The 64,689-nt window shown below is 39.7% G+C and overlaps 2 protein-coding genes across 2 annotated transcripts; both read right to left on the reverse strand.

The window, feature by feature from the left end:
• Positions 1–213: 213 nt before the first annotated feature.
• gpsm2l (G protein signaling modulator 2, like) lies at positions 214–21,649 on the reverse strand. Its single transcript, XM_053481800.1, has 14 exons — positions 21,464–21,649; positions 10,576–10,797; positions 8,253–8,388; positions 7,723–7,862; positions 5,600–5,723; positions 5,374–5,489; positions 4,764–4,919; positions 3,950–4,058; positions 3,635–3,764; positions 3,094–3,170; positions 2,824–3,009; positions 2,572–2,728; positions 2,194–2,420; positions 214–782 (listed from the first exon to the last, which is right to left on the reverse strand). The coding sequence occupies exons 2-14, from the start codon at positions 10,794–10,796 to the stop codon at positions 609–611; spliced, it is 1,953 nt and encodes a 650-aa protein (XP_053337775.1). The 5' UTR covers position 10,797; positions 21,464–21,649; the 3' UTR covers positions 214–608.
• A 2,753-nt stretch (positions 21,650–24,402) lies between these two features.
• ghrhrl (growth hormone releasing hormone receptor, like) lies at positions 24,403–49,584 on the reverse strand. The gene is made up of 13 exons (XM_053482599.1): positions 49,579–49,584; positions 46,833–46,947; positions 46,625–46,732; positions 42,392–42,489; positions 39,595–39,692; positions 38,938–39,070; positions 38,437–38,590; positions 34,381–34,441; positions 34,089–34,158; positions 33,839–33,930; positions 30,563–30,692; positions 26,470–26,511; positions 24,403–26,373 (listed from the first exon to the last, which is right to left on the reverse strand). Exons 1-13 carry the CDS (start codon positions 49,582–49,584, stop codon positions 26,272–26,274), a joined length of 1,209 nt encoding a protein of 402 aa, XP_053338574.1. The 3' UTR covers positions 24,403–26,271.
• Positions 49,585–64,689: the final 15,105 nt, after the last annotated feature.

Here is a 64,689-nt window from a genome sequence, read left to right on the forward strand (position 1 = left end):
AAAGAAAAAACAAAGACTACACAATGTTTTAGAACACAGTCTTGATTAAAATTCAGTTTTTATTACCGGTGTGACGTAAAAACAGACAAGAAGCTATCAGACACTCATCAGTTCATCTATCAGTTAGTTTATAAAGACAAATATCTTTTCAAGTACCTTATTGTTTCTAGAACAATGTACAAAAACCTCAGATTAGTAACAATTGTTAATAATATTAAAAAAAAAATCATTTCCAGGAAGAGCGCAGAATCTAAAGACGAGCTCAAAGTCAGTGTATGATACAGAAACCCTGAGGATGGGACGTCGGCTCGTTCTAATCCTGATTTAAACTAAAAAAAAAAAAAACACTATTTCCCACTGACGCAGTACAGCGAAACTAAACCTAAAACCGTGATGCCGTACTGACCCGCAGCCGTACTGAGATGTCCTGTAACAGTCCTTCATGTTTATATAGTGAGAAACACACCTGACCCAGACATTCCGAGATGATTTATGGCTTCCAGTTGTTTTGTTTTTTACCACAAGAGGGCGCTTTTTCTCTGTGACTTCACAAATCTCCGAAGTCTGTATCACTGTGTTTGTTTTGTTTTTTGCGTTAGTACGCGGCCTCAGTCAGGGTTTAGCGTCGTAGGTCCGGGGTCGGAAGGCAGATTGACGCGCTGCTCGTCCATGCGTTTGGCCTGCGAGCGCAGGATGAGGCTGAAGAAGTCTTCATCGGGGACGGTGGGGCCTCGCGTCGGGGGAGGGGGAGGAGCGCACCTTTGGTCGTCCAGACGGGAACCCTGGGGTGACAGAGATAACACTAAAGTGAACACGGATACAATCTGGGACTTTATTTTCTGGAATTTAGACTGACAAGACCATCGATACCATAAATATTCACGCCCCCCTTAAAAACAGTTGTCCTAGTAGTACTCAAACGCTTCTCAGTTTTAATGGAGATATTTTTAAATACGTGAACGTACAATAAATGTTCTGATATGAATAAACATTTTAACCCTTCATGGGATGAAGAAAGACTTTATCAGTGTGTTTTATTTTGGTTTTAAACCAGGGATACACCGATACACTTTGTTCCATGTCTGAAACATAAAAATAAATAGAGATGGGGGAGAGATCGATTTAGTTATGAATCGTGATTCTTTCGTGTGGTGTTTCATGCATCCCTCAGGTGATCATCAGCCTCAGATATAAACGATTCTTTACTGAGTGCAGAAGTTTCCGAGTGGCGCAACAAAAACACGTGTGTTAAAATCCTCCAAATCGACCTTTTTCTTCAAACTCCGTCCCACTCGCAAGACAACACAAAAGCAAGTTAGTGAGTCATGAGCATTTGAAGACATTACAGGCGGTAAAACGTCATTGTTTCCTTATAATCCTACAGGTGGCGCACTCTGTACTGTACTATTTACACATTTCCATCCTGAGTGAGTTATTAGCTTAGAAGTTTGTTTAGAAATAATACCTATGATGGATGACTGAAGAAATGTGCTAATCAATAAAAATGTAGCTTTGTGTTTATTTTAATTATAATTTATATGGAACACGCTACATTTAATTAATCAATCAACTTCTTTTAAAATTTTAACAAAATCAGGTGAAAAATGTAATATAAAATCAGGCTAGATATGAAATCTTAATACTTATAGAGGTATCGTGATGATATCGGTTAGGGACGTGACTGCTGATTCCCGTCCCCATAAACAAAAGTAAGGGCGAAATGTTCCGATACAGGAATCGGCTCGTATTGGTGCGTCTAGGGATGCACCGAAATTTCGGCCGCCGAAAATTTTCGGCCGAAATAGCATTATCGGTTTCGGCCGAAACGTAAGAAAGCGCCGAAAATAAAAGCCTAAATTGTCGCCACGCCTCTCCCATCCTCCAGTCTCGTTCGCGCTGTCATTACGCATCAAACACGGAGTATGTCGGCGGTTTGGAAGCAAGTTTTGTTATTGTTAAACAGCCTTATTACTGTTATTTATTATCAATAAAAGTTTGATTGCTTAATTAATTTGTAGTTTTTTTTAATACAAACAAAAAGAAAATATTTTAAACATGTTTTTTAATGAAGCCATTTTCGGTATCGGTTTTCGGCCAAGTGCATCCAAAAATTTCGGTTTCGTTTTCGGCCCAGAATTTTCATTTCGGTGCATCCCTAGGTGCGTCCCTAGTCTGAACGGCTCTCCGTCTGACCTGGCACTTGATGAGAATGTCGAAGAAGTCGTCGTCCGGCTCCTTGCTGTCAGCGCTGGCTATGAGCTGGCTCAGCACGTCCCGGCTGTCGTTTTGGTCCAGCAGTAATCCCGGCAGCGTCCCCATGCTCGCCCGCTGCTCGTCCAGCCGCCGGCCTTGGGAGCTCGCCAGCAAGTCCAGGAAGTGGCCGGGTTGACCCGAAGCCGCCTCTTCGGACGGAGAAATAGCTGCGTTGTGAAAGAGTGAAGGAAAGAAAGATGATTCTCTGCACATGGCGAGCATTATATACTTTGAGTCCAGGATCAAATTATAAAAAACGTAAAAAGTTTTTAATTTATATAATGTTTCATCAAGGTAAAAGGGGAGGCGCTAACTCACGTTTCCTCACAGCTATAGGCGGGGTGTCACAAAGGGAGGGGGAGGAGCCACGGCTTAAGCCGCTCTGTAAGGAGCACCTCTGGTCGTCCATGCGGTTCCCCTGAAAGCGAGTGAGCAGGTCGAAGAAGCCCTCGTCCCCCAGAGTGTCCGGAGCGTACTGCAGGAGACGACACGGAGAATAAAATGAACTCGAAAGGAACTCATGTAATTAAACGTATTATTTAAGTACGGGTGGGACGAGCGACCGAGCACCTTGGGATCCAGCTCGGGCGTCCGCGGAGAGCCGTTCCCGCTCTGAGACGCTTTGGGCGCGCCCGCTCCGTTGGCTTTCTGTTTCTTTCCCTTGAAGCGACTGATGAAGAAGAGTTTGGACGAGGTCTTGGCGATGGGCGAGGATTTGGACTGCTTCGGGGAGACGTCCTCGTCGCTCGCTGGGCCCTGCGTGACGGAGACGCGAGAGTTAGACGCGGGCACCTGCAGAACCTGAGAGTCGTGTGATTTGTTTGTATGTGCGTGTCTTACAGGGCTCTTATCTTGACTAAGTTTCATGAGCTCCATGTTCTCCATGCTTCGTCTCCGTCCTGATCTGGGCTTTGCTCCTGCAGAGGCACAAAAAAAAACCACTTTCTCAAGAAGAGGAACTCTTAAGGTCAAGAACTCGGATGATTTTGTGAACACTCAGGCTACCGTCTGCTCTGAGCTTCCTGTTTCTACTCGTGTCTGTGTTGGTTCCTCTGGCTTCTCCAGTTTCCTAGAGGAGGAGGACATGCGCACGGTGAGCCGGAATGTTCCGACGCACCTAAACGTTTTAGGAAATCCCCGAGCCATGAAGCTCGTTCTGGTCCAGTGAGATGCCCGGAGATAAATTGTTTATATAAATGCAGGTGACTGATCGGCTACGATTCGTCCAGAGGATTACGAAAGCATGGAGTCTAAATCGATATGGCGCCCCCTGGTGGTCAGGCTTGTATTAGAAAGAAAAAAAATCCATAAGCAGAGACGAAGGGTGAAATGTGGAACACAGCATGAGACAGATGAGTGTGTGTGTGTGTGAGATAGTAACCTGTTGGACTGCTGCCGTCCAAGGAGTTGTCTGTGTAGCTAGCATTGTTGTGGTTGTGTTTCAGACCCAACACCAGCTGCAGGTCTGAAACATTCATTCTGGCGGTCAGCTCTCCGCTACGGTCTCCGATCTAACACACACACACACACACACACAGTGTAAATGTAAATAGACAGAGGAGTGTGTGGCTCTCAGGGGAACTCTAACATAGGAGTCGAGCATTTCCTGTTGAGCCGAATTCCTCTGATCTTCCATTATGGACAATTACAAAACTCATGGACACACACACACAAAAACACACACACACACACACACCTCTTTGGAAATCTCCAGATGTTTCTCGGCATAGTGTAAGGCCTGCTCGTGGTTTCCTAGAGCCGTGTGGGCGTTCCCTAAACTCCAGCAAGCTCTCCCTTCTCCTATCCTACACACACACACACACACACACACACACACACACACAGGATTAAAGAAACAAAAACAAAGGAAAGTGAATGAACACAGCCGGGCATGAGTTTTGTGTGAGTCATGTACATGTCTGTGTGTGAGAAGGTGTGTGTGTGTGTGTCGGGGTTGTTGCTTTTCTCTCGCGAGTTTTTTTGAAGGGATGTGCCTAATTAGTGGTCATGTGGTCGAGTGCTTGTTTCTTTCAGTGCGATTTCTTGTGTTTATATGTAACGCTGTCGGTGAGAAAAAATATTGGCACCCTTGATATAAAAAAAAAAAAAAAAAAAAAAAAACATTTTCCTGCAAATATATATCTAAAAAAAATAAAAATAAATCCAACTGAATCTATAGAATGGCTATTGAAAAAAAAATCTATAAATAAACAAAGTCACATGTGTCACAATTATTGGCACCCTCTGCATAAAGTACCTTTATAAACGTAACAGCAGCGAAGTAAAGACACAGGCACATATTCCTAAGTGTAATATGATGTCACGATCAGTTTTCTGTAAAACCATGTTAAATGACATCAGATGTAAAACCATATCCTCATCCTGGCAAAACACTTTGCAAGATCAAACAAATCCTAATACTCGCTACGCTAGAACACGCATCGCTCACGCTGAAGCAGTGAACTCATGGACCCCTGTGTGTGAGAGACAGAGCGCGCGTGTGTGTGTACCTGTCTTTGAGGTCCTGAGCGATGATGAGGTGTTTGAGATGGTAGTCGATGGCTCTCTCGTAGTCCTGCAGCAGTGTGTAGGTGTTGCCCAAACTGTAACAGGCCTGAGCCTCGACCGCCCGGTCCCTGAGCTGCCGAGCCAGCTGTAGTGTGCGTCTGTGTAAAACAAACGTGTGACGATGACACACACACACAATGTGAGAGGTGGTCGAGTCCCCCAAACAACAATAATGATTTAAAACCTAATTACCAAGAAGCATAAAAAACAAGCAAGAAATCTCTCTCGTAATATCGTGTGTAATCAACTAAACACTGATAAAGTTTACTGTACACTACTAGATTTCATAAATAGATCAACATTAGAATAATGTCCCTGTTTACTTTAGAGCTTTAGAGGCGATTTTAAAGACATTCTTGCTCTACAGCATCCACCTGCGTGTGTCGTAAGACTTTTGCACCTTACTGTATATTCACTCAATGGCTAACAGACGGTGCCTGTTCTGACTACTTTTTAAAGATAAATAAATAAATAAAATACTGTATATAGGTTAATTTTTTTCTGCTTTATCTATACAAGTATGCGGTATTTATTTAAGAGCGTTAAACTTGCTTGTAGTTTTCAGCTGCCACTTCGAATTGGCCCAGGAAGATGTAGGCGTTCCCCAGGTTACAGTACGCCCTCCTCTCGGCCGCTCGGTCCCCAAACTCCTTAGCGATAAGGAGACGCTGCAGACACACGCAGGGACAAAAATAAATAAATAAATAAATAAACCACAGATTTATTACACAATTACACATTGACACGAAGCGGCTAGATTTGCAGACGGACGCCGCACCTGTTCGTGAGCCAGCACGGCGTTCTCGAAGTTCCCCAGCAGGTACTGCGTGTTCCCCAGGTTACCGTACGTCCGTCCTTGTGCTGCTCGGTCGCCCAGCTCCTTCACGATGGACAGATTGGCTCTGTTGACACACGGTAAGTTAGCGGACGACAGCTAGCTAGAATGGATTGCAATAACGAAATCAAGATTTTACATACAAAAAATAAAAATAAATAAATAAACAGTCGAATTCTTGACACCGATTGGCCGGAAGGTGCCGATTCGGGTCTGAAGACGAACCTCAGGAGTTACCGTAGTAACGAATTCCACTTTGCATAAATGAAAAACACATCGAATGACTGATGATTTTGTGTGCAGCATTTATTCTCTCCATATAGCCTCTCCTCTCTCTATATATGCAACATTCATAAAAAGTATAAGCTGGCCCGAAAACAAGCTCCGCCCCTCCTAGAACAGAGCTCTTAAAAAAAAAATTTAAAAGGAAGAAGAAAGAAAAAGTTTAGAGATGGCGGTAATGTTGGCATGAACATTGCAGTTTAGCTTGCAGCCAGCAGAGGGAACACAAACAGCCCCATCTAGCATATAGCAGTGTTATGGATGAAATTTATTGATCTAAACACAATAGAACAATAGCTGCTTGATGATGAAACAATGTAGCATAAGTTCAAGTGCGAGTATAAAGATTATTCTAGAAACGGTCCGATTTTATGGCTTTCTTCTTTTTAAAAAAAATAAATAAATAAAAAAATCAGTCTATTGATAGTGTATCACAGCGCTTATTTTGTTTCATTATAGTGTAACGTTAGCGGTTTAATGACGCGCGACCGTTTCACATTGTGACGCATGGAGGAAACATGCTGCGGGTTTTATACTGCGCGCTCAAAAGTTAACGAGCAGTAAAAAGCACTTCAGTACGGAGATCTGAAAGCAGCACAGCACTGCCAAATACACACAGTTCAAAGAGGACAGTTTCCACTTTTAATGTGTGTGTGTGTGTGTGCGCCAAACATCATGTCTGGATTAAAAGCTCAAGGCTGTAATACTGATGAAACCCCTCTTTAATTTAGTTGACGGCTTCCTTCCATGAAACGCCGTTTCAGGATTCCCGCCGTTTCAGGAGACTCGCCCGAGTTCCTCCTACCGCCGGAGAGAGAGAGTTACAGTATTCACCCGAAACCGCTCGAGTGTTTTATTCCTCTCACACCACAGCACACGGGGCCGCAGAGTTTCATTTACTAAAGAACAAAACCTTACTTTAATCAATTTAACGTTACATTTAATGTCGTGGACGATTCAGGAGGAGCTTCTGTTATTACTGTCAGTGTAGCAGATATAAACACACACACACACTAACTACAAAACACACATCATACACACACACAACCTTTAACTGTAGTATGCACACAGACACAGTACATATATACATCACACACACCATAACATGCGCATGTGCATACATGCAAACACAGAGACGGACACACAGCGAGACACAGAGACGGACACACAGCGAGACACAGAGACGGACACACAGCGAGACACAGAGACGGACACACAGCGAGACACAGAGACGGACACACAGCGAGACACAGAGACGGACACACAGCGAGACACAGAGACAGACACACAGCGAGACACAGAGACAGACACACAGCGAGACACAGAGACAGACACACAGCGAGACACAGACACAGACACACAGCGAGACACAGACACAGACACACAGCGAGACACAGACACAGACACACAGCGAGACACAGACACAGACACACAGCGAGACACAGACACAGACACACAGCGAGACACAGACACAAACACACAGCGAGACACAGACACAGAGCGAGACACAGACACAAAGACAGACAGAGACGGACACAGAGACACAAAGGGACACAAGGACAGATAGAGAGACAGACACAAAGACAATAAGACAGACAGACACAGAGACACTCTCTCTCTCTTTCACACTCTGCTTTGTGAAACTTATATATAGTAAAGCTCTATATAAATAAAATTTACTTACTCTCACACACTCCCATACCAACATACACAGTGACACACGCACACACTGACGCACTTGCACACACCTGCATTCCCTTTCTCTCTCTCACACACACACGTACTCATAGTACTCTGTAGCTTTCTTTAGAGCGGTGCGCGCCTCCTCTGGAAACTCTCCTGGGTCTGTCCCACTCCAGCATATGTTCTTCCCCTTGGCGTGGTACACGTTCCCATAATTATACAGTGCTCGTGCCTGCCCCACCTATAAAACCACACACACACACAGTTAGTTACTTCAGTCTGGAGGAAAGTAACCGCTGCTGAAGACGTTTCTCTAACGGATCGTCACACAATGGTGCAGCAAAAAACTAAACACACCCCGTTTCTCCTTTGGGCCCAAACGTAGCCGCGACACGACACTACAGAGCTTAGCATAAATATTCACCCCTCTGAACTTACAACCTGCCTTTCGTTTGGTGGACCTCATGTAACACGAGGGAAAATTCAGCAAAACTGTCCACCATAATATGCAATCATAATGTTTACATAAAAAAATATAATAAAAGTATTCACGCCCCTATTCAAGAGTACATTAGTTTTTGTTGCTTTTGATTCGCTGAGACTCCGTGCTCTCTGAAGGTGCCGTCCTCACCTTGTCGTGAAGCATTCTGGAGATGTCCAGGTGTCTCTGGCAACAAGCCGCCGCCTCGTCGTACCGACCCAGAACCTTCAGCGTGTTCCCGAGGTTCCCGCTAGCTTTAGCCTCGCCCAGCTGATCTCCGATCGTCCTGAGAGGGGAAATACAAACAATAAGCTTTATTTAATGTTGTTTATTTCAATAAACTGACACTGACACAAACATGTTTGTAACGGCTGCCAGATGTAGGCGCGACTTGTGGCGTTCGGTTCAGGCTCTCATATGCTGAAAATGCTTCATGTGCCGAGGCAAAATTCTGGAAAAATTTCAGTTCTTAGGGCGAAAAATCATATACCGAGGTACCACGTGGTACATCATGATTTTGTACATCCAAATTTTGTACAGTAAACGAGCATAATTCGTTCTAGAAGTGTGTTCGTATTTCAAAACACTCGTAAATCAAATCAAATTACCCCATAAGAAATAATGAAAACACGGATTATTCGTTCCACAGCCCCAAAAAAATGCTCAGCATCAAAACAAGAAGCCCATGCATGCTACGTAACCCAAGACTTGCTAGTTTTTTAAGTCAAAATTTATATATATATATATATATATATATATATATATATATATAACTTTTGCTTGTCTTGCGGAACACTCGCAAATTGTGTTACTCACAATCCAAGGTTCCACTGTAGTTATTTTTACAGAATTCGTTACAATTCTAGACAAACACAGGAAATTATTTACTCCTACCACGACACTGTTAGTATATTATATAGAGGAACTGCAACATTTTACTACCTCAAATGCAAACCAATTTATAAATTAAAATTTTACTTTTTAAAATTCTTTTTATTTTACTTAAGTAAAAATAAGTTAAAAATGTTAAAATAAGTCAACATGTCAATATACTGTACTGTATGTATTGCCTGTATGTATTGCCACACAAAAGAATTGTGAATCATAACCGAATCAAACCCCGTCCCTAATCTCATCATCCAAAATCATCTTTTTACCCATTTATTGACATTACTTTTGCAGAGCAGTCCGCTCTTTTTTTTCCCCTTTTCAACTTGATAAAAAAAAAAAAAGCAGCTTATTTGGGAGGGAAAAAAAAAAAACCTGACACTGGAGACATCTAAAAAAAACATTTAAACAGCTCCTGTGTTCAAAAACCTCACAGTTGCGAAACCTGACTATTTGTATTTGTTCATGACAAACACACACATGATTATATAGTATCCTTCCAGGCCTAATTCCTGACGTGGGATCTGGGTCAGGTTTCGATCGTTTCCCACAGACAGAGATCTGGGTACGGCTGCACTGCAACTGAAGCCCTGAGGAACAGGTTAGGCCGGTGGCGCTCACCACCAGTCCTGAGGATCATGAGCTTCGCGTGTTTGAGTGTTTTCCCTCATTCAACACGCCCGACTCGGCTCGCGAGGAACTTGATGTTAATCAGCACAACGTAAGCACTAGGAGTTTTGAGTGAGATACAATCAGGCGGGGGCACAGTTTGTGTTAAATAATACAAAAAATGCTTAATGAATTTAGAAATCGAAAGAAAGGTGTCAAGTCTTAAGTGCTCTTTAGAACGCGACTTTTTCTTTTCTTTTTAACACAAAGTGCATGCAAGTCAATTCATGTTACATTTCCGAATACATGAGGGGCGTTCAAGTCAAACCAGGACTTCTCTTGGATTAAAAATAAAAAGTGACCTTTTTTTGATTGACATTTTCAGAAGACATCAAGCACAGCAGAGTGATGAGACTCTTAGTCGGACAGTCCTGACCTCGATCCAAACCAGTTCCACATAATTGGGACATTATTGGAGTTCCTGGAAGGCTAGGGTTTTAGACATTCCGATCATGGCTCCTACTGTACATACTAAAAAAAACTTTCTACCTTGATAGTATTCAAGAACTAGTGAAACACTAGGATAAGTGAATTAGTGTAATAGGGGAATATATAGAGTGCTGAATGAAGGAAAAAATACTGTAAAAAAGAAAAAATCCAGGTTTCACTTGGACACCCTTCAAAATTTTTATGAAATCTTTCAGTTTTTGCTAAATTTATGAGAACACTCGTTGGTTTCTGTTGAGCAGCTAACAATAAAATGAGATCACAGGTTTATCCAGTGTTGCTGTGCTTATTCTGATACGTTAAGAGTTTCTATAGTAACAACCATACGGTGGATATTCCACATCAATTGACTGTTAAGGAAACATTTATGGAAGAAGTCTCAAAAGTTAGTTTTTCCACCATGGGAAATTCCACACACACACACACTTTAACACTCGTCAGCATGCTAGAGATCGCTCCAAAAGCTCACCGGGTGAGAGTGAGGTCATGGCGGTGGAACTCGAGCGCTTTGGTGTAGTCCTGCAGGTGGAAGTAGGCGTTGCCCAGCTGGCTGTAGATGGCGCTGAGGATCTGCAGGTCCTCCGTCCCGACCTGGATGGCGGATTCGAAGAACGAGACCCCTGCGCGGTAATCACCCGTCTTACACAGACGCTCCCCCTCCAGCGCTAGCTCCAGACACGAGGCTTCCATCCTGAAGACCAAAAGATAGAGATGGGGAGAAAGGAAGAACAGAGTTTAAAGAAAACAAACGGGTCTCTGCAGATACTGATTTTTGCTTGATGGGGGGGAAAAAATCCTCCTCACTGGCATCAAAATCCGGAAGATGTGCTTTTCTTTTTCAAATTACAAATACAAACCGTTCAGACACACGGGCATGAAACTGAAAAAAAAAAAAAAAAAAAAAACATGGGTAAAAATTGAGACAGTGTCAAATTCCAAGAATGCAAACAGGCCACCGGAGCATATCCGGCTACATGTGGTTATTTACTCCGGGCTTTCTCTTTCTGTCGTTGAAAACATCTCCTTATCTTACTTACTTCCTTGCCAGAGAGAACCACAATCGTGAAATTGTGGCCTGGACTGTGTCACACCCACATGAACTACGGGGTAAAGCAATATGGAAAGAGTTTCATGCTTCTACTTTCAATGATAACCATCAAGAATAAATAGCAAATCCGCTCCAATTGACCATTCACTTGTCTCATAACTATATCTTCAAGATCCCATTACTTATTACAATCCCGTTGCTAATATTGGGTTGTTGGGAGCAAAAATATTGTGCAATGTAATTGTTCTGTTTTCTCTGTTTGCACTTTCCTGAAACAGCAGCGGAATGTCGTGTCACGACAAAAGGCACACACATGGCATTCCTTTTGTCCAGTACTTTGTGTTTCTTTTTGTGACTTCTTAATCCATAAAAGCCACAGAGCTGCTCTCAACAGGGTGGAGACCTGAACTTGTTATTCATACTTGGACTTTTTTTTTTTTTTCTTGGGCATTGTTCTTGCTAAACATGAACTTGGTGTTGACCAAAATGTCAAAATAACACTATACTGTACACTATGCAGACAGATTGAGAAAAAGGCACAGCAAATAAAGAAAAAAGTCATGCAGCTGAAGCGAAGGCTTTGACTTGAAATGTCCAGATCTTGCGCATGTCTCGCTTTTGTCTGGTCTTGACTCTTGAGTTTTGATTTGATCTCAGCTAGTCCTGATCCTGGCCTCGTCAACGCTGATCTGGCCCTGGCTCAGCTAGTGTCCACTTTCCGTTTCAACAATCAATTGGTTTAGATGTGCGGCCAAAAGACTAATTTTTGACAACAAAGTAAACTAATTCCCAACAACTTGTAAATTCATAGGTAGTGACTGTGGTCTTTTTTTTTTGTGCACAATTTCAATTCACAGAAAAAGACATCACACCTGAAACTGCATTCCCTTGGTATGGGATTCTTCTTTCATATATGGTATGGAGATAGTATGACGTTCTGTTGAAGCTGTAGGGGCGTTTATTTACGATTGGTCCTCACTTTTTCCATCATACCAAGTCAATTAAATGTCTGATCAATTATCACTTTTATCCTAAAATCACACACTTGTCTTGATGGACGTTTCCCTCAATTCCCGGGTGACCCCTAGCCCCTTTAAATGCTCTCCACCATCTTTAAAAAAATTATTTTAAAAATTCTGAAAATTCTCTTTCTATTAAGCATCTGGGTCTCTCCAGTAAACTTCCGAAGCCTTGCAGAACAGACATCAAAATAAAATGAAAATGTTCTGCTGGTTCCTATTTTTGAAATTTACCCTTACTTTTTTCAATAATTATTCCTACTTATTTGCACTCTTTCAAATAACACAACAAACCTTTTCATCATCTCACCCATCTCCTACCTCTTCTTCTTCCTCCTCCTGTGACGCCCTAACCATTCCCTGAGCCGAGACATCTCCAGCTTCTTTGCCACAATCTCTCCTTTGGGGCACTGGACGCGCCAGACGGGTCTCCGCAGGACGTGGCTGGAGATCCAATGCTGAAGCCTTAGAGCTTTAACCCCCATTATGGGACGGCCTGATTCCTTCCTGAGCTCTACGTTCCAAGTCCCCTAACGAGACACTCCCAGCTAGATGTTAATTGCTCGAGGCGGACGCTGCTGTCGCCGCTGAGTGCCGGGTGACTTCAGGTAAGCCTGGCTTAAGAAGTCAGAGTAGAGTCCACTCCTGCTGCCACCCATCAGGTTTAATCAGTGTCCAGAGCACATAGATGATCAACAGCTCAGGTGTAACTTCTAGTTAATTAATATCGGTGTCTCATTTTTCATATTTTACGATCCAGCAACACTCCAGAGTCAACTTTATAACAAGACCTTTTATGTTTTTTTTGTACCTAAATGAGATAGTTCTGGATAAGTGCGAACAAAGAATAGCAGTTATTTACACTTAATTTAATTTATTATATTGTATGCTTTAACAACTAGGCTACAACTTTTGAGGAAGCAAACATGTACATGGACTCCACTGGAACTCTGAAGGTGTGATGTGGTATCCTGCACCAAGTCATCAGTAGCAGACTCTTAAGGTGGGGCCTCCATGGATGGATAGACTTGTTTTTCCAGAACATCCCACAAATGCGTGATTGGACTGAGCAGCCAAGTCAACACCTTAAACTCGTTCCTGTAATCATTCGTGAACCATTTTGCAGTGCAGCAGGACAAATTATCATGCGGAAAGAATGCACACACACCCGACCATCCACATGATGTAAAAGAAAATGTGATTCATCAGACGAGGCCATCTTCTTCCGTTGCTCCATGCTCTAGTTCTGATGCTCACATGCCCATTGTACGCAAACCAACGCAGGTTGGTATAGGCACCCTGACTGGTCTGCGGTTATGCAGCCCCCTACCGAGCAACATGTACTCTATGTTCTGACTCCTTTCCATCAAAATCAGCACGACAATATGACTATATGAGCCAGCCTTCAGTTCCCATGTGCATCAGTGAGCCTTGGCCATCCATGACCCTGTCGCCAGTTCACTGGTTTTCTATTCTTGGATCACTTTTGGTACGTCCTGACAACTGCAGACCAGGAACATCCCACAAGAGCTCCAGTTTCGGAGTTGCTCTGACCCAGTCCTAGAGCAATCACAATCTGGCCCTTGTCAAAGTCATTCAAACCCTTTTGTTTGCCCATTTTTTCTTCTTCCAACCCATTAATTTCAGGGACGCTTTACGGACAGGGACATTACTCAGTGCAGCTGTTACTAACAATAGAATATGAACATCACAGCTTCCATGTTTTTCTCCGTTTGCTCTAAAGCTTGTAAATAATTACTGTTTCTAACTTAAAGTTCATTTACGTTGAACCATCTCTTTCTGTATATTTTTAAACTAATGCATGTCTTTAAAAAAAAAGCTGTATAAAAGCAACATGATGTCATATTAAAAATTAGTCATCCCCTAAACCTGACTAAAAACAGGATTCTCCTCAAAGCCTCAAAGTCCTGTCTCCTGTAATAACCCACACTCTGGGAATTATGTCACATTCAATACTGTAATTATGAGCTTCCGACCTACAACAAACATCCCACTTCATAAGCGATGATGGAAATTTGTATGAGGGGGAAAAAAAAATCCAAGCTCTGTTTCTAAGCTCAGGAAGGGAGAGATTGCAATCATGTATAAACAGTTGGCTAACATGCTCTTTATTACTTGGCAGCTGCAAACATCAGGCACGCTGCATCATGTTTTCGTGAATTTCGTGCATCATATTTGGATTGACATAAATGATCAAAACATTGCATTTGGTTTGTACTTACAACAGACTGAATAAATCTGACTTGGGAGATTTATACTCTAGACTACAGTATACTGGAAGATATGAAAATAAATACAAAAATCATGATAAGTCAATGTTTCTAAGATACTGCTAAAGATATCAGAATTTCTTTTGATAGCTTTTTTACTGTAAAAAAAATATGTATTAATGTTTAGAAAATTTTGCAAGACATTTGCATTGGCATATAAACAAGACCAAATTGAACGTTGTCTAAGTTGCGTGTATGTCCGGGAGCTGTTTAAAAACAAGAACAGGATTTAGTCACGACATGGCACCATGGGTCCAAAGAATATTATCAAGGATGGTAGCAAGAAAAAAAAGGGAGCCATGTCAATTTGGTTTATAAAACAGCCAAGGCCAAGAGGAATCCTAAATTAAGGTTAAGTGAAGTTTAATGTCTATTTATGTTATATTTTACTTTATTTACATGTCTGTTTTAAATGTTCTGATTGTTTTAATATTTGAAAATATAAATATAGCGTTGGAAATTGGTAATATTTTTGGTTGGGACGGATTATCTGCATTTACATTATTTCCTATTAGAAAATGCGTCTCGCTCCTTATGAACTGTATGGGATTCCATACTTGTTACTGTATAGAAAGGTGTCTGAGAATCAGGATTGACCTCTGCTAGGGAAACATTTTATTTTTTATAAACCACCCCATGCACAAGCCCTAGCCACTGGATGTACTGCCGGTGCCAAGCTCAGATCAAGTGGTAATGTTGCATCAGGAAGAGCATCCGGCGTAAAGAGCTGCGCCAAGTTGTGTATGGATCACGTGGTCCGCTGTGGCGACCCCTCGACGGGAGCAGGCGAAAGACTAACAAAAACAACATGGCTAAACTAAAATTCCTGTTTACTTTTGGTAAATGCAAATAATTATCATCATTACTCAGCACCGTTTTAAAAGCAAAAAAGGCTTTTACTGGAGTTCAGGCCGCAGTTCCCAAGTCAGCAACATGGATATTTATCTAATTGTTGAACGGCAATTAGTTCCATGCAAATGATCTGTAAACTGTAAATGCTGCAGGCTATAGGTGTTTTTCTTTTCATGTTGCTCCTGGCTGCATATGAAGCAGCCCTAACGACCGTGTCACGGAGACTTGACTTCATCAGGGCACGGGCCAGCTATCCGAGGCCAAGCCGAGCAAATCCACTTGAGTGCGGTAATTCCAGCGCTTTGCCCAACGTGACCTCAGCGCCGGGAGGAGAACGACGCCCAGTAACAGAGCAGAGAAAGAAGATTTAACATTCACTCGTGTTCTCTCTTCACTTTCCACATCCATCAGAATCACATCGGGGAGGGATTTTACTGATGGACGTCCAAATCCGAATGTGCGAATGGGATGTGCCAGTTGAGCGGCGTTCCAGGCAAAACCCTGAATCTCCAGCACATCTGGAACTGTTCTGTTTTAAGTTATATTATATTTTTCTTTTATTGGAATTTATTACTCTAGATGACACCATTTCTTTTAACCCTTTATGGTTACATTTAATGTTCATTAACATCCACAAAACAAGTACAGGGGGTGGAGAGGTGGGGGGAGTACTGAATCTTCCAAGTTGTAATAAAAAAAAGTTAAACAAGTGTTCCTTCTTTTTACTTTTGAATAATGCGTTTTCATAGAAATTAAAGTATCATCAAACTTCATACTTTTCGATGAAAGTTTAAACAGCTGAACAAATCAATAATCTAATGAACATACAGTAAAAAAATTAAAATGCCGTTTATACACAACATTAGTGAGTAATGTTATAGTTTTAAGGTAATAAAATAAAAAAATGTAACAATTATACTGTATATATTTTTTCCGACTTCCTTTTATGTTCCTGAACATTTAGTTGCCGTTAATCATTTATTCCCGTTCAAACTTCCATGAAGTTCCCACTGCAACCCAAAAAAAATTGTGCCTTTATCAACTACTACATACTACTACCTTGACACGTCCCGGTAAGGTTCATTGCATCCAACAAGTTAGTGTAAATACCGCAACAAGATAGTGAAAAGAATTGGATCCTGTATTTAAACTAAATTCTCTGAACATGATATAGAACGTGACATACATGCGCTTATAACCTGCTGCGTGCGCACCATAAAGGTGGTAAGCACCAGAAGTACATAATATGAACCTTATATTGTCTTATACAACATGGCATTGCACTAGCATGGTCCAAGCCTGGTAGAAGTACAAGCCTGAAGAGGGCGCTGTGAAAACAATCCATTGACATAGCAACATCTCGCGGAAATGCCTAACTGTCCCTAAGATGTGTCAGCCGTTGTTACTACATCCTTATTAAGTTCTTCCTGCGCCCTGCTTCAAACTACGTCCAACACAACCAGACAATACCACATCCTTACTGGTTTTTACTGCGTTCCTGTCGAGTTCTTACTGCAGATGATGTGGGAACGTGTGACAAGGTTTAAATTTAAAATCTAATCTGTTAAAAAAAAAAAGTGTTTATTCTTTCAGGAGGTTTGTTAAGTTTGTCATTATTGTTCTTGAGGAAATTCAAACAGATAAGACAAGAACAATCAACAGGTGATGGAATGAAGATCCAAAACCTGTCGTCTTAACTGTGAAACATATTCTTGATCAGGACATTGGTTAAATTTTGCTGTCTTTTGCAGGGACCAGTACAGTAGCACCAGCAGAAACAGCAAAGACAAAAGACGTCCGGTGTGTACGCTCAACGGTATTAAAATTTAATTACAGCCATGAAAGATTTAGCGGTGGAGCCCTGCGAACAGATGTGGCTACGACAGCTCTAATTCTCTCAAAACAGAACGTGGATGGTCTTTCCAACCCTGGGTGTGTGTGCATCTACTTGAAACCGGACTCCTCCTGAGTTTGTCCAAGTAGCATTTAGAAGCTTTAATACATTTAAATTGCTTTGCTTTATTCTTGTATTATTATATTTATTTGAGGACATGTTTGATTCATGTTTGTAATATTCTGTAGGAAGTCTCCAGTGTAGGTGCTTTGAAACTGTCAGAATTTAAACGGGAATTTTTCCATGACACAATGTTTTTCCCCATAATTTTCTGCAACAAGAACTTTTTTCATCTTTTAAAAATATTGTCTTGTTGGGACACAGCCAAAACAAATAATAATAAAAAGTGAAGTTGGTGAGGATACGATTGTATGAATCTACTACAACATACAAGATATCAGGTGTCATCTTGTTTCATTGATGTTCCACAACATTGAACGCAAATTTAAATGGATGTTTTAATTTTTATTCCTTTTAATAATTAAAAAGACATTCCTGTCAACTTGCTGTAGTGTAAGCAAAATTAAACATAATTCATTACTTTTCTAGCTTTATCTTCTCTTATCACCTAACTCAATAGTGGCATGTTACTGCATTCTTTTCTTATGAGTTCTAAAATGGATGATGTTTAGCTTTCAAAACTGGTCCAGTGGAAAAGGTTCTATTGTGTTCTAGGTTCTGCAAAGAAACTTTGAAGGAGTTCCTTACTAAAGTACAGAACCATTCTGGGTGCCAAAACTTTTGATTCAAGACCAAACTACAGTTCAGCATAGTTATTCAGGGACAACTAAAATGTGACAATAAAAAAAAAAAAAAGGCTATATATAGATCCAACACACGCATGCATGCGTGCACACACACACTCACTTCAAAGCATTCAAAAGGACCTCTTTAAACTCTTTTGTATATTAAAACAAATTAGGCCACATAACCAACAAAGTCTTTTGTTCCAAGATAAAAAAAAAAAAAAGTTCAGAAAGAATAGAACAAGAACACATCCACATCAACTGCTTCTCCTATTACAAAGACCTGCCTTCCACTGTTGCAGCGACATTCCTACCTGGAACGGACGTAAAATGTTTGCTCCTCATCTTTCATCCTGATGTCCATTTAGAGACATAATAAAGACTCGAACTTTGTGAATGAGAGGCAAACGAAAAGAGGCAGACATCAGAGGAAAAGGGAGTCTGACTAAGGCCGAGTGACAGACCGGAGAGTGAGAAGAAACACCACAGAAACATGAGACGAGTACTGTGGATGTGTGTGACCGAGAAAGAGAAGCATGCGTACATACGCACGCACACACACACACACACACACACACACACACACACCAGTGTCCATGTCAGTGTCCAATTTTTGACAGGAGAAAAATAAAAAATAAACCCTCCTTCTACAAAGTTATAAAAGAAATCCAGGATTATTGAAACTGCCATCCCATTGTCTGCAATTTCCTCCTCCTTTTTTTTTAACTGGTGGTTGAAAGATTTGCGTTCATTACATGCTTTATTTCAGATTTGCATAGCAAGTTGGAAGTTTTTTTTATGCAAAAACTTTAAAGATTTTTTTTTTTAGAGAAGAGTAAAATATAATGTAATATCATGATGACTTGCATCACAATGCATGTTTTTTTAAGATATTAAGAAGCATAATATGTTTTTTAATGTTGACTGGAAATGTACTGACCTTTAGGGTATATTATCCATCATCGTTTTAACACACAAAATCTGATAACTCTGCAACTCATGATGTAGTGAGAATGAATGAAGTGCATGTGGCTTTGCAGTGCGGGTACAGGCATGGGAGCTATGAGGAAATGGCCTTAATAAGCATATTTCTGCAAAACAAGTACACGTATGATGGCTCGTAAGATACAGAATCTCAGTTCCGCACTGTGTGTGTTCAGTGTTTGGGTTTTCAGAGCGATTTTGTGTGTGGATGCAAAGAAACGTACCTGAGCGTGAAGCAAAGAGCTTACTAGACTTCCCTGTCCTCGTCAAGCCTTATAAACATCTAATGATAAATCAGGCAAGATTGGTTCTTATTTCTTAGAATTACAGCTGCTTTACAAATGTTTGGAAGTAAAACACTGAAAAACTTAACCACTGATTTGGATTCAGGATTGAATGAGAATGAAGAGAATAAAACACTTGGTGGTGTGCTGAGATAGGAAAACCATCAACGACAGAGTGGTGATGCAGCCTGATAAAAGGCTCAGAGTATTTCCCTATAACAACCTGTGTATTTTATTTCTCTTATCCCACGGCACTAATATCATTGATCGGCATTTATTGTTGCACTGAATTGCACTTGAACATCCATGAAACATGTTAACTCCTAATCACACTTCTAGTGCCTGGGTCACAAAAAGGGAGGCGAACACAAAATTGGGTAACATCACCTCCAAAAAAGGTTCCCTTGCTGTGTTGTTGGCTGCCAGACAGGAAGAAGTAATGGCTCTAACTTGAAGGTTTCTCGCATACCAGAGACAAAGGTTGTACATTTCTTTCCATTCCATTCACAGCGCAAATCCATCTCGCTGGTTAATATTAACATTTTCAGTGACGATACATGCTCAGATAAACTACTCACAAAAAAACGAATAATGTTTGCTAACAGTGAATGGGTCTAAATAGGCTAGTCAAAGTTAGTCAAGTCTCGTCAGGTTGTATTAAATTCGCAAAAATGTCATGAATATATTTATTATTATTCGACAATCTCACTAGACTAAAGAAGTTTACTGTGAAATTCTACAAACTCTCTCTCTCTCTCTCTCGAGTATAATTCTTGAATACAATGCTATCCCCCAAATATCACATTTGATCTTAAAAGTCTTAACACTGTAAATGTTTGAAATGACATGGCGGGAAGTTATTGCTAGATTTTTCATCTTTGAATAGCTTTAAAGCAAACCCTGGCTTTGCTGTAGTGCTTCTTAATTGGCATTAAATAATTACCTTAACAGCCACCATCATATTTCCTTTAGCATGCTTCATCTCATAATGTACTGTAATGATGTCGATCTGGATGAAATCGTTCAAAAGTAAGAAATTACACTATCACTGCTACTTAATCAAGAAATATTTGGTGCCAATAAATAAAACATAAAAGGTTAATAAATGAATAAGTCTACTTGACACAAAAACCTTTCCAAGAAAACATCACTACGTCCAAGCCGGTTATATGCTGTACAATTGTGAAAAACCGTCTGTGTCAATCTGTTAAAGACAATCGATGACACAACTATCAGTGCAAGTGCTGCTACAAAGTTTGTTTAAAAGCCACCAATAGCAAGGAACAATAGGATTACCTAAAACCCATTGGATAGCTACAAATTTTACGGTAGTGGTGATGGCAAACATGGTTGTGGGCAAAAATACTTTACTTTGTATATCCTAAAACCAATTCATATAAAGTTTTAGTGTATGCACTGCTATCTTGGCAGGGGTGCTGACTGATAAGATTGTAGTTGCTTTCGTAAAAAGGTCTATCATGAGACACCGTATCACAGAATTTGTTTGACTTCACCAGGAATTATGTCTTACAACTTTAGTCACTAGTTTATATCAGATGAGTCAGAATTTAGTTACGCTTTTACAGACTTTCAGCTACATTATTGTGACTTTTCTTTAGTTAGTTATGTACAAGAATCCAACTTTGTACACCAGTTGGATGCACATCTTTTGACATGTCTTAAAAGTATACACCTTGGATGAGAATGAAACTATATGAATTTGATAATTTGCCAATATTACTCCAGTATCATGTTCAGTATCATGACTATAATAGTATTGAGTAATTGTGACACTGAAAATGAGGACAGTATTAGTCACCACACCTGATTCAGGCTTGTTAGATCGGGTTTGTGAATAAAACTCTAAAAGAATACCACTATTTTGTCAGTATGAATCTTATTTTTACACTATAAATGGTAAAAACTACCTCTCAGTAACAAAAGGAAAACCAAAAATTATCAGAATTGAGGGGAAAAAACATTTAACTGAGGAAAACTAAAACATGAAGAGTAAAGCAGCGACGAAAAGATGTGTTCAACAAACTTTCCTGAGGAATTTAAATACACAATATCGAAACGAATTTTTAAGAAATTATCGGAAAATACGAAGTCACACGATATAAATCTGTTAAGTTTAAAGCGCGCGGGAGGACGGTTTGCCTCGCGCGCGATGGATCTATTCCGACGGTTGAACTGCTCCGCGAGATTCAAACAAAACGCACGAGACGTTTAAATTTACCTTTAAAATGCGCGAGCGACGAGTCGGCAAACCGGAAACATGTCCAACGGATCCCAAAAAAAATCAAAACACAAAACAAAAACCTCCGGGTTCTTCAAACAAGTCTTCACTTATCCGCCATGTTTTCTCAAAAAGTTTTTTTCCATACTTCGCCTGCGCGTAGAGACGGAGAGAAAAACCCTCTCGAGTGGGCAGTAGGAGCCAGAGAGGAGCTTATTTCGGGCCACTCCCCGGTGGAGGGCGCAAAACAAAGCCAGCATTCTCTCTCTCCAGCTCACAGACCTGGGGCCGCGTCCAAAACCGCCCTACCGCACTAGAGAGTGTGTTAAAATAGAGTGTTGAAACAGTCTATGGCTAAAACAAGAACATACTGTTTTTCTTTTGTGCTGTGATCACTGACTGAAATGTTCTGTAAATGTAATAAAGCTGACATGGAAAAAAGATCAAGATTAGTTTTAAGTTTTAAGATATGGATCAAATCTGTTTTACGTTCTATCCATCCATCCATCTAGGAAACTGTAGTCCAACTAGAGACTGTGGAGGCCAAGGGTGACCATTGGATTTATTCTAATTTTCACGATCGTATTAAGACCTCCAGTCAACATTCACACACTACGGGCAATTTGGGAACGTACTGTAGATTACGACTAGGAAACTCACCAAGGACACAGACTCAAACCCTCGACCCTGTAGGTGCGAGGATGCAGTGCTAACCACTACACCACGGTGCCACCCTTAATGGAAAACATGTACTAAAAATTTTTACTAAGGCACTGTAAAGTTTTTATGTGTAATTTCAACCTGCTTTCGCAATTAATTAGATTATATTTCCAAGAAATTTCTCTCATTTTTTCTATTTAGAGAAAGGGAAAAAGATGGAAGGAAATACCAATGTGCTTGGAGCATGTTATTAGTCTAATTTGCAAGACTGTGGACTGTGAGAGGGAAACAAAATACCTGGAGGATACCCACCAAGTGCAAGGAGAAAGTCCACACACTTGGACCCTGAGGCGAGAATCATATCCAGCCTCAGGAGCCACTGCACCACCGTTATGTTTTATATACACCCAAATGAAGAAACATTTCTGAAAAGAATCAACATTTTTGACTTTTAACTGGTTTCAACTTAGAACTAAATATATATATTTTTAATGATGGCCCTAATCCCAATCGTCTGTATGATCCACCAAATGTAGACATATATATGAAATCTACTTGATCAGCTACATATGTTCTTGTTGGTTTTTCGGCTGCTCTCGACAAGGGGTCGCCAGAGTGGAATACCCAGTCCACACTACAATTTGGCACAGGTTTTTACGCCGGATGCCCTTCCTGACACAACGCTCCCATTTTTATTCGGGCTTGGGACCAGAATTGCATTCAGTGGCTGGGAATCGAACCCAGGCCTTCCGCATGGCAGGGTTCGGGTTCTATTCTCGCCTTCGGTCTATGTGCATGAAGTTTGCATGTTCTTCCTCTGCTTGGTGGGTTTCCTTCTGAGCCTCTGGTTTCCTCCCACAGTCCAAACATGCAGATTAGACTAACTGTTGTTCCCAAATTGGCCATAGTCTGTGAATGAGTGTGTGTATGTACTTTATGTGTGTGTGAGTGTGTGTGTATACCCTGCACTGGATTGGCACCCTGTCCAGGGTGTAGCCCAACTCACCAAGTTTCTGCCCTAAGTCTCCTGGGATAGACTCCAGGCCCTGCAGGTGTATACAGATGGAGTGGTATGGACGATGATTGAGTTAGTGAGTGCTTCTCCAAATGCGGTCAGACAGACAAATGTTCTCAATCAGCCAGATGTGATTAAACAAACAGGGTGGTTCAGTAGTACAGGTAGTAGTCTAATGCCTTAACCACTAAACTAGCCGTTCCCCACAAATGCAATCAATTAAATTGATTTTTTTTAGCCAAATGTGATCCAAAAATGTGATCATCAAAATGTACTTACAATAAACCCAATATTGTAATTAACCAAACATACTAGACCCACAAAATGTGATCAGTCAAATAAAAGCAGTTACTAATTGTAGTTAATTAATTAAATGTAGTTTAGACAGTGTGATTAACCAAAATTAATCACAAAATCAAATACTAATAATACTAGATTTGTGGTCATTAGTTTCAGTGCTCACAGAAACGTTTTCAGGACAAGTACATTTAATTATTTTATTATTTATCTGACAATCATTAAAAACTGTTACAACAGTACCGTAAGAAGAGCAATTTACTTGTCTCGTGGACACTGCGCAACATTAACTGCAACGTTAAATGGCTGAAACCTGATTAGTGTTTTATTGCTAATATTAGATTATTAGTAATTATTGGTGAAATGCTGTGTTAAACGAAGATACTGTTGTATCAAAATCATCCACTTTGTGGTAGGATACTGATAAACATTAATGAGATCCCCCCCCTCTCCCCACACACACAAAAAAAAGTTTCTTCTTAACTATCAGTTTTTTTTAATTACACTAAAGTTTTTATACCATGATTTTATTAATTACTATGGAAAAATAAAAAAGGTCCAAAATTATAAGTCTCCACTCTGTGACATCAAGGCCCCAATAGAGGGCGCTGTGTGTGTAAGTAGGAAATTTAAAGCACTTAAATTCTGTTACATTTTTACTAAAGGTCATTTTTATTCTTTTGATTATCATGCTTAAAAGACATTATTCTCGCATACAAATAAATAAGTTTAAAAATACGATTAAACCCAATGTCATCATAATGAAAGAAAGGGTATTTACACACCAGTTGGTTATCATAAAAATGTTTTAAATACTTCTTTATTCCTTTTTTAACACAGTCGACGTGTTCATCAGGCAGTAAACATCAATAATAGAGATACCCATCAAAAAAATTATAAACACATGATAATGGATAAAGAAAGTATGCTTTTGTTCATTACTGTGTATAAATACGTGTGTTTAATACAGGAAAAAGCGAAGAGAAGGAAGGAGAAATTGGGTGACAACATATCAAATTCAGAAAATGCCTTTACAATCAAACTGTACAGATCTTTCCCCCCTAATTTCTTTTTTTTTTTTACCTAAACAGAACATTTCTAACAAAAAAAGGAATAAAAAAAAAAGGAATCTCATCACCTTTCATTGGTGTGTTTTAAAATAGATCCTGAACAGATTATCATCACAATCAGACAGAAAACTGGTGTATAAAAATAATTCATATTTTTAAACAGATGTGTAAACAGGCTAGCAATGTAGTTTGTCAGATTGGAACATTTTTTGTGGAAGTTTGAGGTTCACATCCCTGATAAATTCTCTACAAATGTAGTAAAAATTGGTAAATTTATTAAATCTATCTTTTGCCCGTCTTGAACATCAGTAAAGAACCACACGGTCAAAAATTTTAGTACCAGCATCAAAATAATCACAGTGCTCATGAAACAAGTGCTGTTGTTTACTGTCTTTCTTAAAGCTTCCTTCTTTCAGCCTCAGAAAAAAAAATTATCATTGTGGCTTCTATATAAATCATGGCTCAAATTCTAAAATCCCTTTCAGAAGATTCACCTCCCTTTTATCTATTCTTGAAAAATTCTGCCTTCTACTTCCTTCCTTAAAACAAATGCACAAAGCCATTTGCACTTGTCCTGCTTTCTGCCTTAAACCCTTGAAATGTGTGAGTTTTGAAATAAAAGGAGTGAGCGTCCACATTTTTTAAGGACTTTTTTTTAAAAAATCAAGAGAGTGCTGTTTTTGGGGATGGGTGGGAGAATTCCATGTAGACCGGGAACATTTCAGGCTTATTTTTGTTCTCTGAGAGTGTTGTCCTTGTAGTGTCCTTTAAAGAAAGTACACAAATGCGCTCACATGCTCATGAACTTTAAATGCCACAAAAACTGGACTGAAGTTTTATTAACTCTGGGAGTAAAGCGGTAAAGATTTTACCTTTTTAAAAATTGATTCTCTTTCTATGAATGTATAAAGAATGTATGTAGATATTTGTGCATTAAAGGCATCATCTGTCATTTTAATAATCTTGAAAAATCTTCTAATGTTAATGATGTATACTGAAATGAATCTGAAATGATCAGGTGTGTTAAAATTTCCAGGCCAGGATTTACTGTAGCTCCACCCCAGAAGCCAGAGGTGTGATGCTCAGCTCCGCGTCTTATTCTTAAATCCCTGCCCGCTAAAGAAAATGAAGCTTTGATGAAAAGGTGGATTGGGATTTGTGTGTGGGGGGAGTGTGGGGTGGTGGGGGGCTTTTTAACGATTTTCACAGGAATTGAGTTTCACATCAAAGAGAGCAAAAAAAGAGTTTCTTTTAATTAAAAGAAGAAAGAAAAGATCTGAAATAATTGAGTGACAGACAAACAGATTGAAATGTTTGAACACTGAGGATTGAACATTAGAAATTCGAAGCGTTTGCTTGCCATAATTATAGTCACATTTCACGTAAAAGTTTCCCACGGTAAGTTTTTCTTTTAAGCTGACAATCTCAGTTAATAATTTGCCTTAAAAAAGTAAGATTGGGTAAGATATAAATTATTTCAATAGCTACAAGCTAGCATAGCGACTGGTCAGAAATGTTTTTGTTGTATTTATAAAGCATTGTTGTGGGTCTTTCTTTTCTTTTGATTTCTGTTCCTGTCAGTTTGTGTCACAGAGCCACAGCTTCACACCTTCTAAACTAAAAGTGAATCTCATGCCAGGCCTGATCACTGATCATTTGACAACAGGAGCTGACCATCACAGTCTTGTTCCCTTGCTGTTGGCGAAAAAAGCAGAAAAATGGAGGAAAAAACCCTAAAGACTCTGGTTTGCCAAACATAGACAGAATCAGAATGGTGTATCCATCTGGCTGCCTTTGGCCCCGGCGATAACAACGCCGTAACTGCTCTCCTGCCAGCGCATCCACATCAGACGCACCTCTTTCTGGACCTGAAAAAAACAAACAAAAAAAAACACACACACCAAATTTGGCTCTTGAAGTGTTTTAGTGGTTTAACTGAAGTCTCTAAAGCATACAGTGCTCACCTCTTGGTTCAGGAAACAGTAGAGAATTGCCACCACGAGGCCCTTAAATGAAGGAAATAAGAAAAGTAAATGCCTGAATCAAACAACATTACAAAAATATGCATCATAAGGTAAATTTGTTATTAAAATTATTAAACAAAACTAAAAGTTGCTCCTTACTTACTGTTTTTTACTAAAAATTTGTATCCGCAACCCAAATAGTAACACTAAAGGAAATACTCAGCTATCCACCGGAATCTGCAACGCTTTAACCTTTCAGCGTAAACCTATTTCCAAAAACATTCACCTCTTTTGTGTAATTATGCTCCTTAAGTTCCTTTCATTACCCCAATTATGTAATCACTCAAAGGCCTTTCTTTGCTGGGAAATGTACTCCATTAAAAGCGTTCCGTGACTCAGAGATACGCATTTGTACAGTACAGTATGTACACAGAAATCTGCAGAGAGTTACAGAAACTCCAGGAAAAATAAACTGTTGAGAGTTGTAATCATTGTTTAATTTGGCATTATGTTTTCAGTTCTATAACAGAATATAACAGGGGTGCTGATTCACAACATTAGATGTAATAATAAACATGACCCAAAGCTTTTTCTCTTTATTTGTTAAACGCATCTGTAGCTTTAAAGGACATGTATTATGTCAAATTCTCTTTTTGGACAGTCTGATCAGTCTGATTATCATATTATTATTAAATATATTCATATATAGCGTATTGCAATACATTTAGTTTTACTTACACAAGTTTTCCTTTTCCTGAAGTGCATATAACACTTTTTTTGACTGACTATACTATACTGTATATATACAGTGCATCCGAAAAACTTTCCAGAGAAGAACAACCATCTCAGCAGCAATCCATCAATCAGGCCTATATGGTAGAGTGGCCAAACGGAAGCCACTCCTTGGTAAAGTCCTTATGAAAAACAAAATTCTCAGGTCTGATGAGACTCTCTGGCCACTCTACCATATAGGCCTGATTGGTGGATTGCTGCAGAGATGGTTGTTATTCTGGTAGGTTCTCCTCTCTCCACAGAGGACCTCTGGAGCTCTGATAGAGTGACCATCGGGTTTTTGGTCACCTCCCAGACTAAGGCCCTTCTCCCCCGATTGCTCAGTTTAGATGGCCGGCCAGCTCTAGGAAGAGTCCTGGTGGTTTTAAACTTCTTCCACTTATGGATGATGAAGGCCACGGTGCTCATTGGGACCTTCAAAGCAGCACAAAGTTTTCTGTAACCTTCCCCAGATTTGTGCCTTGAGACAATTCTGTCTCGAGGTCTACAGACAATTCCTTTAACTTCATGCTTGGTTTGTGCTCTGACATGAACGGTCAACTGTGGGACCTTATATAGACAGGTGTGTGCCTTTCGAAATCATGTCCAATCAACTGAATTTACCACAAGTGGACTCCAATTAAGCTGCAGAAACATCTCAAGGATGATTAGGGGAAACAGGATGATCAGGGGAAACAGGATGCGCCTGAGCTCAATTTTGCGAACACTGTGAATACACTGTCAACTTTTAATAAAGTAAACTTTTTTCATGCTGTCATTATGGGGTGTTGTGTGTATAATTCTGAGAAAAAAAATTAATCCATTTTAGAATAAGGTGATGTGCTGTAAATACTTTCCGATATAGGCCTATATATATATATATATATATATATATATATATCATATGGTATAATGAGTAAGAGTGAGTAATTATGAGTAAGTGTAATGGAGATGAAGCTCTCCGGATGAAAGAAAGCAGTGATTAAACAGCAGATGTGTGAGAGTGAGGCAGATGTGGTTTGGTAATTTCAAAATAGTAAGGTTTAGTAATAGATAGAAAACAGTTGAAGATGCTGAAGATTATTGAAAGATGTCAATAATTTTTTGTTCTATTTTTATAAAGAAAATCTTTTTCATAGACTCCTGGCCATAAATACACATTGATACAAACAAGTCATATAAATTAAGTCATAATTGTGAAAAAATATTCCTTAATTTCAAAACACAGAGATGGTATTAATAAAAAATTTTTTTTTACCCAATTCTTCCTAATTTGTTGATAACGCTGCCCTGTTATAGAAACGCTACCTACTGAAGAGTGTCAAGACTAGCACTTGTTTCCTCTAAGATACATGAAGCCAGCCATATGTATCTCCTTCTACTGCTGCATCACAGGGCAGTGAATCACACTTTGAGGAAAGCCCTCATCCACATCCCTGAGACGCCCCATAGACATCCCATAGACACTTATGATCATTAAGTGTTACTGTGAGTGTTAGGAGAGAAAGTAACACTATCCCTCCAGCACCATACACAGAAAGCATATCTAGTATATTATCTCGGCTTCATACTTACACAAAGCTAGTTTGTATTTAAAATGCATAAGAGGTTTTATCTCCTATATTATATAGTTTACTATTTATTACATCCTGCTTGCTATAGATTATAAATGGTCTCCGTAGTCCCTTTTTTCCCTATAAAATCCCTGTGATAAAACATCGAATGGGTTAAAGCCACCGTACTGTATATAACCTCAAGCTGTCTGGTTGTAGTAATTGCCCGCTTTTGAAATATTTCTCAGAAAAGCAGTGCATTTTTCAGGTTAAAAACAACAAAACAGCTTTGCCGCTTTACTTATTACTGCTTTTAGGAAGAAGAAAATGTGGAAAGTAGCAATGCGAGTTTATAACAACGTGCACTATAGCAGAGCCTCGGTGCAATTCAGACTCGGGGTGAGATCCATTTCACTTAAAGGCATGGACACTGAATTTACAAAGCTGAACAAGAATAAGTTGAAAACACGAAAGAAAAAAAGGTTCCTACAGCACTCCAGGGCAACCTGGTGCTTTCAGACTATGGTCTTATGAAAGTGTCACAAATCGTGTACTTTAGTAAAAGTGGAGATACTCTAGGTAAAGTATTACTTAAGGAAAAGTAGAAGCCCTTTATTTACATTTGTACTTAAGCAACAGTAAAAAAAAAAAAGTACTTATTTTTTCAATGTATTTAAGTATCAAAAGTACTGAGCATGTATTAGCTTTCAGTAGCCTTTGCGTCATAGTAAAAGTCGCTCTTTCTGTCACACTGTCTCTCTCTATGTGCTGTTTCGTTGCTGTCTACAACCATGGAACTAGATGAGGTCACTAGCTGTGTCCAAACTTTTGACTGGAAGTGTATGTACGTAAGTACAGTAACAAAGTAGTCATCTTCCACCTCCGGCGGCACGGAGGTGAAGTGGTTAGCACTGTCGCCTTGCACCTCCAGGGTCCGGGTTCGATTCCCGGCCAGGCTCGATTCCCATCTCTGTGTGCATGGAGTTTGCATGTTCTCCCTGTGCTTGGTGGGTTTCCTTGGCGTACTGTGGGTGAGTGTATGTGTGTGCCCCCCCCCTCTCCCCCGACCATGAATACATGATAAAGCGGTAGAGACGATGAGTGAATGATATAAATTATCACCTATAAAATACAAGTAAAACATTTCAGTCTGTTTTTATCTATTTTATTCCAGCTTTATTATTTTAGGAAGACTACTTTTATTTCATAATAATATTCTTCTTGCTTGAATCATTAATTTTATTATTTACACTAGAAACATATTTGTTTATTGTTTATGATAAAAATGTCATTCCATAAAGTAAGAAGTTATTATTATTACATTTTTTCTTTTATTACTGAATGACATTTTACTAGTTACAGGTACATTTCATTTTGTAATTTCATAAAACAAATTAATTCCTAATATCGCTTATGTTCTTGTAAACAGACGTTTTCTAACCAAACTTTGTTTCCTTTAATGAAGTTAACTAAGAAGAACTGAAAGTCATCCTTCATGAAGATTCTCTTATGGTGGAAAATCTTTACAAAGATCCGACACTGATGACTCCTTCCACAAATGTAACATATTAGCATATTAGCACATTAGCATATTAGGGTCAGTGTTTTAATATACATTCCCGTGACTTAAATTACAGCTGGAAACTCTGTCTGACTCCAATCGGAATTAAATCATAATGAACATTTTATGACGTACAAAGTGTTGCAACATGACTCAGTATCAAGTTTAAATGATAGATGGGTTATGATAGATGGGGGGTGACTGGTACCTGGAATGAGCCGAGACACAGCTCTAAACAGAGACGCAGGCTCATGTTAGTGAAGTCCGGCAGGAAGTTAAACACCACGTAATGGGTCCCAAACAGGGGGATAAGGAGAAGAGTGGACTTGGTCAGGCGTCTGAGAGAAAAGAGTGGGAAAACGGGGTAGAAAAATAATAGCTCACCATACTGTAGAAAGTTACACATGGTGTATACTAGGCAGGTACTAACCAGTGGATCCTGGGAACACCTGACAGCGTATTACAGTTTTGGAGTTGTCCTGACCCAGTCGTCTAGACATCACAATTTGCTTCTTGTCAAAGTCGCTCAGATCCTTAAACTTGTCAATTTTTCTTGCCTCCAACCGAACAACTTTAAGAACTAACTGTTCACTTGCACCCTAATATATCCTACCTTCTGCCAGGTGCCATTGTAAAGAGATAATTAACCTTATTCACTTCACTTGTCAGTGATTTTTAATGCTGTGCAGATCGATGTGTGTGAAATCTGATGAAATTGCCTCTGAGCTTGAAGGACAGCACAGGAGATTACTCATGCACTTCCAGGGGTTCGTTATGCATTTGAAAGGGCAGCATTATGTATTTAATTAAACCTATTCTTATCTCTGAAAATGTGTGCAGTTGTGTAAACCCTTTAAAGTTTTAGCTTAGTCAGATGTTCATGGTTCATATCACAGCAATGCTGAATTCCAAAATCCTGAATCGGATTGGTCTACATTTGTACTGCAGAGTGACCCATCTGGCTAACACATCACCTCGAAAGCATCACCTCGGAATCGGACTTGTGATCCTCGGATGATGGGGCGTACTGTATGTAAGAGGAATAAAACACTTTGGGATGCACTTTTACTTCAAAATAAAAGCTCGGAAATTTCCTACTGGTATAACCTAACATTAGTGAAATAAAGAATTATGAAAGAATTATATTGTACACGGCCTGGCTAAAATAAAGTTACACACTCTAAGATTCGGTGCCCCATCTATAATTACTGCAACCCCAGATCATAACACTGTCTCCAGAGGCTTGTACAGTGGACACTATGCAAGACAGGTGCATCGCGTCATGCGCTTCCCTTCTTACCCTGACACGCCCATCGCTCTGGAATAAACTCAATCTGGACTCATCAGACCACATGACTTTTTTCCATCGCTCCAAAGTCCAACCTTTTTGCCTCCTTTATATTTCTAAACCCAGCTCCAGTCATTTTAAATCTCCTTAGTTGTTTTCTTTGCTTGATTTATGCCAATTATTTGACCCTTCTGAAATTGTTTATTTTTTTTTTGTCCAAACAGTGTATAATTTAGCAACTCAAAAGAAAACAAACACATTTGGCTTTTTTATATAAGGAAGATAACCCTATATTGGAAAATAAGTCCTCCAAACTGACCTTGTGTATCTGTGAAAACTCTGTCTCTTGTGCTGAGGGTGTTACGCAATCAAGCAGTTATTGTAGAATCGGTACATTGTTCTGTGAGTGTCGGCTACGATCTGTCAAAACCCTACATGTAAAGCGCTTCTTTGTGATTAAATAATACGTTAAGTACGAACTGAGCGTCATGTCATGTTAAAGATTTAGAGTCGACACGTGACCAGATGATGATTTAGGCATTGTGTTCATGTTCAGTACCATTACTTTTAACATCAAATTAACCCCGTTTCAACGTCTCTCCCTTTCTCTCTCACTCAGATACACGCCAGTCTCTCTCCATCAGCTCTATAGGGGCTCTTCAAAAAAACAAATCTGTCTCTGTTTTCTGACGAAAAAAAGACTATTTGATGGTTAGACATCAGTTACGTAATAGGATTTGATACCCTTAGTTTTATGCCTCAGTCATATACTTTAGTGTTGAGCTTTTGCTGAGCTTTTAGTGTTGGTGCTTTTCTACATTAGTTAGTTACTTTCTATTCAAAAGAACACAGATGGAAAAAAAAAGTACACTTGAGTGCAGAGAGACGCACTGTGTTTGACCCATACTGTAGACAGGAAGATAGAAAAGTATGTGACGTCAACTCCAAATCCAGTGGTGCACAATGGTAAGATATGCTACTGTACAGTATGTGGATCCATTAGAGACAAATGCATGGTGGTTATGGGAAAAAAAAACACTTCAAATCCATTATGATAGTTTCCATGTTGTTTTTAAATCATTTAAAATATTTATTTATTTACTCACATTTTAGTGCGCACATGCTTTACCAGGAAACTGCGGACCATCCGATTGGCACACAACTTGGCCCAGGTTTTCACAACAGATGCCCTTAGTGATGCAACCCTCACAAATATATGCGGGTTTGGTTACTGGCTGGGAACGATAGACTCTGTATACATGACAGACCATTAGGTGTTTTATTCAGGTTATATCTGTCCATAATGGCTGCGAGGATATTTTTGTTTCTAGAGAAGAATACAGAAAAAATATTAATGCAAATTCGATGCTTATTTATTAAATTACTATTGAGACTCCCTATAAAGCAGGACACAAACGTTACAAATTGTTACATTTATATTATCTCATTGCTAAATTAATCTAACTGAGCCGAAGTTTTTAAGAACTTTTTTCTTTTCCAATGATCTTGGTTTCTTGCGGCCTTTCCAATTATCCCATAATCGAATCCATACATGCAGCCTTTAAACTAATCTTTATGCATTTAAAATGATCTTGAATAATAAATCTATACTGATTGGCCAAAAAATGTCACTGTTTCAAAAAGTTTAAATTATTGGTATACATCAAGCTAAGAAATATTAAAACTACTGAAACTGGGTTAAGACTCAGTTAAGACTTAACCTGCAAGGATATTCCTGAACCGTCAATTTCATGAAAGAAACACTTGGTGAGAGAGAAGAGTAACAGTACTTCGATTTCTCTGTATGTCTGCACATGTGGTGGCGTTGAAAAAATAAAAACCTTGAACCTTAAAACGCAGTCGGGATGAGCACGACCAGAGATCACTTAAACGCCTGGTAAAGTTGCATCATAAAAGATGAACAGAGGAAATTTACCAATGAAAGTAAGAGCATTTCCACACATACACACACACACACACACACACACACACACACACATACAATGTGATGGGAAGTCAAAGAACTGGGACTAAACAGCTGTGTGTCCATAAGGAACCCACTTGAGACTCAGGGAAAAAAGTCATGTGGTGCACTTATGCAACGTGCAGGAAGTGTGTGTACAAAAGACATATTTCAGTGTTGTAAATGTTCCTACATCCTAATATTTAATTGTAAAAATTGTATTAACTTCATACCTATACTGTGGCGAGTTGTTGAACTGAATTAGCCGCGGGTTCAACTTCTGCACCAGTATCCTAATGATGTTCAGGAACAGCAGGAAGTTAATCTGTTTAAAAGATGTGATGAAGCAGATATACTGTTACCAATCTGAAGGTGCGATCTGAACTTACCTATAACTACACATCCTGAAGAGTTAAAACACAGCAAGTTAACAGTGCTGTTGCTTAAAGTAAAATACAGTAATGGAGTAATATGGAAGCTTACCCCTATGGATACAACAATCGGACCCTTGATTATCCACCAGTACGGGGACTCTTCGATAATGTCCCAGCATCTGGAAAAACAACAACAACAACATGTATTCACGAACCCGGGGCATCAATTATCATTTGACATGATAAAAGTATAAAAATACGATAATATGCAAAGTTTGGCTTCATTAGTAACGAATGCAAAAGTTCTGCAAGGCACATAAAGCAACAACGAAAACCTTCTAATAGACATCAAAGATATCAGGTCAAGTTGCTGAAGCAGTGAATAAAAGCAAGATATTTACTCTGTGTCCTCGAAATACATCCTGGAGATGATCCAGAGGAGGATGAAAAACAGAGGAACTCCTGCAGACGAGAGAAAGAAAGAGAGAGAGAAAGAAAGGGAAGTGAACATCATCACTAATCTGCAGTGGAGATCATGTGGAGAGGAAATTTAGTCTTCTTAATCATTCTCATTCAAATCATGTAAAAGATAAATCAATGGGGGGAAAAAAAATCTTAATTAACTCAAATATGCCACAGATGAAAACAGCTCACATACGACATGAGAATGACACCCAAAATTACTCTTGATTGACACATTTTTTTTCTCATGGTACGACTTTAATTTTATGCAAATCCGATGGTAGAGTCCAGGTTTCAGTTGCAGGATAACTACATTTTAACCGCTCATTTTAGATGTTTTTACTCATTAGCATGAACCCAACATGCACATCAGAAGCACTAGGGACGTAATCCAGTGGGGAAATAAATTATTCAGAATGAACATCCATCTGAAAGGGGTGCCAATCACAGGATTGTAAGCACACACACTCATAATCACAATCACCCAATTATACACTACTGGCTACGCTCTATGTCTTGGACTGTGGGACAAAACCAGAGGACATGAAGGAGACCCTCCAAGCACAGGGAGAACATGCAAACTCCACACACAGGTGTGATTCGAACCCTTAAGATTTAAGGTGACAGTGCTAACCACTAAGCCACTACATGCCGCCTCGGAATAAATAAACAGAAAATAAAAAGTGATGTAATGGGAACCAAATACAGAATAAGAATAGGAGACAACTCTGGTTGAGTCGTGCAACAGGACTTCATGGCTTAGTGGTTTTTTACTTTCACGCAGGAGAGAGAGGGAGCGAGACATACAAATTTAATCCGTTCCGGAGATGAGTTCCTAAAGTCAAAATTCATCTTGTGAGACGCTTTTTCCCATAGGATATAATGTAAATGCAGATAATTATTTCCAGCCATTCAAAAATATTACTAATATTAACAAATTACAATGCTATAATCATATTTTTGCATATAAAAACATAAATAAAGTAAAATAAATAGACATTAAACCTTGCTTAACCTTAATTTATGATTCCTCTTGGCACCGACTACTTTAAAAACCAAACTGAAAGTGGCTCTCTTTTCTTCTTGCCACCATCCTTGTTAACATTTCTGGGACCATCGGTGCCATGTCTTCACCAAATCTTGCACAAAATGCGAAGAAGAAAAAACCCACAAGTAAACTGGCTTTATTTGGCTTTTCACTGACGCAAACAAGTTTTAAACAGCTCACGAACATACGCGCAACTTAGCCGGCGTTTGGTTGGACTCGGTTCAGTCGTATGTTGTGGCAAATCTGTTTTTAAGGTAAAACTTTGGGAGGCGGGGCGTTCATGTGCCGAGATATTACTGTATGAATAGTTTCTAATTTCTAATTCAAATAAAAAATTCATTTGTCATGTACACAGTCATACAAAGTACGATATGCAGTGAAATGCTTATACGACCGCTCGTGACCTTGTAAATCAAGATTATCAATAAGAAATAAATTATGAAATAAAATAGAAAAAAATATATAGAAAAACTAAGCTGCAGAAAAATAAAATAAATAAATATGGCTGCACAAATATAAAAAAATTAGTGAAAATGTGCAATTTACAAAAGTGTGCAAAATGAAAAACAAATTGATTAATGGATTTTTAATATATACAGATTTGCTAGCAAATAAACACTGGCACTACTAGTCTTTGCTCCAGATGTTCTAATACATACTGTATTGTTAAGGTTATATGTTATTATAAGTGGAAAAAAATTTAGGAGTCACCAAGGTTTTAGAAACAGAAACTTAATTATATATTGAAGACGTTCTGTAGTCTGAATGATGAAAAGAAAAAAAAACCCACATTAAATCCTAAACTGGTGAAACCCAGCAACAGACGAGTTATAACAGAAATGTAATTAAGACTTATCAACACGCTTTTTTTAGCTTTGTGACACCAGGAATTAGTCACAAGAACATTATCAAAAACCATCATGAAGTCAGCTCCTACCACGGGAGAATCGGAACATAGTACAAAGAATTGACAAAGAAACCTCCCGTGAAAGTTGGCGTCGTGTTTTTCACAGCTTCGACTGCAGAGCAGAATGTGTGCCAGGCAGAAAGAGACAAATGATAAAACAGTCGAGTGTTAAACTAGATTATCGACTGGAGGGCCGCTCGCTGGTGTGTGGACGCCTGTGTGAATGGAGTGCACATTGATTGTGCGTATCAGTTTTTTTATTGGTTCGCATCTGTAGTAGGGTCTCTTGATTAATCATGCAGTGATATTGTTATACTGATTCGGTTTGGTGCTTTTCCTCCATTACACGCTATTCAGATTATATCCTTCACCTAATGTTCCATTATGGACCAATGGGTAAGACTGGAGCATTTCATGAGGGAGTAGTGGAGAGAAAGGTACTGATGGATGTCATGGTGATATGACACTTTTGCAATGTCATGTTGCTCCAAAAGAAAGAGCATCCTTTATTTATTTATTTATTTATTTTTTTACCTGTGACATTTCCTTGTAAAGTCAAAGCAAGATCAAAATTAGGTAGTTAATATTCATGTGACTGCAGTGTCAGGAAGCGTGAAGCCGTACCCAGTCATCTCAAATGATGACTATAATCTACATTTCTCTATTCTCATCTGTCAACTGTGTGCTATCAATGCTCACTCTGTGATTTATTTATGACAAATTACACACCAAAGCCAACGATCAACCTACAACTAAGTTATGACTGAAACATCACACAATGATGAAATAACAAATTATTCACAGTTTGCATTGAGAAACAAACCTTATATTACAGCAATGGATCCAAAATGTACATGTCTTTACAATGTACTGTACGTATATTCATTTTTCTTACGTGATAATTGAACACATTAGCAATAAATTGATCGATCACTTATTAATCATAATTAATGATACGATACATACTGTATGTTTGATTTAGTTTAAGTTTTCTTTAAAAAGTTTTATGCACCACTTGAACCTCTTTTGGTGCACAACTGAATAGATATGTGAGCTACAGCACATCTGAGAAATATGACGCAAAACAAACATTACCGGTTAATACATTTTTATCTTCTTATTAGTATCTTTAATACATCTTGTATTAAATAAATCATCTTGTAGGGCAATAAGTGCCTGATGATTAGTCAGTATCATCCCTAAATGTTATGATTACAAATGTTATGATTAAAAACTTATTTATTATGTTGGACGGGCCGGGCATGGAGGCGAAACAAGGGGTGGGACTCAAGTGTAAGGAAAAAAATGTAACATAAATTAACTGACAAAACTGTCGAAACACTTTCCGTAAATTGCTAATCTGCAAAAACCTACAACACCTAAAATATAAAATTTAACATGCATTAAAAGGTATTTGCAGTGTGTGTGATATTCTGTAACTGTAACATCTAACTATTAAATGTACCATTTCTATTCAGATGTATTTATTTCAACTAACAAGAAGCAATGACAAATTACCTCATTAGGAAGATGCTTGCCAATATTGGCAAACACAAAATGATATATATATATATATATATATGTATATATATATATAATAAAAAAAAAAAAATATATATATATATATATATATATATATATATATATAATTGACAAGCTTAACATAAATGCTTGATAATGCATATATTACTTGTAAAAAATTGCACTTAGTGTATTGTGATTAAATAATTGCATAATAATAATTGGTCCGTATCACGATTTCGATTTAATGTGATAAATAGTCCAGCACTACATAAGTGATTTTAAGTTTTGAATAACTGTTTTTGTAATCCATTTGTATTCCAGTTAGCTATTTTCTGGGGAATATTAAGACACAGGTAAAGTGGTGTTATGCTCAAGCACTCGAACACATCTTCAACCTTTTCTCATACAAATCATATGGGCTAAACTGTCTTCATGCTATACTGTATCCTGAACAAATGCTAAGCACGGACCTCATGCTGTTAGAAAAGAATTAGCAGCGGTGTTAAGTGCCCTCACCCCAGCCTAGCAGAGAGAAGCCCCAGAGACAGCGGCGACTGCGAGGGAAAGCCGACAGGAGCAGAGAGTTGAGATACACCGCCTCCACCAGCAGCCAGGAGAAATTACTCATCACACAGTAATGACAGAAAATGACAGATGCCTTACAGGCTGCCTGCATGAAAAAAAAAGAAGGCAAGCGGGATTTAAGAGAAGACAAACTTATTAGGAGAACAAGAAAGCGTCACTGTTGAACAGAATACAGAGGTAAGGTCATGCTGTAGTTGAGAAAAGAAAGTTAGATCATGTAACTTCATCACTGTGGTTCACAAAATGATTCCTCTTGCAACCACAGGATTACATGTTACACTGAAAAGCAGACAAATGCAATCAAGTTTTAACCACAACCTTGAAATTTCCACCTTTCTAGCATCATTTATTCGATTCCAATATAATATAATAGCTACAATTATGTGTGAATTTGTAAGTGTGTGTGTGTGTGTGTTCTCTCTATACACTTACAGTAGACAGCGAACAGTGGTCGGTATCTTCGTTGCCAAAGAGTATAGCGTCCTTAATGAACACAGATGCTGCTTTGAGGATGAAGCTGATGAACAGTTGGATGTGGATGTAGTTTCTTGCACAGTGCAACCTCCTGCATACAAGCACATACACACATAATCACACACACACACACACACCACCCACAGCGTTACTGTTAACACCCTGAATCTGATTAATTTCCCATAAGGGTAATTAGAATCAGAAATTAAAGACCTCTGTGGGATAAGCTGAAATAGTCTTGTCTGAAGACCTGATGACATAATGCGTAGAGAAAGATGTCCGCTGTCTCTGACAGCAAAAGGCCACAGTCTGTTTTGTCTGCGCCAGGTAAATTGCAATCACCTACCCTAACAGCTCTCTCTATCTCAGCGGTGTTCCCTAGTGTTGTTGTAATTAATTTACTCTTTTCAGCCCGCTAGGTTTTTATCAGATTTAGCGTCTGCCGCAGCCCAAACCCAAATGACAACATGCTGAATAAAGGTTGGCAGGGTGAATTAGATTTGCTTTTTATCACCAAGCTTAGAGAAACAGCTGAAAAGTTTTTGGCACATGACGAAAAACCTTAAAGGTTGAAGACAAATACAACAACAACAACAAAAATATCGACTGAGGTACCTGAAGATCAGCAGGACTACCACCGCAATGGACAGCGAGATCAGAGAGACCCCGTAGCCAATGGAGTAGATCAGTCTCACCATGGTGAAGTACGATTCCTGGCATAGACACAAGTAGCAGTTACACAGCAATCAACCATAACATGAAAACCTGCTGCCTAATATTGTGTCGATCCCACTTGTGCCACAAAATAGGTGATTGAGTCAAGGAGAAGAAGTATCTTGGTATCTTGCACCAAAGCTGAGCAGTGGCGCCTCCATGGATTGGACGTCTTTGTCCAGCACACATGCCACAGATGCTTGATCAAATAGAATTCTTTATTATGTTCCTCAAACTGTTCCTGAATAATGTTTGCATTATGTCAGGGTGCATGATTCTGTTGAAAGGGTCACTGCCATTAGGGAACACCATGGTGTAGGTGAAGTGGTGTACTTGGTTCGTACAATATGTGTTATTGTAACATCCACATCAATGACAGAACCCAAGGTTTCCCAGCAGAACGCTGCCCAATGCATTATTTCCTGTAGTGTATCCTAGTGTAGCCATCTCTTCACTGCAATGCAAAGCAATGCACTCGCGCATGGACACGGCCATCAACATGATGTACCAGGCCACATTGCTCCATGGGACAGTTCAAATGCTCATGAGCCCACTGTAGAAGGTTTCACTGGTGGACAAGTGTCAGCATGGAAAGCCTCAGTGGTCTACAGCTATGCAGCCCCATACATGCAGCAACATGTTCTGACCTTTATTGGACCACTTTCGGTAGCTACTAACTACTGCACACTGGGCAGATTTACATTTACAGTAGTTGTCAGACGCCCTTATCCAGAGCAACTTACATTTTATTCATTATACAGTACATCCGGCAGTTGTGAGTTAAGAGCCTTGCTCAAGGGCCCAACAGTGGCAACTCATTGGTGATGGAGTTTTGAACCCAGGACCCTCTGATCAGTAGTCCAATGCCTTAACCACTGAGTTACCCCTGCCCATGGTAGTTCTAGCCGTGATGCTCTGACTCAGTTGTCTAGTCATCACAATCTGGCCTTTGTCAAAGTTCCTTGCTCTGGTCCTTATGGTTACCCATTTCCCTTCTTCTAACACATTAGCTTTGTGACCATAAAATGAGACTGATATTCCCTCACAGCAAGTGTAACAACTTATAACTCAGGACAGTACATATTTGTTCAGAAATTTCAACAGACTTTCAAACTGACCCAAATCCTAACATATCACATATGTTATGATAAAATAAAGAACAATGCTCTTGTAGAACAATGCTACATTTTCATCTACATTAAAGAAAACCTTTTGTACCCACAGCCCTCTTATTACTGGACCAACCTTAAAATGTAGTTATGCTTAACTAAACGTCATTAGCAGTGGGGACTTATTATGACATTTACCCTGACAAAAATCTGTTAAGCATTCTACGCATGAGAAAAAAACATAATTAAATGATCAAGTTAGTCTCAAAGCGCAATTTTGAATTAATAGGCCCAGATATCCATTCGGGAGCTAATTAGGTGGCATTTCGCTCGAGTAGAAACACTCAAACTGTTGATACTGATGATAATGAACACAACGACCTACTGAGAAAGGTCAGACATGAACTGCATTAGATGATACTGAGAGAATAGTTCTTATTTATGTATGAACATATGCGGTTCTGTTTCTATCCCACTGAACAAGGATCAGACTGTAAAATCAAAGCATTATTCATCACAACAATTGTAACTACTTCTTAATAAAGAAAATTGTATTTTTTTTTTCATGTAGTCTTGAGGAATAGTTCGCCAAGCTTCTTGATGGACTTAGGCTTGCCTCTGTACCTGACCAGTTTCAGAAGATTTTTTTGTTTAAGCCATGACCTATGAATCATTTACGCATAAAAAAACATCTAGGTTAATGCATGAACCAGTGAGAAACAGGTGCATATGACGACAAAGCATCAGGCCGGTGATTAGTAGGTGATTACCCGTCATGGCTGTGTTTCCTTCTGGCTTTTCCTTTTAGTTATGCTGTCATAATGTACCTGCCCCTGCTTGCACTCTGCACTATATATATGTTCACTTTATACATTACGTGACTGTACCTAACTGTTATCTCTCCTTCTCTACTCTCTCTTTTCTTTTTTCTCTCTCCCTGTCTCTCTCTCGAGCTACACATGTCGCTTCTGAGCTGCCAGTGATCCAGACCCCTTCTGCCCTCCGGACCTGTCTGACTCGTCCTGGTGTCCTCTAGCCTTTGGTTGGAAATGTCATCACATGGATGCCCCGCGTGGTCTGCTTGGAATGCATGTGGTGAGTGGGAACGGTTCCACTTGACCATGAAGACGGGCCTGGCCTTGGATGATGCTGACAGCTGTTCTCTGAGGACTTGTGACAGCAGCTCAATAGTTCAAAACTAGACTTTCCTACATTCTACCTGAGCCTCCAATAACGAACGGACTCCATATTAACCTAAAGACATTAATGGACATATTAAACGTCCAGCCTCCTAACACACAGTATGACTGAAGATCAATCCCTGCTACCCATTATCATCCAATTGAGGATGGGTTCCCTGTGGAGTCTGGTTCCTCTTGAGGTTTCTTCCTATTGCCATCTCAGGGAGTTTTTCCGTGCCACCCTCCCCCCTTGGTTTGCCCATTAGGGACAATCTGATCATTTTGATTCATACACAGTTTTTGCCACTTTGCTGCTTGTCGCAGTAAAAAATGTGTTCCCATTACATTTAATCAACATCATTTAATTTAAATCAATATTAAGAAATAAAGCTGGGGGTTAAGCACCGCACTGACCTCTGGGATGTCATCTTCGATGCTGCAGGCTTCATGGTATGGAGGGAACGGGTGCGACCAGCCCAAACTGGTGCAGTTACGACTCACTGTACCTACAGGACAATATCGAAGAGCCTTTTAAAAAGTTGCCCCTGATGCAAGTTGTACAACAAATACTGTTATTTTACAAATCAGGACAGAATAAGCTGCACAATGGCTTAGTGGTTAACACTGTCGCCTTGCAGCTCTGGGATTCAGTCCATTTGATTCCCGCCCTTCATTTGATTCCCGTCCGAGTTCGATTCCCGCCAGAGTTCAATTCCCACCTCTGTGTGCATGGAGTTTGCATGTTCTCCCCATGCTTGGTTTCCCTTCGGGTACTTCCCAGGGTTTCCTCCCACAGTCCAAAGACCTGCAGATTAGGCTAACTGGCGTTTCCAAATTGCCCGTAGTGTGTGAATGAGTGTGTGAGTGAGTGTAGTGTATGTGTGTGTGCCTTGCGATAGATTGGCACCCTGTCCAGGGTGTACCCCGCCTCTTGCCTAAGTCACCTAGGATAGGCTCCAGGCCCCCGCGACCCTGAATACAGGATAAAGTGGTATAGATGATAAGTGAGTGAGCGAGTTCAAAGACATTTAGTACTTTTTTAATTTGCTTTTAGTGTATATTGTCCAAACAATTAATCACTTTTCCAGTAAGTGCTTATAAGTGATATTTAAATATATCTTATTCCCTTTATGTAAAGGTAACTGCTCTAATTGCCCATAGCATTTCTTATTTCATTTCAGTTACAGTTAAAAGTGCTATACAAACAACACACAGAAATCGTTCCCTGTATATTTACCTATCCTATTGTTTGTGTTTAAACCCAGACCTGCCGAGCTGTATTCACTGTGGAATCCCTCAGCGGCCCAGTATATTTCGATCCGCTCCACCCTTCACTCGGCTCCATTCGATTTATCATGCTAGCAGTCTCCGACATTGATTCTGTAATTTAGCTTCTTATTTAGGGGAGTCACAGGAGAATCCAATCTGGAACTTAAATTGGGGAAGTGCCTGAATTCCCACTGTCTTCAATGTTGGTTTCCCACTTCTTCATCCATATACACACTTTGCTCTTATCAATGGCGTCATCTCCGTAACCATTGTGTAAGCGCAGTGGGAGACCATCATCTGCGACAAGGACATTTTTAAAGAGGATTGAACAAAGGCGCAAATTCAAGCTTGCCCTCATACAGTACAGCTGTATGCATGACTCCAGATGTGTTAAAAGCTGTTCTTGGAAAGTGGTAAAGAAAAGAGTATATATTTACAAAGAGATGGCACTTATGTTGAAAGTGTTTTATAAAAAAAATAGAAAATAAATGTAAAATCCCTATGCACTGAGACTTTTAAGTCTATCTATCTTGTTATATATCCTTTTTAATTTTTCCACTTTATTCACCTCCAGCTTCTGTGATTATTCTGAGATTTGGAGTACCTGCTGGGCTTCTTTAATTGCGTCTTCAGTTTGTCTTCACTGGGGAATCGGGGGCTTGAATGAGAACTCTGCTGATGAGCTGATTACAGGTGCACTTTATGTGATTAACAGCTTCTCAGCAGAGATTGTATAGACTATTGCGAATGATGTCTGGTGACTGATGAAGGTAGTATGTGTGAGGTATTTTGTTTATTCTAAGTGCCTTCAGGGCTTAGACCGAAGGGATGCCTCAGGGGTTTAAAGACCTGTGAAAATATTTTATGACGGTTAAAAATGCACGTGTGGATAACATTAAACGCACATCTGGCATTTTTCCTGGTTGTGGTTGGAAGGTATTAGCCAGCTAGGTACTGTAGTCTTTACACATGGGGATATGGAGGTGACAACCTCCTGTAAAGGTGTACAGAGCCGAAAACCTAGTGTAGATCTCTGTGAGTTTTAAACGTAAAAATCAATTCTCCTGTAACCATCATGTTCTTTTATTGATTTTATTTGCTTTATTAATATACCCAATAATTATTTAATAATTTTATAATAAAAAACTAAACAACAAATTCATAATTTATCAGCACTTTTAATAATTTATGAATAAATCATTCATATTAAGCAGTTAATTAGAGTTTAAAGTTTGTTTCTGACACAAGCTACAAGGCTAATATAGATAATATAGGAAAGATTATACATAGTCTATTTGTATGAAGTGACCTTTTAGTGTCAGACTGCTTCCAGGAATTAAATTAACAAATTTTAACCTTACCACAGTGAGAATTGTCAAAGCTAGCAAAATTAGCTTGCTAGCGAAAGTTTGTTCTTAATTCATTTTAGCTAATGTTTTTGTTAGCTCATTGGTCTCTGAACTCTCTGAATATTATAAATATTTATTTATAAAAAAATTACATTTTGTAGACTTTTACTTATTTTGTTTTACTTTAATTTAAGTGAATTATTTTTACCTCAGTTTTTTTTTTAAATAGAGGATTAACCTTTTTACTAAGGATAACAGTTTCAAGATGGCGGCTAAAACAGTTTTTAGCTCAATAGCATTCTTCATTATTGTACAGGATGTTGTACTGTATGTACTCAATGAACCTCCTCTCAGTTTAGCGCCCCTAGTGGAAGGTGGAATAATATCTAAATCTGCTAAATGAAAGAAAGGTTTTGTCTGTACATTGGTCAGAAATCTCTCTATAATAATGCGCTACTTGCTCAATGTAAACAAATACCTGCACCAGTACAGTAGATATTAATAAAAAAATAAAAAAATAGTTCATATTTTTACTTTCGCTGAAATAACAGTGCTGAAGTGGTATAAGTGAATTTTTACGCGCTGGATGCGTTTTAAGACAAAACTTCATCTTTATGCCATCTACTTTTTTGATTTCTCATCTGTGATTACCGAACAGGGAGTTTTGGCTGATCACAAAAAAGTACAACTTAGCGTAAACAACTCAGCATAAGATACTCACTCACTCATCTTCTATACCGCTTTATCCTGTATTTAGGGTCGCAGGGACCTGAAGCCTAATCATAGGAGGCTTAGGGCACGTGGCAGGGTGCCAATCCATTGCAGGACACACACACATAAACACACTCACTCTACAGGCAATTTGGGAACGTCAACTAGCCTAACCTGCATATCTCTGGACTGTGGGAGGAAACTGGATTACCAGGAGGAAACCCACCAAGCACGGGGAGAACATGCAAACTCCATGCACACAGAGACGGGAATCGAACCCGGACCCTGGAGGTGCAAGGCGACTGCGCTAACCACTACACCACCGTGCCGCCGCATAAGATTCTCAACTCTGCAAATTTTTTTTTCTTTGTACTAGTTAGTTAGAGAGTTCTACTGTACAAAAAGACAGGCAGACATGTACGTGGGTTTTTTTTTTTTTATATTCTGTAATGCATGCATCTCCATCGCCCCCCATCGCCCCCCCCAAAAAAAAACACACACACACACATGCACACACATACATACATACTGAGACCACCTGTAACCTTTTGCCTTTGATCTGCAGACCCATTTTAACCCTAGAACTTTATTATTACACACTAAGCCAGTGTGAGCTACACAGCTGGGGGTCCATGGTACCATAAAGACAATCATAGTGTCTTTTCCATTTGATGCTCTGGTCATTATACATTTCAAAGAGGCTTAGGGGCATAAATAAGGTATGAATTACAAATCCAACGCACATTTGTTATCAGAGCACTGTACCATCAAGCCAATGCCACCATCCTATGCCCACAGCTCTGTTTTCTTTTTTTTTCCCTTTTTTTTGTACATTATGTATTTAAATTTTGCATAATAAACCTTTTCATTACCTTATTTCGAAATACTAGTTCATCTGTATGAATGCCCTGCTGAAAGATCCAGCATAGACCAACATGATTCATATGCTGGTCTATGCTGGTTAGTGCTGGTTTATACTGGTTAGTGCTGGTCTGATGCTGGTTTAGCTGGTGAACCAGCATAACTGATGGTAACCATTTTAGCTCATTATCTTGTATTTTAATAGCTAGTACTGAAAATAGTGTGTGACGTAAATACATGTAGTGTTATTTTTAAATGCATCAACATACAGGAGAAAAAAATACCAAAAACATGTAAGTACATTATTTTACATTTATTAAATCTCAGCTGGGTTGTCTAAAAACACAAGACAAATCTTTTATATAAATGCACTGGCAATAAATGTATATTTTTAAAAAAGTAATCAACGGAAATCATTTAACTGTAAAAAAAAAAAAAAAAATTGTTGTACCTGTGTGGTTGCTAAAGAGAGAGAAGACAGCAGGACAGGGGGACTGAACAGTTTCTCCAACTGCTGCTCTGGGCCAACACACCGCGGAGTCCCATACTGGAAGGCAGCCTACACATGCACACACACACACACACAATGTCTTACTTTTATGGGGTCTTGTAAAAAAGCATCTGACAAATGAGGAATGTTTTTTTTTAAAGAAGTCCACCTGTCTGTCCTGACGTGCTAAGGTTTTCATGTTCAGCGATTCTTCTTAAACAGAGCTGCTCTTCTCGTTCCAGTTGGAATATGTACTCACACTCCGGGTGCAAACTCGCCCAAACCTAGAGGAAAAAAAGAGAGAGGGAGAGGGAGTAGAAGAGATAAAGAGCATTCTTAAAATGAACATGCTGAATAAATTTGAATTACATTCATAAACACTTTCCTTTGAAGCTTGCATTTGAGCAACTCCTGGAATTGAAATCTGTATCAGCATGTGGAGCATGCTCTTCCTCTCTGATAAAAAACAATGCTATCTTTAAAGGGGAAAACCAGCCAGGGATCTCATCAACTGTGAAAAATGAACAATAAAGTCAAATGCTGATAGAGAGCGATTTAATAGACTGACCCATTGTTTGGGCATCTGGGGAATTTAGAGGGCAAGACAGCACCTTGACCTCTTTCTTATGTTCCCCAAGCTGTTTTTGAACAATGTTATGTGTCGCAGGGTGCATTTTCCTGCTGAAAAAGGTCACTGCCATCAGAGAATTCTGTTACCATGGAGGAGTGTTGTGGGTCTGTAACAGCATTTAGGGAGGTGGTACTGTATGTTTCTTGTAACAGATTGGTGATCTGTTTTGCATGTTGTGGTCTTTGGTGATCTGGTTGTAGGTAATGATTGCCTATTTGTGTAATTTTTAGTGATATGGTTGTGTTTTTTATGTAGTGATTAATGACCTGATTGTGTGCAGTGTATTATCAGTGGGGATCTGCACATGCATGATATTTGGTGATCTCGTTGTATGTTATGTGCAATTGATGATCTGCTTGCTGGTTGTGAGTGGTGTGCAATGATTGGTGATCTGGTTGTGAGTGGTGTGTGATGATTGGTGATCTGGTTGTAAGTGGTGTACAATGATTGGTGATCTGGTTTTGAATGGTGTGCAATAAATGGTGATCTGGTTGTGAGTGGTGTGTGATGATTGGTGATCTGGTTGTGAGTGGTGTGCAATGATTGGTGATCTGGTTGTGAGTGGTGTGCAATGATTGGTGATCTGGTTGTGAGTGGTGTGTGATGATTGTTGATCTGGTTGTAAGTGGTATGTGATGATTGGTGATCTGGTTTTGAATGGTGTGCAATAAATGGTGATCTGGTTGTAAGAGGTGTGTAATGATTGGTCATCTGGTTGTGAGTGGTGTGTGATGATTGGTGATCTGGTTGTGAGTGGTGTGTGATGATTGGTGATCTGGTTGTAAGAGGTGTGTGATGATTGGTGATCTGGTTGTGAGTGGTATGTGATGATTGGTGATCTGGTTGTGAGTGGTGTGTGATGATTGGTGATCTGGTTGTGAGTGGTGTGCGATAATTGACCAGGCTAGCTTCTTCTTCTGTGCCTCAGTGGTCAAGACCTGCAGGGTTTGTTTTTTTCCGAAAAGCCTCACAATTTCACCCTTTTGAAAATCACTCAAGTCCTTACCGTAGCCCGTTTTCCTTGCTTCCATCACAACAAGTTCACTTGCTGCCTAATCAATCCCAGCTCTTTTAATCTCTCTTTGATGTTATTTACTTCACATCTCAGTGGTTTTAGGGTTATGGCTGATCCGTTTATATGCTCAATATCTGTCACTCATGCAGGACACGGCGAACAAAAAAAAAACCAAGCCAGATTCATTTGTAATTAAGGACTTCAAAGTGTGTGCATGTGTGTGTGCGTGATTTATTCCGCAGATTCATTTTGGCTTGGTACTGTACAGGTGACACAGGGCCTGCGTTACACGCCTTATTGAGCAAATCTGCCCTCAAGGTGACTGGTCATGACAGAGCACAAGGCTTTACTGGGAAAAATCGTTCAAAGTACTTTGCTCTGATTAAAAAAAAAGATAAACAAAAAAAACAACAAAAATTAAGGCAGGGGTGCGTTTAAGGTGCGTTTACATCGTTTATCCCAAACACCAACCTCACTTAAAGCTATAGGGATGGTGGGAAAAAGCGCACACCTGGAATAAACAGATTAATATGGAGAAATGGAGTAAATAAATACATTTGAACTACATTCACAGACACTTTCCTAGAAAGCTGCATTTGTGATGCTCTTGGAATTGGAAACTGTATCGGAATGTGCAGCACGTTCTTCTTCTCTGATAAAAAAAATAAATTAAAAAAAGATGATTTCTGATCCTTTCCACGAAATAAAAAAGGAATAATGAAAGCCCAGGATGCCATCGAGTGTGGAAAATAACTTGAGAGGTCAAATGCATGAAAAGGAGGCAGAGCCAGATTTAATAGACCGACCCATTGTGCAGAAAGAGGACAACTGCCTCTATTAATAAAGCGGTCACTGGAAGGTGGCAAGCGCGGCGTATTTAATGACGGTCACTTGCGGGAAAAAAATACAAGTAGCATGCTGGAACAGGAGAATTAGATATTTTTAGAAATCAGCCGTGGTTGAAGTGGACAGCGGGAAATTAGGCAAAATGAATATAATAGGCTTTCTGCTCGAGCGCGTGTTATGCATTAAATGGATGGCTGCAATAAGACTAGCATACATTTTTGTGTTTTTCCTCCCTGTTTAGCCTATTAATCAGCGGAGTAATGATCATATTTGAAATGTTTCCTTTAAATGGTGATGGACTGCACATGAAGTCGAGCACAGGTGAAGAAAAGCACTACCGATCAACAGGCTGTAATGACTGAAGATTGATTACCTGGTGTTTGGAGTGTGTGGTGCACTGACTGACCCCTGATTTCATCTCACCTCCATTACCGAGTCACTCCGTCATGGCTTTAGTGCTTTCTTCGGCTTTTTTGGAAGCATGTCAAATTGTTTCAATTAATGCGTAATGAAAATGCACTTTTTGGTCATTCATAGAAAGCCTTATAGGTCTCCAGTGTGTGTGTGTGTGTGTGTGTTTACTGTACATACATTGTCCTCATTTGTGATGTTGACGATATTGTTAAAAATAAAAAAGAAGCAATGGTTATCATTTATTTAATGTTCTTATATTTATCCTGAACATTGCAAGAGTGTGTGTGTGTGTGTGTAAGTCATTTCACATTGGGCTGCTTTCTCAAGCTGCTCCTGGGAAAATACTATAGCTTAAGTTACTATTGTATGTGTTACTACTGCCTACTTTCGGCTTCCAGAGGTCACCGGACGCCTTTGCTGACGCAATTTATTCCATTTTATCTGGGATTGGAACCAGCACCGCATGCAGTAACAGGGTAGTATGGGGTTTAGAAACTCATCGACAGTGGGGCTCAAAGCCGGATCCTCAGATCATCAAATCAACAGATCTTCAAATTTTATTTTACATTTAAATTTAAATTTGAAATTGGTTTAATTCAAGAAAATGAAAAAGTTAAAAAAAAAAAAAAAACTTTACTAATAATCGCTTGTAGTATTGCATGACAAAGCAGGATCAATCTTTAAGATAATCATCGTAAAAGAATAGGTTTGAATCTTTCCATGGCCTTTTAGTAGCAACGGATCCACTGTGTCACTTTTATTTTCTAAAATTCTAATCAGTTCAATGATATAAAATTGTAAACATAAGATGGCGATTTCAAACAGGAGGTATCTGTGCGATGGGTTGGTTAGCAGCTAATTGCTAATAGCTAACCTAGGCTCCCTCAGGCCTTGAGAATGACATCATAAATAAAACCCCTTAAACATCTACATGATTATTTGATTATTGCTGAAAAAATAAATCCTGCTTGTTTTGATCATCAGAAATAATAATCTGGGAAAGCCGTGAAAAGGTGGGAAATGCCTGGAAATGAGTGGGTAATAAACAGGTGCCTTTCGCAGGTGTTCCTCGTATCTGCATTCTGACTGGCTAGGAAAATGCACTTCCAGTTTATGTGAAGCTACAGACCCTGAAAGAAATTTGTTTACCTTTTTTTCTGATTGTGTTCCAATACTTCTGGCCCTCCGAGAATCCCAGAAAACTGTAAGCCTTGATGAATTTTATAGCTGATGATTTCATAGCTGGTTGACTTTTGAAACTTTCACGTTTCTTAGAGTATCGCTCCAAGAGATTTTACGCAGATATTCAACCACTTCTGTTTATGCTCTTCGGCACTAGGTGCACCCTTAGACCGAAAATAAAAACTTATCACTGCACGCTTTTTTTTTTTCGTGTAAATCACAAAAGTGAGGCGTCCATTTTTGCTCGCACCGCAGTTACAAATGAACTGATGTAACATGTTCACACCTGCACAGCAGTGACCGGGGAGACAGGAGCCTTGAACGTAAAGCACTGATAAGACAGGATTTAATATAACTGGAGTACAGGTACTTTTTGACTCACCCTTTTACTGTAACTTGTTCACACTGATGTTGAAAACTTTAAACCTAACTATAATGCATATAAAATGATCATGTATCAATAAATTTAGAAAATTGTAATTGAACTTTTTTTTTCTTTGATAGCTTTCCTCCCACAGTCCAAAGAAAGATTTGGCTAATTCGCATTCTCAAATTACCCGTAGTTGGCACCCCATCCAGGGTGTGCCTGGCCTTGTGGCCTAAGTCTCCTGGGACAGGCTTTAGGCCCCCTGTGACCCTGTATACAGGATAAAGCGGTATAGGCGACGAGTGAGTGGGCGAGTTTCCCCCAGTGTCACTGTGCGATGCAGTTCAGTTATACTTCCCATAGCTGTTTGTGTCCTTGTGCATGTACAGTATTGTTCTGGGGGAGATTAAAGCAGGAGAAATACCCACCGAGCTATATCGTGTTCTGATAGTGATACGGATGTCACACATATAATATAGAGGCCAGATCTCCATTCTCCAAAAAAAAAAAAAAAAAAACAGAAAAAAATCTACTTATGGCTTTTTCCATTTAACAGCTTGTGTCCGATTTTTCTTCGAGCTGAACGACGAACACTTGAAAGACATCCTAAGGTGGACCGACGTCTCGGAGACGATCGCTGTTCTTCATGAGAGTGCTCGCGTATTCCATGACTACGTGATGAGATACCCATGTCTAGTCCCTCTTTGGATGTCCTCGGGAGTGCAAATTGAGGGCATATTGGAGCCGTGTCGCACATCGTCTAAGGTTTCATTCGATTTGCGAACAAACCTTTATCACCTGCCTGCACTAATATTATCGCTCACCTTGTGGCACGATTTCAGTAGACAAAACAACGCTGTGATCCGAGCCTGTGCGCTTTTTACTTAAGGAAATATATCTTATATATATATATATATATATATATATATACACGTGACAACGCTCCTTTTTATATTTCGCATCAATCCATCAGTATTTCAGAGCGGCAGGTTTGAAATGACGTCAGCAAGCGGACTAATATTAGAGCTTTTCTTGACATACAGAGAGAATGACACGCCGCACCTGTTACGGTAATTATCTGAAAGACGTGTTTCGAAGCTCCTGTGTCGCATTCAAATGGAGAAGGAAAAAAAACAAAACAATCCTAGCAGGATATTACCGAGCTTTTCCTGGTCCGGAGGCACTTATGCAGTGTGTGTAAGGCTGAAAAGCAGAAGGTTATACAGTATACGCTGTGATTTTCTGACTTGGTGAAATTATTGAGTAATTTGTGCTCATTGGATTGCTCTTGGAAAAATCTAACTTTTATTGTTTAGAACAACATGCATTGTTTTTTTTTTTCCCCTGGTAATTCGTGCGTCAGTCAGTTCCAGAAATAATGAATCGCTGAGAATGATCATTTTCAAGGAACTGGAGGAAAGGGCAAGCCGGCTTAATCAGGGCCTGATGGCATGTGAGTGCGTGTAGTAGTGTGTTTTAAGATAAAATCACAGCATGTCGACATCAGATTCTTTTAAGGAAGAAGCTCATACGATTGAGTGGGAAAAAAAGTTAAATTAAGCTTAAGCTACCCAGGATGTTAAAAAATTTTTTTTTCTTTTATTCATTTTTGTATTTATTTATTTATTAATTACTCAGATTTGCAATTACTCAAGTTATATTTTAATACATAATATAATATAAAAAATTATTCAATTAAATTACATTTTATTTGTATAGCGCTTTTAACAATCGTCATTGTCGGAAAGCAGCTTTACACAATCAAAAGAAATGATGGAAGTTTGTATGAGATGTGAATGTGTATGAATCAAAATGATGAGACTGTAGCAAGGAAAAACTCCCTGAGATTATTTAAATAATTTAATTATGACAAAGTGGGGCAAATACTTTTTCACGGCACTCTGTCTATCCACAGAAAGACATCCACCTAACAAGATACAGAAGAGTTTTTATCAAGAGCAGATTTTGCACCTCAAACTATTTCATTTGTTGTTGTTGTTTAAACTCATAAACCATGAGCTATAACATTTAAACCATTAAAATTACAATCACCTACAGTAGGTTTTGGGGTCCCCGTTAGGGATAAGGTTTTGTCATAGATTGGTATCTGGGGAGTTTGGATGCTGGGTCAGTGGCATAGGGCTGTTTTCCAGCTGTGGTGCACTGGGTGTTCTGGTGCATTTCTGTCATGGCCATCATTGACTGTTTTGGATTTTTTGATGCATTGACTTTTCAGTGAGTTTGGACAGGACGAGATAGTTATTGGTCTCCGCGGGCATGGGTGAGCCTTGGGTGCCCATGATCCTTTCACCAGTTTCCATCCATCCATCCATCTGGAAACCTCTGTAGTCCAGCTAGGGACCGTAGAGGCCAATGATGTCACCAGTTTACTGAATATTTTACATACGTGATTCATCAGTGCTTTTGTCCCTAAGAACCTTAGTCACGTTTATGAAGTGTATGTTTAGACATCGGGTTAACGGGCACTAGAACATCGCTATCTCTGCTTGCTTGATGACAACACTTACTCCTCCCTCTACTCCCTTTAATCGCTCTAATGAGAACCCTGTTACCCCTTCTCTTTCTTCATGGTGGACGTGGTTCCCTCCTCCGGCTCCATCCTGGACCCTTCAAGGTGGCTGTTCTAGTTTTTCTTGGATCTCAGGCCACGCCATAGCGATGCGGAGATCACTCCGCTACACACCTACCTCCCGCTTGCTGCATTAAGGATAACACATCCGCATGACCCTGTCGACATAAGGACCAGAGAAAATACATTTTGTACGAGTCTCCAGGGGCCCTCTTGTCGTTATGGAAGCGCCAAAGACGTCGTTCAACTACTGAAATATCCACCAGCCCCACACCAGTGCCGTTATATTATTTTACTGTTATCAACACCAGTATTTTCAGTGTCCAAGCCTTTATTATACTCATTATCGCTTTCTCAGTAGACTGTATGTTTTGCCGAATGTCTAACATTCATGTTTTCTCGGCAGCTTGACGCTTGTATCCGTCTTCGTCTTCCATTCCATGATGCTCGGATATTATCGCTTAATGTGACTTGTCACTAATGCAGACAAAGCACATATGGTTTGATGGAGGAACAGATTTGATGGAAAAAAATAGAGGGTAGAAAAAAAGAAAACAATCACTGGCAGGAGGTGCTTTTAAGGGTGCTTTTACATCTGTTATTCTGTCTCCAGAGCCGAATTCGGTGGGAAACCATACATAAATTTTTACTTTTAATTAAACATGACATTCACGATTTGACTTTGTTTCTAACGGTGTACAAACACCTGGCAGTGTGTATTCATTCCACTTACTGTATATACAGTATACAGTAAGTCCCCTACATACGAACATCAGAGTTACAAACACTCGAAGATATAAACAAATTCAAATTCAAATTCAAATTTTATTTGTCACATACACAAACATACACAGTACGAAATGTAGTGAAATGCATTATACGACTGCCATTGACCCTAAAAGAGAGTTAAATTTTACAAATAAGAAATAAATATGAATAAAAGAAATACGATAGAAATTAAATTAAAAAATTAAATTAAACTAGGAAAAATAGAACTAAAAATAAAAATAGAAATGTGCTAGGAAAAAAAATAGAACTAGAAATAAAAATAGAAATATGATGTACAAAATAGAAATATACTGTGCAAATTGAAATATACTGTAATATGCATAGAGCAAAGTGTCTTAGTGCAGAGGTTATTAAAGTGTCTTTGTGCACTGGTCCAGGATGTAAACGTAAAACTGTAAAATGTAGAGTAGTTGTGAAGGTAGGTGTGCAAGGTTATTAAAGTGTCTTTGTGCAATGGTCCAGGATGTAACGTACGACATGTAGTGTATATATGAAGGAAGGTGAGCGTGTAATTGTCCATAGTGTTCATGGATGTAAGAAGATTGATAGATTTGACCAATTATGAAAATATTGTGTAGTTCTGCATAGTGGTGTGGTTGTGGTTGAGAGACCTTATCGCCTGCGGGAAGAAGCTCCTCCTCAGTCTCTCTGTGTTGGCCTTCAAGGAGCGGAATCGCTTCCCAGACCGCAACAGAGTAAACAGTCCGTTATTGGGGTGGCTGAGGTCCTTCACGATCTTCCTGGCCTTGGTCAAGCACCGCTTGCTGTAAATCGATTGCAGGTCAGGGAGCTCGATGCGGATGATGCGCTCAGCTGATCGCACCACCCTCTGTAGAGCTCATCTGTCCTGCATGGTGCTGTTCCCGAACCAGGTCATGATATTTCCCGTCAGGATGCTCTCGATGGTGCAGGAGTAGAAGTTCCTGAGCACCTTGGAGGGCAGTCTAAAGTCTCTCAAGCGTCTGAGGTGGTAGAGACGCTGTCGGGCCTTTTTTACCACGGTGTTGATGTGACAGGACCATGCCAGGTCCTGCGTGATGTGAACACCGAGGTATCTGAAGCTGTCCACTCTCTCCACTGGGCTCCTGTTGATGACGGGGGTCTGGTAGTTCCTCACCTGCTTTGTACTAAAGTCCACTATCAGCTCCTTTGTCTTACTGACGTTCAGGAGGAGATTGTTTCTCTGGCACCAGTTCTCCAGATTTCCAACCTCCTCCAGGTAGGCCGTCTCATCGTTGTTCGTGATCAGGCCCACCACAACAGTGTCGTCAGCAAACTTGATGATGGTGGTGGAGCTGGTAGTGGCCACGCAGTCGTGGGTGTACAGAGAGTACAGCAGGGGGCTCAGAACACAACCCTGGGGGGCTCCAGTGCTGAGAGTGAGGGAGGCTGAGACATGTCCGCCCATCCTTACTGCCTGTGGTCTGCCAGTTAGGAAGTTGGAGATCCACTGACACATAGATGAGCTGAGTCCCAGGTGCTCCAGCTTGGTGGTAAGTGTGGAGGGAATTATGGTATTAAATGCAGAACTGTAGTCGATGAAGAGCATTTTCACATAATTCCCCCTCCGAGTGTCCAGGTGAGTGAGAGATGTATGGAGGAGATGAGAGATTGCATCGTCCGTGGAACGGTTTGGACGATAAGCAAACTGTAGTGGGTCGAGTGTGTCTGGTAGTGAAGAGATGATGAAGTCTCTGACCAGGCGTTCAAAGCACTTCATCACTACTGAAGTGAGGGCTACAGGGCGATAATCATTGAGGGTAGCAGGATGAGGTTTCTTTGGGACAGGAACAATAATTCGACTAAGTGTTCGAGTAAGTTAGATCACATGTCTGGCGTACATCGTCACATGCGAATTAGGTCCGGGCTCGGGGTTTTGATTTGGCATCGTGATCCTCCTCATTAATTTCCTACGTGGTCTAACCAGCGCTCAACCGCTCGCATAAAGTTTTCCAGAGCGCACTGGCAGAAATAGACAAATGATTATGAATGCGTCATAATTCAATATTTATTCAATTCAATTAAAATTATTTCATTCCATTACATTTTTTTTTATGTTGTTTGCGACACCACCTCCAGCCTGTTTGAGCTTAAAGTACCGTAGCATTGGGTACAAGGTGCTGGGATACCAGAATATACTGTGTGTTTGTTCCCATTACAGTTGAGTGGTTTTGTGAGCAAACGCGTTCGCACTGAAAGTAGCTCCACTTGTATAAAAGGACAAAAAATATGTTTATTTTGTGCACGTGAGAAGTAAGGTCAATCTCATCTTCAGTAACGCATCACTCTAGAGATAAGAGCACCTCCAGGTTAATGTGCGGTGTAGAATCACACACGGGTTCTGCTCTGCTCTTTAAAAATACAGATAATGAAATCGAGTTGATAGAAATGCACCGAGCTCTCTGTGTGTGTGTGTGTGTGTGTGTGTGTGCGTGCGTAAAACCGCTTAGAAATTCATGACTGCACGACGTCATTTATCGTAATTTCACATCAGATTTGACCTTTTATGGCAAAGAGCCTGATTTAAATATGTCACATCACTCCAGTGGAGGAAACCGAAACCTCAGGAGTTACTTCATTTATTTTCCTTCTAAAACACATTCGCAAAACACATTAGCATTTTTGATTTTGTTTTTGTACATACGTGGAAGTATGAAAATCTTTTCCAAGCAAAAAGTTAAAATAGGGCACAGCGAAAACGCTACAAGCGTCTCCAGAACCAATCTACACTCACACCCATACAAAGAAACACACACATACACACACACTTTAGTTAAGTGGAAGTTCTTGGGAGTGCTACAGAAACTCATCACAGAACAGTCCCGGTAAATTGCAAGACCAATAACTCTACAAACGCACAACGATTGCTCGGAACAATCAGGACTGAAATAAGCACCACGGACACACAAGTCACTGGATCCCGAAGTGCGGAATTATAATCACCTCTTCAGCACAATCTGTATGTTTGTACCGACAGCTTATGTGTCCTGTACCTGTGTGTTCACTGAGATCAAGACGATCTGCGGCTTCTTTTCAACATGGAATTTGCTTTCTGGACCGTCACACAGATCTCCAGCATGTGCTAAATCTGCTAAAAAACATTTGTATGTTGCCTACAACAGACTGTAGAGGACCACCGCATGTCACAGCTTAAAGAAAATCTCGGTCATATTGTTTTTGATATTGTTGTTGCTGTTGCGTCTTATTCCAGATCTCAAAAAGCATGAAGAAACCACGGTTATAGATCATTACAGTGAAAGTGTTTCTACAGCCATCTCCACGTACATGCGTGCGCAAAACATTTCCAACCAGACTGCTTCTAAACCAATTTAAAGCTAAAGCTCAGGAGTGGCCCTGACTGTCAGTGTTGCTATTTTTAAAGCAACTTTTTTTTAATTATAATTTTTTGGGGATTTTTCTTAGATTTTCTTCCTAATTTAGTCGTGGCCAATTCCTCCCCATCACTAGGGGGCGCTCCACATTAAGGCTACTACTACACCTCAGTCGGGAGGGCCGAAGACTATCACGCGTTTCCTCCGAACCATGTGACGCCAGCCAATCATATCTTTTCAAACTGCTCGCTCACGCATCGTGGTGGGCGGGGTAACACACTCGAAAGACAGCGCTTGCGTGAGCTCACAAACGCCCCTGATTGGCTGTAGAGCCGTGATTAATGTGGGAGCACCAAGTACCTCTCATCCCCTTCCCTCTAAAAGAGCTCGGCCAATCAGCTCTCTCTAGACCTCCGGCTGCGAGAGGTTACAGCATCACCCGGGAATCGAACCAGCGATCTTTACCACTGCGCCACATGGAGGCTTTTAACAAAACTTTAATACTAGTTTTAATCTGAATTAAATGTCAAGTTCAACTACTCACTTAACGAATGTTCTCATTGAGAAATGAAAATTTCCAGGAAATCTGCCTGGGCATAAGAAGCATTTTCGGCTGAACTGAACTGAGCGCCGGTTAAGTTGCGTGTCTGCCTGGGAGCCGTAGAAAAATTAAAACTTGTGTCAGAGGAATCCAAATGAAGCGAGTTATTTTTTTTTCCCATTTTGTGCAAGATTTATAGTGAAGACATACAGTAGCACCGCGGGTCCCAAGAATGTTAGCAAGAAGAAAACTTTGAGTTTGGTTTTTTTAAAGCGGCTGGTACCAAGAGAAATCATAAATTAAGGTTATAATTATATATAAATTTAATTATGGTGTTGGAAAGAGGTTAAATTGGTATTATGCTTGGTTGGCTGGAATGGATTATCTGCGTGTACATTATTTATTATGAGAAAATGCATTTCACAATATGAAATCTCACCTTGAGAACTCTAAAGTGGAACGGATTAAATTTGTATGCCGAGGTTCCGCTGTACTCTGAAACTGACGGAGAGCAAAACAAAAGTAAAAAAAAAAAAAACAGATCTATTGCTTTTGATCACCTCCTCGATATTTACTTGTTGAGCAACATGAAAATGAAAGCACAACTGATATGGAGGTCAATCTCCTGACCCAGAGCTAAGGAAGAGTAGGTTAACTGTTAGTGGCTAGTGGTTAACTGCCAACAACTGACTCACTCACTCATCTTCTATACTGCTTTATCCTGTATTCAGGGTCACGAGGGGCCTGGAGCCTATCCTTGGAGGCTTAGGGCACAAGGTGGAGTACACCCTGGACAGGATGCAATCCATCACAGGGCACACACTCACTACGGGCAATTTGGGAACGTCAGGTCTTTAGACTGTAAGAGGAAACCCACCATGCACAGGGAGAACATGCAAACTCCATGCACACAGAGACGGGAATCGCACCTGGCCGAGAATCGAACCCAGACCCTAAAGGTGCAAGGCGACAGTGCTAACCACTACACCACCGTGCCGACCTGCCAACAACTAAGCTAGTGCTTATTAAGTGCTAATTTACAATGGCATCCTCAATTTCATTAAAGCTAAAATGTGACTGATATCGGACTTCAATCTCCTGAACTGTCTATTTTGTTAAGAGTTAAGGAAGGCTAGGTTAGCCATTAGTGGTTAGAAATACATGACATAAATTGGTTCTAAAAAAAAAAAAAAAAAAGTTGGTCCGATGTCGTCGCGTGGATCTGAGAAAACGTGTTAGTCTTTGGCACTCCCTGATTGGTTGGGCGAGGGGGGGGGGGGTGGTCACACTTCTGCAAAGGGCAGCAGCTGTACTGTAACTGATTGGACCCCTCTAAGACCTAAAAAAAGATCATTTCCAACAGTGGGTTATATGTATGCGTATAACCTTCACAAGTGTTTTTTTCCTAAAAGCTCATTAACTGCACCGTCATTAAAAACATCACACACTCATTTTAAACACCAAATTACACAGAAACATCTTCAAATATAGCAGGTGTTCCCATCTCGACTGTATTTCACCATCACTTGTCATTTCATGCCTTAAATTGCTACTGCTGGTCCACTTCAGAAAAATTCATGTCATCGCGCCTCGCGTAATTCATTATTGCACTCAGAAACCCGTGTTTTTAAATCAAGAACAAAATAGTAGTAAAGGGGGTCATAGTGAGGCACAAATCTGTTGTCTCAATGATCCACAGTGATACACAGAGGGGAAAAAATCCTTCCGTGATCATCAGCGAGCAGCTGCTACTCTCAATAAAACGCATGCAGTGAGTACGTCTCCCTAAATCAAGGCAAATGAGCGCAACACAGTGCCATCGTTTCATTTCGGAAGTTCTCCCGCTAATTGCATTTTATGTTATTTTATGCTAATTACTTCCTAGTCGGCTAGGATTCTATGCTAACGACCAAAAGTTTAACTCCCGGGACTAACACAAGCCTTTAAACAAGGTTTTTAATTTAGCAAAATTCACTTTTTAGTCATTTTTTAGACATTTAGAACCGTCTCCACTTTGTGCTTACGAACATAAAAATGTGATAAAAAAAAAAAACTCACGACATCTACAGAAGTTAGTGATGGGTCGTTCATGAATGATTCGTGCTTTTAACGTGACTCAGAAGAACGAGTATTCTCGGAGAGTGATTCATTAGTTTTCTACTGGGCGCGCATGCGCAAAGCATCGCAAAACCTCCGTAGGTTATGTACACGAAACAGAAATGAATAGTTACCTTTGATACTTGTGGTCCGAATCGTTCATTCTTTTGTCACGTGACTCCCATAGACGCTACGCGGTGCAATAGATTGAAAAGAATAAACGTCTCGGACCAGAAGATATAAGAGGTGAACTACTCATATTATCAATATTGTCAATACTGGAACTGTAGCCAAAATTTGTGTATGTAGACGTGTTGGGGGGGTCTGTTTCTTTGAAAATGCAACATTTTATTTTATTTCTGAGCAAAAGAACGAAATAAACTAAATGACTCCAAAAAATATTTGTTCATTTAGACTAATGAGATTCAAAGAACCGAGTCACAAAAATGATCCAAACTTCCCATCGATAACAGAAGTACAGTACGGTGATAAGACTCCTAGTCGAAGTAAAGCACTTGACAGGTTTTAACGTTTAAAGAATACCGAACATCCGTGAATAGCAATCCTGGCTAAGGTGGCTTGAAACCCACTTCAGTCGTTCTCGTTAACATTCAGCCAGTGGAATACCTTATCCTTGAAAATGAATGAATAACACCTCTTGCACATTACAGGAACTCGGCTGGGAGTTATTGCTACATCCCTCGTACAGTCCTGACCTCGCTCCAAGCCATTTCCACATGTTTGGGGCCATTAGTGGAGTTCCTGGGAGGCCAGTGTTTCAGATGTGAAGCAGGCTGTCGGATCACGGTGTACTGAGAAAACTTTCTACCTTGGTGGTATCTAAGCTTTAGTGAAACACTGGGATAAGTGCATTAGTGTATCAGGGGATTATATAGAGAAATAAAGATAGTTTTTACTCTTACAGTGTTCTTCCATTCTGCACAATCCTGGTTTAATTTGAGAAAAAAAAAACATTTCCAAGGTACAGTACATACCGAACCATGACTTTTGCTTTTTTAATAAATTTATTTTCCAATTATATTTCCGTTTAACATTTGAAGCCTGTGAAACAATTTATTTCCCCCCTGTTATCGCGTATGTCCTAGCAGCTATAACCAGATGTTTCGTCACCAGCCTCTCTCGCACGCTATCCGACCGCACATGCAAATTAGTGCTCTTTTATTCGCGGCAGTAAATAAAAGCCTCGGTGTGTTGCACAAACCAATTTTCATTATTCCCTCAAACGAGCACGGGTGTTTTCACACCTCCGTCTCATCAGCAGGTGATGAAAGGCTTGTGTCCAGTGAGCACAGGCTGCCGGAATACATCAAAACGCTCAACCATGAAGAACGAAGAGGCTGAGTTCACTACAAAAACGTATAGCACTATCACTAATCGTGGCACTAATGGAGGGAAAATTAACAGGAGCGAGTTGAGATAGAAAGGAAGGGAGCATGGTCCACGTAAACGGGCTGACTGAACAAACCGAACCGTATTCACGCGGAAGGTGAAAAAAAATGAAACCAGAAAAACACCCGTCTGTCACAGGTGTCAATCCTGCTTCCAGAGACACCTACATCTGATAAGATGTTTATTCGCATTTTACATAATGGGACAGAGCTCCATTAAGTGACCCTTGTATCCTGAAATGGGTCATCGGGATCGTTTCAGTGACTAAACCTTTATTTCTCATTCACAATCTCATGCGCAGGATCACGGCACTGTTGCCATGGCAATGAGCACTCATGCGTCTAAACCAATAAGAAAAACCCCAACGTCGTCGCGGTCGCGCTCTTTAGTGAACGATAAAATCGGTCATTTCCTGTGTCGCGTTCTGGAAAATCATTTTAAACCTAAAGACTTGCGTCACGTGCATGTTATGATCGTCGTAACCAGCAACACATGCCAAACTTTTTTCCTTTTTTTCCTTTTAGATCCACGCCGCAGTCTTGGCACAGTGCAATCCCAAGTTGTTCTGTTTAGTCGAGTTAAAAAAGCAAGATGATGGTGTCGGCGAGGACAGAAACTCAGGTTGAGGCAATCACTGTGAGCTCCGCTGTGGCACAGCATGAGAGAGGGAACGAGTGCTCTTTGATCAACTGAAAGCAAATGAGGCTGGCCGTCCGAGGCTGTACTTGAGCGGTTCACAGAAAGGCCAACTCGTTTAACTATGAAGGACAGAGACAAGTTGAAGACAATACGGAGGCGATGTAGTCTGAAATCAGAAATCGGAATCCGGAGACCCGGAGAGGTCGGTGAAGCATCGTTGATCGAGAACTTTTTGACCACGGACAAAGCAACAGATAATCCAATGCATTCAAGTCAAAGCCAGCGAGAAAGGCATGATGCACAAGAAATCTGTTCCCAATCGTGCATTTACATTCGGTTCTCTGTGCTCTGTAAGCTGAGCTCAGGCTCAGAAAAAAGCTGTTAAAAATTCTGTATAATCCCATTACCAATGAAAGAGGATAACTATATGATAGGTCTTGAGTAAAACAACTCGGAAGTGCTTGAACACTCATGAAAAAAGAGCTGGAACAGATCAGGCACACTGCCCCGGACTGATGCGATAGATCAAGGACTACACTAAAGATAAGAAATGCTCCGAGGCAAGGTCGTGTCTATGAAGATTAACTAGTGACAAAGAGTGTAAAAAAAAAAAAAAGATGTCCGAGATGCACCAGCACGTCATGTAGTTGTAATCGTCGCCATGCCGTAGTACATCAGCAGCAGCAGAAGGCTGACTTCAAATCCATCAAGTGCCAAAAACTCCCTTTCCAAGGTCAGGGTCAGAAGTTTAAACTGACTGCCAATGAGTCTGTCAGTCCAATCCACCCAACTGACCCCTGATATTGACTTCTTTCTTCCTCTGAGAACGAAGTAACACCGCTTCTTTGAAAAGAGACTCGGCTTATTTGCCTGGATTGAGATTGATTTGGTCTGTTTTTTTTACTTTAAACTAGAATATCAGAAAATGTCAGCTTGACCCGGCCAGTAAGTCGTGACCCATCAAATGCCAGCCTGCTCCTGTTTGGACATGTTTCTGCATTTTTATGGCTGAATATCCCCAACAGATAAAGTCAATAACTTGACTTCAACCCTATTGAGCTGCGTTTTATTTCACTGGAAACGAGACTGAAGGCAAAAAGTCACAGGAACAAGCAGGAACTGAAAACTGGAGCATCTCAACAGCACACCACGGGCCAACCATCGATTCTGAAGAAATGGCGAGCAAAAATAGGATTCGTGGAAAAATAAATCAATTGTTTGCAAAATAAATAAATAAATAATAGTGACAATGAACTGCATAAAAATTACTTGTGTAAATAAAGAAATTATTTGGAAAAATGAAGCAAAACGTATAATAAGGTATAAAAGTGTAATTTTCATATGTGTAACTTATAAGTGAAAAGGATCATGTCTGTAACTCATATGTGTCAAATGAATCGTGTGTGTAACTCATAGTATATAAATCATGTGACAATATAATCATACCACAATTAATCAATTCTGAATACTGTGAAGTGATGTTCTGATTATTAAGTTCAGTATAACTATTAAATAACTTGTTATAGCTCAAGATATCTGCTGCATTTTGGCTTACATTTTTAATATACAATTATATGCCGAGTCCACCGTGCAAAAAAAAGAACATAAAGATAAATAAGTGAAATAATTCATGTTACTAACTCACAAGTGAAATGAATCGTGCATAACTCACTGTATTGACATACAAGTAATACATGTACAACCTAAATATGTTATATATAAGTATGTTACTCATATGAGTGACACATTGTGTGTAACTCATATAAGTCAAATAAATCGTGTGTAACTTACACAAGTGAAATGAATCGCGTGGAGCAAATCCTATGAGTATGTAACTCATATTAGTGACTCATTGTGTGTCACTCATATGAGTAAAAGTAACCATATGTGAGTCAAAAAATCATCTGTGTGTAACTCATATGAGTGAAACCGATCATGTGTGTAACTCATACAAGTGAAGTGAATCATGTGTGTAACTCGTTTGAGTGAAGCAAATCATATATGAGTATGTTACTCATATGAGTGACTCATTGTGTGTAACTCATATGAGTAAAAGTAACCATATGTGGGTCAAATAGATGTGTGTAACTCATACGAGTGAAACAAATCATGCGTGTAACTCATACGTGTAAAATTAACCATATGTGTAATTTATATGAGTAAAATGAATCAT

This window comes from Clarias gariepinus, chromosome 22 (assembly GCF_024256425.1).
Source record: "Clarias gariepinus isolate MV-2021 ecotype Netherlands chromosome 22, CGAR_prim_01v2, whole genome shotgun sequence".
In the NCBI taxonomy this organism is placed as follows: domain Eukaryota; kingdom Metazoa; phylum Chordata; class Actinopteri; order Siluriformes; family Clariidae; genus Clarias; species Clarias gariepinus.

What these genes read in the sequence shown, in the direction of transcription:
- ghrhrl (XM_053482599.1), bottom strand. An exon ending in TCTCTTTAGCAACCACACAG is followed by an intron (nt 42,490 to 46,624) that starts GTACAACAATTT and finishes ATTGTCCTGTAG; the next exon opens with GTACAGTGAGTCGTAACTGC. An exon ending in ACCACTGTTCGCTGTCTACT is followed by an intron (nt 38,591 to 38,937) that starts GTAAGTGTATAG and finishes TTTTTCATGCAG; the next exon opens with GCAGCCTGTAAGGCATCTGT.
- gpsm2l (XM_053481800.1), bottom strand. Translation starts at nt 10,796, where the DNA reads ATGGAAGCCTCGTGTCTGGAGCTAGCGCTGGAGGGGGAGCGTCTGTGT. An exon ending in CCAGAATGCTTCACGACAAG is followed by an intron (nt 7,863 to 8,252) that starts GTGAGGACGGCA and finishes GTGGTTTTATAG; the next exon opens with GTGGGGCAGGCACGAGCACT. An exon ending in TTAGTCAAGATAAGAGCCCT is followed by an intron (nt 3,010 to 3,093) that starts GTAAGACACGCA and finishes TCCGTCACGCAG; the next exon opens with GGCCCAGCGAGCGACGAGGA.